The 69,674-nt window shown below is 46.0% G+C and overlaps 3 protein-coding genes across 4 annotated transcripts; all 3 read left to right on the top strand.

The window, feature by feature from the left end:
- The first annotated feature begins 3,848 nt into the window (after window positions 1-3,848).
- Window positions 3,849-23,819, top strand: NEMP1 (nuclear envelope integral membrane protein 1). The gene is made up of 9 exons (XM_040233006.1): window positions 3,849-4,007; window positions 11,681-11,805; window positions 12,975-13,194; window positions 14,541-14,613; window positions 15,868-15,961; window positions 16,440-16,554; window positions 17,260-17,485; window positions 18,273-18,446; window positions 19,192-23,819. Exons 1-9 carry the CDS (start codon window positions 3,881-3,883, stop codon window positions 19,373-19,375), a joined length of 1,338 nt encoding a protein of 445 aa, XP_040088940.1. The 5' UTR covers window positions 3,849-3,880; the 3' UTR covers window positions 19,376-23,819.
- Window positions 23,820-27,221: 3,402 nt separating this feature from the next.
- On the top strand, window positions 27,222-52,259 carry MYO1A (myosin IA). The gene is made up of 28 exons (XM_040233005.1): window positions 27,222-27,494; window positions 29,049-29,227; window positions 29,331-29,446; window positions 29,702-29,796; window positions 29,993-30,097; window positions 30,291-30,337; window positions 30,467-30,530; window positions 30,731-30,829; window positions 36,350-36,453; window positions 36,571-36,718; window positions 37,471-37,589; window positions 37,669-37,755; window positions 39,507-39,572; window positions 39,730-39,834; window positions 41,806-41,868; window positions 42,067-42,267; window positions 42,438-42,664; window positions 43,233-43,433; window positions 43,695-43,788; window positions 44,250-44,399; window positions 44,508-44,576; window positions 45,238-45,312; window positions 49,293-49,427; window positions 50,279-50,385; window positions 50,773-50,905; window positions 51,029-51,181; window positions 51,350-51,477; window positions 51,762-52,259. Exons 2-28 carry the CDS (start codon window positions 29,114-29,116, stop codon window positions 51,886-51,888), a joined length of 3,132 nt encoding a protein of 1,043 aa, XP_040088939.1. The 5' UTR covers window positions 27,222-27,494; window positions 29,049-29,113; the 3' UTR covers window positions 51,889-52,259.
- A 4,861-nt stretch (window positions 52,260-57,120) lies between these two features.
- On the top strand, window positions 57,121-64,148 carry TAC3 (tachykinin precursor 3). 2 transcript variants are annotated; one of them, XM_040233004.1, is made up of 7 exons: window positions 57,121-57,299; window positions 57,846-57,964; window positions 60,150-60,255; window positions 60,447-60,476; window positions 60,976-61,029; window positions 61,409-61,483; window positions 63,880-64,148. In XM_040233004.1, the coding sequence occupies exons 2-6, from the start codon at window positions 57,851-57,853 to the stop codon at window positions 61,480-61,482; spliced, it is 378 nt and encodes a 125-aa protein (XP_040088938.1). In that variant the 5' UTR covers window positions 57,121-57,299; window positions 57,846-57,850; the 3' UTR covers window position 61,483; window positions 63,880-64,148. The 2 variants fall into 2 exon arrangements, with proteins under 2 accessions (XP_040088938.1, XP_040088937.1); XM_040233003.1 differs by having other exon boundaries at window positions 60,147-60,255.
- The last annotated feature ends 5,526 nt before the right edge of the window (window positions 64,149-69,674 follow it).

The following is a 69,674-nucleotide window of genomic DNA, read 5'->3' as shown; positions in this document are numbered from 1 at the left end:
TCCACCTGCCAGTGCGGAGCCATGGGTTCTATCACTGACCCACATGCTGCAGGGCAACTGACCTTGCTCTGCAACTATTGAGCCCGTGTTGAAGAGCCCAGAAGCCACAACTACTGAAGCCCCCGTGCCCTAGAGTCTGTGCTCTGCAAAAGAAGCCTCTGCAGGAAGCCCACACACGGCAGCTAGAGCATAGCCCTGTTCACCACAACTAGAGAAAAGTCCACACAGCAATGAAGACCCAGCATAGTGAAAGCTCAAAAATAAATACATAGAGAATTATTTTTCAAAAAAACCTTAAAAAAAAGATCATCGGGTAATATGAATAGAACTTGATGATTGGCTAAAGGGTTGGGGGAAGAGAAGAGTTTAGAGTAACTCTCAGGCCTCTAGCTTGGGTGACTTGAGTGGATAGAATGGGGCACCGTCATCAGATAGGCACCATCTGCAGTCTTTTTCCTAAGTTAAGAAAGTTATAAAACCCCCAAATTTTCATATCTCTTTTGACTACAAAACCTAATCTGACTTGAACTTACTTTGTGGCGGAACTCCTAGCTTATCAAGGCTATATATTGTCATCTTGCTTATTTAATTTACATGCGGAGTACATCATGTGAAATGCCGGACTGAATGAAGCACAAGCTGGAATCAAGATTACAGGGAGAAATATCAATAACCTCAGATAAACAGATGACACCATCCTTATGGCAGAAATCGAAGAGGAACTAAAGAGCCTCTTGATGAAATTAAAAGAGGAGAGTGAAATAGCTTATTAATATATAAAGTTATTTATAGTTTCATTTATGCCACTTTCATTTATACCATGTGAATATTCATCTCTCATTGCAGAAACATTAATTTGTTTATGAGGTACTGCCCCAGACCCCACTGAGATTGCTGTCTTATTTATTGTATATGCACCATATTACATTTCTAAAATCCAAAAAATTCTGAAACACATTTACGATCCAGATTTCCTGCCCCATTTACTCATCAGCGTTGGCCTGAGTTTTTTTGGCTATTTGCATAAATCAGATCCACCTGCAGATAATGAATATTCATTGAAGTGTGTGCTATAGACTCTGAAGATGATTCTCAAAGTGTTTTGAGCAGTGTTCATATTATTAAAACAAGGCTAAAAGCTTCTTGAATTGAGTACCTGGAAGTGACGGAACTCATTTGGATGATAAGGTTTAATGTGTTTATGGACAACCAGTTTTATTACTGTACACTGCATTTACATATTTTAACAGTCAGTGGTGGGAATTTTCCAGAGGTCCAGTGGTTAGCACTCATTGCTGTCACTGCCAGATCTGGGTTCAATCCCTGGTGGGGGATTGAAAAAAAAAAGTCAGTAAATGATCCTCTGGAATTAGTTCCCCTGTTCTCTGGCCTTTGTTCAAAACCGAAAAGCAAGCTCTGAATGCTGAGAATTTGGGACCTGGTAGAAAATGAAGTGTGTTTGTGTGTTGAGGGGTGTAGGTGTATAAATTTTTTTTTAAAAGTTTTAGACTTACAGAAAAATCGAGAAGATAATACAGAGAGTTGTCCTTTACTCCCCATCCGGTTTCTACTGTTACTATCTCACATTAGTACTGTGTGTTTACCACCATTAATGAACCAGCATTGATAACATTAACTAAAGCCTATCGTTTACTCAGATTTCCTTAGTTTTTACCTAATTTTTTTCTATTTCAATTTTTTTTCTATTTATATATCATGGATCCCATCCATGATACCATATTACATTTGGTTTCCATATTTTATTAGGCTCCTCTTGGCTGTTAGTTTCTCAGAATTGCCCTGTTTGTGATGACTATGAGGAGTATTGATCAGGTATTTTGTAGGTTTCCTCTTTGTTTTGCTGTATCACACATGGCTTGTGAGATCTTATGGTTTCCCCACCAGGGACTGAACCTGTTCCTTCGGCAGTGGAAGTGGAGAGTCCATAACCACTGGACCACAAGAGAAGTCCCTAGTTTACCTCTTTATCTGAATTTTTTAAGTGGCTTCCCTGGTGGTTCAGATGGTAAAGAATCTGCCTGCAATGCAGGAGACCCAGGTTCCATCTCTGGGTCTGGAAGATCCCCTGGAGAAGGAAATGGCAACCCACTCCAGTATTCTTGCATGGAGAATTCCATGGACAGAGGAGCCTGGCAGGCTATAGTCCATGGCATCAAAAAGAGTCGGACCCAACTGAGAGACCTGTAATAAATGTTTAATCTCAGTTTTATGAGTTTTGAGGAGGAAAACCATAGAAATACCATTTTCTCCACACACTATCAAGGGTACATAGTAGCAATGAGATGTATTACTGTGGATACTGACCTCTTTAGGTCAGCCAGGGGAGTGTGTGGTGGAAGTGTGTGAGTGATAGGATGACTGTCGCACCAGAGGTGGCCTTGTTTTCTTTCTGAGAATGAAATTTTTTCTCTTGCCTGTTGCTCGGCTTCATTTTCACTTTTTTAAAACCCCTGTTTTGAAAGCTTGAACCTTCCCCAGCAGTTACCTCCTTCTCTGAATTTTTCATTAACTCACTGGACTCCATCAGCTCTAGTATTCCTACCTACCACTATCAGATCAAAGCTATGGTTTTTCCAACAGTCATATATGGACATGAGAGTTAGACCATAAAGAAAGCTGAGCATTGAAGGACTGATGGTTTTGAACTGTGGTGTTGGAAAAGACTATTGAGAGTCCCTTGGACTGCAAGGAGGTCCAACCAGTCAGTCCTAAAAGAAATCAGTCCTACATAGTCACTGGAAGGACTGATGCTGAAGCTGAAGCTCCAATACTTTGGCCACCTGATTTGAAGAACTAACTCATTAGAAAAGACACTGATGCTGGGAAAGATTGAAGGCAGGAGGAGATGGTTGGACGGCATCATCGATTCAATGGACATGAGTTTGAGCCAGCTCCAGGAGTTGGTGATGGGAAGCCTGGGGTGTTGCAGTCCATGGGGTCACACGATTGAGCAGCTGAACGAAACTACCAGATCCTCTAAAAAATAAGATGCTTCAATTTCGACTAACATTTACTGAACACTTATTACGTGCTAGGCCCTTTGCTAGGCTTTCACCGTGTGAGTCATTTAATTGGAAGCACCTGATGCATAGAAAGAACTCATGCTTTGGGGTAAGACCTGGGTTGGAACCACAGCCCAGCCCAAGAAACTGCAATCTTGGGTAGGTTCCTTTTTCTGTCTTAATTTTGGCTTCTTTATAAATGAAGCTATTTATCTTCCAGGGTGTTGTGAGGAATAAAAAAGCTTCTCTTAATCTTCGCATGGATTTAGCTCCCTGCCACCCCCCCAAACCCCCAAAAAACCCTACCCTACGACTACATTTTTAAACGTTAATGTTTATTCCTTATAAAACTGTCAACAGAATTTTTTGAATAGCTTCCGTTTTAAATCATTTAAGACTTTGGAAGACAGTCGTCTTAAGTTTTCCAGAACGGAAAGATCATGGTGAACAGCAAAGAAAGAAAACAGAAGGAATCTGAGATAGTTTCGATGGAAATAACAAGTTTGGCCAAGAATGGCTCTCCCATTCTGATTTTCTATTGGTTAAGCTTACCATCAATCAGTCCAGTTGTAAATAAAGTGGAGACGGAAGCATGTTGTTAAGGGGCGGGATCTTCCTGTCGCCATTGCTAAGGTGAGAACATGTTTTCTTATAGGCTGAAAGATACCATTTTCCGCCCTCCCGCATCAGTTGCTAAGAGGCGGGACTATAGGGTGCAAAAACGACGGAGTCCTCGAAGCACCGCCCATCCGATGTTGATAGGGGGCGGGCCTTGTAGCGGATAGGCTGCTGGTCCTGCCTGTTCCGGGTTAGTTGCCGGGGAGAGGCACGTGAAGAGGAGGCGGCGTGAGGCGACCATGGCGGGAGGAATGAAAGTGGCGCTCTTGCCGGCAGTTGGTGCCGGGCCCTGGAGTTGGGGGGCTGGGGGTGGTGGGGCAGTGCGGCTGCTTCTGGTCCTCTCCGGCTGCTTTGTCTGTGGCTCAGGTACCGCGGGCAGCAGCTGCCAAGGGGGCGGGTGCCGAGGGTTTATGTTCAGAAAGGTGGAGTGTCCCCAGGGCGTGGGCCGTTATTCTACTGAGGGGCGCGGGCGTGGTGCGGAGAAAGGATCTACATACCTGGCGAATGGGCGCCTGCCTTGAGGGGCCAAGGGCCCTGGGGGCGGTTTGCGGGAGCTATCCAGAATCGGGAGGAGCCTGGAGTCCTTTTGGCGGAGACAGGGAGGCCTGCACTGGGTGAAAAGCGGTCCTGGGGACTCCGTCTTGCTTCACTGGCTTCCTCGACTTCTTTCTTAAAAGGAAGGTGACCCGAGGACCGAATGGACAGAGAGCCCTGCCACTGGAAAGGGAGCAACCTGTTCATTCAGAAAATTAGCAACACCTGAGCATATGCTGTCAGGACTCAGGGCAGGATGGCTGAACAGATGATTGTAGTTCACTGAAATGTAATGATCTCTTATAAATATCTTGCGCACTTGTAAGATCCTGGCCCCTACCGGCCTTATGGAACCGATCTGGAGCAATTAAATTCCAGTTTCCGAAAAGAGAGAGACGTTAGTTAACGTCTAGTAATTTTCTTTTGTAAATTTATTGATTCCTCAAGCAAACTTTCTTGATGCCTGCTGCTGCTTAGTTGGCTTTGGACTGGGATGAAATTATTTTCCTTTTCCGCTCTATTTCAGAAAACCTAGGGTGTGTTTGTAAAAAAACAACCTCCTTCGAACCTTGTTAATTGCACAACAGAAAGATAAGTTTGGAAGCTTCCACTGGAGGAATTGAGACTCTTGGGGTTAAGGATAACCATATCTTGTAAACACACATGCTTTCTCTCCTCTCCCATCGTTTGCTGCCTCTTTCTTCTTGTCACTTAATGATTATGATGAGCTACAGCTTTAAGGTTGTCTTTCAACCTTAAGGATCCATAGAACTAGTTTCAAAGCGGCTCAGATGGTAAAGCGTCTGCCTACAATGCGGGAGACCCGGGTTCAATCCCTGGGTCGGGAAGATCTCCTGGAGAAGGAAATGGCAACCCACTCCAGTATTCTTGCCTGGAAAATTCCATGGACAGAGAAGCCTGGTAGTCTACAGTCCATGGGGTCTCAAAGAATCGGACGCGACTGAGCAACTTCACTTCACTTCACAGCTTTAAGGTTATCTCTCAACCTTAAGGATCCATAGAACTAGTTTCAAAGCGCAGCGACCGTCTGAAACAGTTTTTTTTTTTTTTTTTTTTAAGGGAGAGGGATATAGGTATCCAAAAAGACACTTTTTCCAGAGTATCATTTGAAGGACTGCTTATGATCTGAATGACCTTTGACCAGACCGTAGAGGTTTGTGTATTGTGGAGATGAAAGTATTTATTCCAAAATGCTCCTCCTTAGTGCTCAGTCAGTAGTCTCAAGGTTTCTTTAATAAGGAGATGAACGGGGACTTTTGGCTTGGAGAAGGGTAAACTCAGGGAATAGTTCTTGGTAGCCTAGTGGATGATGTAGGTGGTAGCTACAAAAGACAGTCATGTAATAGAGAGCTTTCTAAAGTGAGAGGTACCTAAAGAGAATGGAGTACTTCAAAAGACAAGAGTTCTTTCTCACTGAAGGTTGTTGAATTTGATTATAAAAATGATTTGAATTTAGACTATTTGACAAGAACAATTAAGCATAAAGAAGTAGAAAAAACTTTCACTTTATTTTGTCAGAGGCAGTCCGTTAAAGCACTCTTTCTTCTGGTCTATTTCCATGTGTTTTTAATTTAAAATATTTTGTTTGAATTTACAATACATTCATAAAATTGTCAGCAGTCCTGTTCTCTTCCTTGGAGGCCACCAGTTGTTACCAGAGGTAGTTTTCTCATTTGGTTTTATAGCATAAGCGTTTTCCTTTGTCATTTAGAAGTCTTCATTAAAGTTATTCTACTTTTATGTTATGGACACAATTTTTTTATTTTAGAATAGATTCTTAGAAATGGCTAAAATATATTTAAGACCCTTGAAACATCTTGCTAAAATATTTTTCTGAAAATATGTGCCAATTTATACCACTATCAGCTCTGTTTGTGACCCGTATCCTTGCCCAGCCCTGGATATTCCAGACTGAAACACCTTTGCTAATTTGGTAGATTGAAAGTGGTATCTTAATTATTTTTAGTTTCTTGCATTATTTTGTGAAGTAGCATCTTTCAAGTGCTCATTAGTTATTTAATTATATGTTTAGACTTACATTTTTTAGAGTGTGTGTCCTTTGCTCTTGGTCTGTTTGTTGTGATTGCTATTGGGATTTTTGTGTACTTTTAAAATCAATTGATGAACCTTTTTGACATATTAAGGATATATATTTTATAATTATTTATTACAAAACTTTAATGTTTGTCCCTTTTTATCTTTTTTCTTTAGATCTTTTTAAATAGAAGATTTATATATTTATGTGGTTGCTAGATTTTATTCTTTTTAAAATTTATTTGGTGAAACAGAACCATGTGTGGTCTTAGTTTCCTGACCAGGGATTGAACCCAGGCCCTGGCAGTGAAAGTGTGGAGTCCTAACCACTGGACTGCCAGGGAGTCCTAGGCATTTTAGTTCCCCAACTAGGGAGCAGACACACACCCTCTTGTATTGGAAGCATGGAGTCTAACCACTGGACCACCAGGGAAGTTTCTTGATTTTATTCTTTAGATTTATTTCCATTGCTTTTACACTTAAAGAGCCTTCCAGAATTGAGTTTTTATATGTGTATATTTTGTAGTACAATTTAATTATTTTTCATTTTACTTTTTAACCAATGATTAATGTTAGCATTTGGTGTGAGGTGAGTAACTAGATGAATTTTGTTTTCCAGATAACTGTCAATTGTCTCAGCATCCCATTGGATAATCCTTTGCTAAGCCCACTAACTTAAAGATGCTAGTTTTTAAGGAGAATTTTAAAATGCTTTTAAGTATGAACTGGATTACCTCTTGACAGAAATGATTAGAGGCTATTTAAGAATTAGAGGAGGTGGTTTTTCATGACTTTTTTAGGTCTTTTTCTGGTCCTCACATACTATGAATCATTTTCATTACCTGTCCTCACATACTATGAGTCATTTTCATTACCTTCTGCCAGTAGATGTTAAAAGATCAGTGTTGTTGATCGAAAAGTTGATGAATATAAGTAAATAAGTTTCTAACTTTTGAGTAGCTAGTTCATGGGTAAATACGTGCAAGCAAGTTGTGATCCACTAAATTCCAAGAAGAATTCAATCTTTGGGCTTAAAAGGCATTTTTAAATTTACTTTTTGACTACCTTGTGGCATTGGAGATCTTAGTTCCCTGACCAGAGATTGAACCCATGTCCCCTGCTGCGGAAGTTTGGAGTCCTAAGCACTGGACTGCCGGGGAATTCCTTCCAAAGTGCTGCCTCTTATAAATGTTTTATTTCTTCAGGAAAATGACATTGAATTTATTTATTTAGTTTTATCTTTTTATTCATTTATTTTTGGCTGCACTGGCTCTTTGCTGTTTGAGGGTGTCTTGCCTAGTTTGGGCAAATGGGGCCTACTCTCTAGTTGTAGTGTGGGCTTCTCACTGCGATGGCTGCTCTTGTTGCAGAGCCTGGGCTCTAGGCACTGGGCTCAGTAGTTAGGTCACATGGGCTTAGTTGCTTCTCTCCGTGTGGGATCTTCTGGGATCAGGGATTGAACCCATGTTTCCTGCATTGGCAGGTGGATTCTTTACCATTGAGCCACCAGGGAAGCCCCTGAAGAATTTAAAAATTGTCTTAAAAATACTAATGCCTTTTCCTGGCATTAAGTTTTTAAAATGGCCTATGCTACTGACATATTATTTGTATCTTACTGTTTCCCTGTGGCTCAGATGGTAAAAGAGTTTACCTGCAGTGCAGAAGACTCTCCCTGGGTTGGGAAGATCCCATGGAAAAGAGAATGGCAACCAGTATTCTTACCTGGAGAATTCCATGGACAGAGGAGCCTGGTGGGCTACAGTCCATGGAGTCTTACAAAGAGTCAGACACGACTGACTGACTAACACACACACTTTCTTGAAAATGGGTTTCAAGATATGTTGTGTTACCTTACTTGCTGTAGGAGAGGAGTTAATAAAGTATGACTCTTGGGCTTTTAAAAATTTATTTGTAAACACACAAGTTCTAAGTTTCACAAAATTTTACTTTCTTACAGTCTCCAGAAGAAAATAAACTCTTGATCCAAATTTGTGAGTGGGTGTTCTTTCAGTATATTTGTGGATTTGCTAGTGAAACAAATGTCAGTAGAATTTTGGAAAGGTTTCACTTTGTGAAAAATAGGCTTGGAGGAAATCCAAACTACTATTGAACACTAGTGAGAAGTTGATAGATGGGGTTCAGGACATTCTACCCCAAAATATGGCACCTTGGCATACTGAGTATTTGAAGCTGAAGGGAGTCTGAGAAAACAACAGAAGCTGAAAAGTCACTCTGACCTTCCCCACTTTGCCCTTTTTCCTTGAAATAGGCCATAAAATCCTCATGTGAGAGGTGCCCTCCCTTACCTGAAGGAAAGGAGCATCCTTAGCTTTGAAGACAAAGGGATACAAAGAAGAATCCTAATAAGCAGGCCTTGCTCGGTTTCCCCCACTTTGCTACAGTTACCTCATACCCAACCCATCTTATTCCTCTGTGATGATGCACTCTTCATCAAACCTAGCATAAAAGTATGTGGGTCTGTATGTCTTCGGGTCTTTATTTCCCTAGAGGCTTTCATGTTACATGTGAAGTGAAAGTTTCTAGTCGCTCAGTCGTGCCCGACTCTGCAACCCCATGGACTATAGAGTCTATGGAACTCTCCAGGCCAGAATACTGGGGTGAGTAGCCTTTCCCTTCTCCAGGGGATCTTCCCAACCCAGGGATTGAACCCAGGTCTCCCACATTGCAGGCAGATTCTTTACCAGCTAAGCCACAAGGGAAGTCGCATAAAACATTAAATAAATATGTATACTTTTCTCCTGTTAATATGTCTTTGTCAGTTTAATTTTCAGGCCTAGCCAGAGACTCTTAAGAGGGTGAAGGAAAACTTTTCCTTCCCCCCACAAAATCAACTGAATTTTAAAATATTGAGATACAATTCACATACCATAACATCCTTTCATTGGTTTTTGGTATGCAGTTGACCCTTGAACAACTCAGATTTGAATTGCATGAGTCCACTTACACATGGATTTTTAGTTTCAATATATGTATATACTGTATGTATTACAGCACTTCCTGGTCTTTGGTTGGTTGAATCCGCAGATGCGAAACTGGCTCCAGAGGGCTGGTTTTTGACTGAGCAGAGAGGTGGCATCCCTACACATCTGTTGATCAAGGGTTAGCTGTATTTGTAGTGTGCAACCATCACCACTAATTCCAGAATATCTTCATTATTCCAAAATGAGACCCAGTAACCCTGAGCAATCATTCCCCATTCCCTTCTCCTCCCAGCCCCTGACAACTAACTAATCTGCTTTGCTTATTGTGGATATTTACATAAATGGAATCATTTAATATGTGGCCTTTTGGTTGACTGGCTTTCATTCAGCATGATGTAAAGGTTTGTGTAGTATGCATCAGTACTTTCTTTTTGTGGCTAGATAATATTTCATCATATTGATAATACCACTTTTTGCTTATCCATTGATCAGCTGATGAGATTTAGGGTGTTACCCACATTTTGGTTATGGACATTGCTGCAGTGAAGTTTTGTGTACAGGTTTCTGTGTGAACATGTTTTCAGTTCTTGGGTGTATACAGAGGAGTGGAATTGCTATGTCTAATAACTGTTTTTGTTTTTGAGGAACTGCCAAGCTGTTTCCAGAAAGACTACCATTTTTTATTCCCACTAACAATGTGTGAGGGTTACAGTTTCTCCACATCCTTGCCAACTGTGGTTATTGTCTTTTTTTTTCTTTGGTTATAGCCATCCTACTGAGTGTGAAGTGGCATTTTATTGTGATTTTGACTTGGATTTCCATCGTGATTAATGATGTTGAGCCTTTTTTCATTGTGTTTATTGGCCATTTGTATATTTTCTTTCAAAAAATGTCTATTCAAATCCTTTATGCAATCTAAAAAATTTTCTTTCTCTTTTTGTTGTTGAGTTGTAGTAGTTCTTTATATATTCTGGATACTAGACCCTTATCAGATAAATGACTTGCAAATATTTTCTCCCACTTTGTGGGTTGTCTTTTCATTTTCTTGATAGTGGCCTTTGAAACAAAGAATTTTTAAATTTTTTGAAGCCATTGTCTAATCCAAGGTCACAAAGATTTACACACTTGTTTTTTTTCCAAGTATATTGTAGTTTTTGCTCTTAATGTTTAGGTTTAGAACTGAATTTAACTTCAAAATTAGTCTTCAGTTCAGTTCAGTCGCTCAGTCGTGTCTGACTCTTTGCGACCCCATGAATCGCAGCACGCCAGGCCTCTGTGTCCATCACCAACTCCTGGAGTTTACCCAAACTCACGTCCATCGAGTCGGTGATGCCATCCAGCCATCTCATCCTCTGTCATCCCCTTCTGCTGCCCCCAATCCCTCCCAGCATCAGGGTCTTTTCCATTGAGTCAACTCTTCGCATGAGGTGGCCAAAGTATTGGAGTTTCAGCTTCAGCATCAGTGCTTCCAGTGAACACCCAGAACTGATCTCCTTTAGGATGGACTGGTTGGATCTCCTAAAATTAGTCTTAGCTTCACTCTAAAATCGTGTCATTGCCTTTGTGCGTGTATAACTTTGGCTTTCTAAGTTTTGGTGGAGGTTTTTGTTTTGGGGTGTTTTGTTAGTTTATTTAGATCTTTCCCCCTTTACACTAAGAACCAAAGTGATAACTACATTTCCATTTAGAGTAGCATTTAATGAGTTGATATATACAACGTGGAGCAAGGAAGATATTGAAATGTTCTGTGGTAAAGGTAGCTTGTGCAGACTGAGGTAAGAAGATACTGAGAGTGGTCACCTGTTAACCTTAACTTAAATGAGTTTGAATATAAACTCCGGAGGGCACTTCTGTTTTGGTAAAATCTGAGGGACCGCATATATTAATTGGCCGCTTTTAAAACTTGAAACAAAAACAGCTAGGAAAAATAAACTTTGCAGTCTTTTAGTATCTGTTTAAAGTACTTTAAATACAAAAGATGTTGCTAATTTTGTTCATCCTACTCAGGAAAGGAATAGAGGAAATCACTGGATGGGTTACTTTAGCTATGCCTTTATAAGGAAAACAGGACCTGGTATGAATCTCACTTAAGCTGTTTATTAGCCCTGTGGTTTTGGACTAAGTACTTAATTGTTCCTAAATATCAGTTTCCTCATTTATAAAAATGAATATTATGAGAGTGCCTACCTGATAGCATTGTTGGGAGGGTTAAATGAAACACATATTGTCTGTCTTAATACACACATAATAGTGGATTTTATTATTACTCATCCTGGATTAGTGACTATTTATAATATTTTTTAAAATTACGTTTGACAGAAACAAGACTCTGCCTTACTCCTTCTCCCATCTTAGTTTTCTTCTTTGTGTCAGTCCCTGATATTTTAACCCAGCTTTTAGAAAGTAGTCAGTTTAATTCTTTTTATGAAATGAGTTATGGTTATTAGTTTGTTTTGTTATATTTAATTGTTATTTTCTTTAATTGTTATTTTTTTTCTTTGCATAAAGCCGGAATTGATTTAAAGGTGGTCACGCTTCAGGAATCCAAAGTTCATTATATGAATACCAGTCAACAATCCTGTTACAAAAATGTGCTTATCCCAAAGTGGCATGATGTATGGACACGGATACAGGTAACGATTTGGAGGCTCTGGAGAGTGGCAGATTTTGTGAATATCTGATTAGTGAGTACTTTGACACGTTCTTCCCTTTTCACAACTAAAAAAAAGTATATATAAATACATAAAATTAACAACCTTGATAAGATTGCAGTTATTCTTAGTCTCTTCAGTGTTTTCATCAGTAAAGCATTTAGCTCTACTTTGTGTTCCTCTCTCTGTCCCTTTAAGTGGCCCGCAATTTTAAGTGGCCCACAATACTTGGCCCTGAGGTAAACTTCCTTCTTCCTTTTCCCCAAGAGACTATTTTCTTCTCTTCCCCGGCTCCTTTTACACACACACACACCCCTCTTTCTTTTTAAAGACCTTATGCCTTCTTTGGGCTGGAAACTGTTGCATGCTTGTCAGGATGTAGACTCTGCCTTGCTACTCCTATTGTGTTTTGATTCTGCACAAGATGTTGCATAAATGCCCTGAACTGGTTTCCCCTTGATAGGATGACTTTGGTCTCTTTTATTTCATAACACTGTTGAGCCACCTGGCAAGCAAGAGTGTCTGGCTGTACTGATTAAACAAAATGAGTCCTTTGGAAATGTTTCTGCTGCTATAAGCATAGTCACTGATCAGACCATTTGTTCACATCCAAAAAACACAAGGGTGGGCTTTTTCAAAAAATTCTCTTTTTTCATTGTCTGATATAAAGATCATATCCCATCTGGGGCACATTATAACCAACATTTACCCATAGTCAGTAATTTGTGACAAAAGGTTGAACTCAGCCTGTCATTATGGGAGACATTTTTGGTGCTGTTTATGCCTGGCAGTTTTCTTTATATTCTGGACCCTTGCTTTGTATGCTCTCTCATAAATAGCTGTATTGGTAACTCTTTCAGCTTAGAAGCCTTTTTTTTTTTTTTAAACCCTATGTTCTAGCCTAATAGTAGATTCAGATCATGTTAACAATAAGACATTCTAACAGCTGCCTCTCTGAACCATGTGCAGCGCTATTTGCCCAATTATCTTTTCGTTGCTTTTATCTCCATATTTCTCATAAGCCTGTGAAAAGCCAGTGCCATTAATGATTCAGCTATTTATGCTAAAGGGTTTTTATTTACAAATTGTGTGTGGAAAAAGTTTAAATTCCTACTTCCTTCTTTCTCATCCTGATTTTGCTTGTGTTACAGATCCGGGTAAATAGTTCCAAACTGGTCCGAGTCACCCAGGTGGAGAATGAAGAGAAACTGAAGGAGCTAGAGCAGTTTAGTATCTGGAACTTTTTTTCCTCCTTTTTAAAAGAAAAATTGAATGACACCTATGTTAATGTGGGTCTATACAGCACAAAAACCTGCCTCAAAGTTGAGATTTTAGAGGAAGACACCAAGTACAGTGTCACTGTGACTCGGAGTAAGTCTTACCTCTGTTTTTCTGATGGATTCTATGGTGAGAAGAGACTGAGCTTTGGAGGGTATAATTAGTGAGAGAAGTCAGCCCAAGACAGCTCCATTTTGGTTCTGATTATAACCCGAATATACCACTGCTCCAAACATTGCAGAGACTCCACCCCTCATAAAAGCCTTTAGGCCTAGATTTGAGACTTCACCATAAGTCTTTCATTCTGAGTGCTTCCTTACTTGGATTGTGAAGGCTGCATTCCTGATACTTCCAGTGGCTCTGAGCTGATATACCTAGTATTCTTCAGAGTTAGACAGATGTATTCCTGTCTTCTGGGCGCTTTCACTGTAGGCCTGTATATTTCAGTCCTGTATATTTCAGCCTACATTTAAAGACATGAATGGTTAAATAAAATAGACCTGAATACCTCACAAGCAAAAGAATATATGTGGAACCATAAATATGAAGATCACTGCAGTTTCAGACTTATTCAGTATAACTGGGAGTTTTCCCTTCTCTGGATGTGTCTGAGAAAGTTTCACGGAAGAGGCAGATGGTTGTCCTGTTGACTTCTCTATGACTTTTGGTCTCTTCTTAGTAACAACTCGCCCAGGAGAGTAATGTGAGCAGTAGCAATGTTCCTGGGTTTTGCTACAAAATTTGCTGTGCGCTTCTAACTGTCCCAGAGTTCCATAGTTCTTTGGTTGAACAGGATCAGCCTCTTTTTTTGGTGTTCCTTTTGCATTTACTGATCCCTCTTGCTCCTGTTTGTGGACCTCCCCTAGACTCAGCTCTTGAATGTGAAAGCTGTGGGAGTGGCTGGTACACCAGTAAGGGACCTGTGCTTGGGCCCCCTGGTCCTGGGCGATCGGATTGAGTGTAGGCTTTTCCAACACAGTGCTCAGATATCGTCAAAAGAAGTAGGTGGTGGTGTTGGTCAAGAAAAGCAGCCCCTTAGAGAACAACAGAGGGCCCTGACCCAGAGTTCTGGGCTAATCGGCTGAATCCGAGCCTGTGTGACTTAAGGCTTGAAAACCAGAGTGGTGGAGCCCCCTTGTGGGCAGTTGCATGAAGTGATGATGGTACTATGGCTCCAACCAAAGCAGAGCTTAGCTTTCTTTAGCCTTAGCGTAGGTAGCCAGAACAAACTCTTCAGGGAAGTATAGGTTAGACAGAGACCTAATTATACTTTCTTTTTGGAAGGGTGCCCAGGCTTTGTGTGAAATGCTGTTAAAATGCTGTTTAGGTGGGCTGTTTGCATTTATTAGCTGACCAGTGATGCCAGCATTGCCTTTTATTCTGTAATGCTTTAAATTGTTTGGTTCCCTTATTAAGCAGAAATATTTTATTTATTTCAGGATTTGACCCCAAACTCTTCCTCATTTTCCTTCTTGGACTTACACTATTTTTTTGTGGAGACTTGCTGAGCAGGTAGGTTCTAAGGCTAGAGGGGGGAAGGAGGATGCTCAGACCTACCTGCTTGACTTCTATCATAAAGTCTTAAAGTGCTGCCATTCTGTTTATGGATGGGCTAAGTCATTATCTGCTTCAATCATTAAAAAATACTTTAATGTATGTTATTATTTTTATTTTTTCTTGTATTAATAAGATTGGCAATAATGAAATTCCCCTATTAGGTTACCCACCATGTGATGGGATTTAGCCAATATATCACCATCCTTCTACCATTAGCCATGTTTAGCCCTCATTTTTAAGGGTTGTGTTTTACATTTTACAGGATGAGTTTCATGCTGTTCAGAAGTAAAGAAGCAAGGATCAATCACTTAACTCATTTCCTGCCTGTAGAAACCCACTAGCTAAGATAGGTGAAACAGACATGTACAAATACAAAGGAAACATATAGTCTCCCTGATGGCTCAGATGGTAAAGAAGCTGCCCGCAATGCAGGAGACTGGGTTCAATCCCTAGGTTGGGAAGATCCCCTGAAGGAGGGTACGGCAACCCACTCCAGTATTCTTACCTGGAGAATTCTATGGACAGAGGAGCCTGGTGGGCTACAGCTCATGGGGTTGCAAAGAGTCGGATATGACTAAGTGACTAACCCCCACGTGCACAGATAACAAACATTCAGCAGAGATAGAATCAACATTAACTTTGTATACAAGGAGAATATTTATGAAGTAGTGAATGAAAGCTTAACCAATTGAAGTTCAGCTGGAGTGAGGTTGTTAGAAGTTGTTCCTTATTTTGGGGACCCTGAGAGAAATTCAATATGAAGGAGGAATTTTGGTAGAAAGAGCCTAGACTAGGAGTAGGAGCTCTCTGTTTTATGCCCTTTGGGGTAAGCAATTCAGTTCTTATTATTAGTTCCCACTTGGCAGTCCTCTTACCCCTTTCTTCTCCCCAGAGAAGCCGTGCAGTTCCCAGAAGAAAGATTCTCATGAAAAATTGGGTGGGGAGCAGTACTGGGGATGGGAGCTAGAGACTAAGCAGAGGTTTATTTTTGGGGTGTATTTGAGGGGCTGTCATTGGTACTAATCCTTATAATTTGGCAGCAACTACGCTGTACTGGTCTCTTTAGTTTTCTGACCTCAAATGTTGAGCAAATACCTGTTCTCATCTTGTACCTTTTTTCTACCTTTTGGCTGGGATTGTGGTCTGGTTTGAACAGTGCTGTGTGTGAAGAATACAAACGTAGTAAGGAAATGAATTTTCTCTCTGCAGAAGTCAAATCTTCTACTATTCTACTGGGATGAGTGTGGGAATTGTGGCATCTTTACTAATCATCATTTTTATAGTGTCCAAGTTTGTGCCCAAGGTAAGTGGCAGAATCCTCACATGCAATTAGGATGAGCTTGGATAGATGAAGGATTGTTTTCTTGGATAATCTTACAGCACTGAAAATTTGCATTGATGGCTGATAAGTCAATGTCCTACTCTTTCCTTGTTTCAGAAAGATCCTTTCCATGATGAAACTTGGAGCCTGATGACATACAATCTCTCCCTTTTTATTTGAAATTCTGGGTACAGTGTGTGTGTGTGGGGGTGGTTAAAGTGTTTTTCCTGTTTATTAATTATTTACATTATATAGCCAGGCTTTTAAGTTATTTAGCATCTCATTTTCCCAGTGTTCTTTGCACTGTATAATTTTAAGTTTAAAGTACATATTTTTACGAGAGATGTTTTGTGCACTTTTAGTAGGTTGACTTTTTTTTTTTAATTACAGTTCCATTTTGCTTCTTGTATGTAGGGAAAGCCTGTTGTAACTTTTTGCTTTCACTTCTACTCTGTTTTAGAAAAGTCCCATTTACATCATCCTGGTAGGAGGCTGGTCCTTTTCTCTGTACCTCATTCAACTAGTTTTTAAAAATTTACAAGAGATCTGGAGGTGTTACTGGCAGTATCTTTTAAGTAAGTGTTACTGGTTTTGCTTTCCTTTTTATATGTTTATAGGCTATTTTAGTTAATTTGATCATGAAAAGATGTTGCTTGCTTATGGAGTTTAATAATCTATGCCATTTTATTAACTTGTAAAAATCATAGTTTTTATTTCTAACTCTACAGTTGTCACCTTTTCTTAAATTAAGATGATGCTGCTAGGGAGAAGACTAATTTGTTGGGGTTTATAAGTACATCTCTCTTTATGCATAGGCATCTTTCTGAAAAGCTGTAAATTGACTTTTTGAATATAATCGTATTTTAAATTCACTTGAGGACCTTAAGAAGTAAAGGACTCTACAGTGAACACTATCTGTAAAACAAGAAAAGAATCCTTTGGTTGTAAAGATAGTAACTCTTAATCTATCCTTTGAGAAGGAATTAATTTGGATTTTCATATATTAGTTTTTTGAAACAGACTATTTTAGAGTTGTTCAGCATGTAGCTTTAATTCCCCATTTGAGAATTAAATAAGTTTGAGACAACAGAAATGATAGAAACTTAAAAGAGATTAATATATATGAATAATGAAGGAAGTATGAATAATTGAGTAAAGATCTTACCCATTTTCCTGGTTCAGTAGGTGCCATATAGTGAATTTACTGCTGCTCCCCAGACGGGATATTTTTTACCAGTTGTAGATGAAAAAAAAATGTGTTCTGATAACTCTCCTCATAGGCTATGTCCTCGCAGTTGGATTCGTGAGTTTTGCAGTCTGTTACAAGTATGGGCCTTTGGAGAATGAACGAAGTATCAACCTGCTGACCTGGACCTTGCAGCTGCTGGGCCTATGTTTCATGTATTCCAGTATCCAGATACCACACATTGCCCTTGCCATTATCGTCATTGCACTATGTACTAAGAACCTGGAGTACCCTATCCACTGGCTGTACATCACCTACAGGTGACTGAAAGGCAGTGTAACTTTGTTCTGAAGTTTGCAGTGTGGGATGCAGGTGCAGCAAAAGGAAACAGGTTTTGACCTGGGAGCCTCTTTGTCAATGTCAGTTCATTGTATTATGTTTCACTTGTGTTTCTTTCAAGTCTTTCTTTTTAGATTCTCTGTAAACATTTTAAAGAACTTATAATAAATTCTAATCATTTTATATAAATAAAAACATCTGTTCCTGTTACCACTAGGTGGTGCAAAGTATATTACTTTTATGCCACATGCCTCAGTCACCTGGTTTCGGATTATGTCACACTGCCTTTCAGATTGTTCTGGGAGTCCTAGTCTTAGTTTAAGGTGTAATTCAAGCATGTGGTCACTTTTACCTGGTGACTATGGAATGGTCATAGGTTCTGAGGTTATCAGTGGTTTTTCTTTCTAGTATAGATAGTCAAAGTAATGCCTTCAGTTCATGGTGGGGGGGAGGTCCAGGTTAATGCACCACAATCTTATGCCATCATTTTCTTATAGTTGTCCATTTATTGGGAGATAAATATTTTGTCTATCACTTATAAGTGAATTTATTCATATTAGTGAATAATATTGACTAGTCTGACTTGTCGTGGTCTAATGTGTCAGGGGTCCATTATAACTAAGGATGACTGTGGAGTAAAGGTGGGAGTGATGACTGTTACTGATTTAGGCTCTCTGCTATATGCTTGACCCACTGAAGGGAGTCAAGAGATAACAATGGACGTAAATTACTGATTAATCATTCATGATGTTATTTTGGTGAGCACAGAAAGATGTGTAAGGCAACAGAAAAGACTGTCCCACCTCGTCTTCTGACAGAAGAAGAATACCGGCTACAAGGAGAGGTGGAGACCCGAAAGGCTTTAGAGCAGCTTAGAGAATACTGCAACAGTCCAGACTGCTCAGCTTGGAAGACTGTTTCTCGAATTCAGTCTCCAAAGAGGTAAACAAACTCTGGGCCAGAAGTACCAGGCATCTATCAGGGTAATCATGACCCTAGAGTTTTAATAGAGATATATTTCTATAATCATTTTGTATTTGTGGCTTTGTTTTCTTGTTCTTCTAGGAGTAGTCAAGGGAAAGGTACATATATCATATGTTGAGTCGTAGCCATTTTCTGATTGCTCGAGGAACTATTTACTCTAACTTTGATTGTAGCATTGAGATGAAAAGACTCTAGTATGATATTAAGTTTCTCCTCTTACAGTTTTGTGTTGCTCTCTGAATGTTTAATATATTTTTTGAGGTGGGAGGGATCCTTTATTTGGAAGCAGTCATACCAATGAATATATGAAACTTCAATTTGGAATCTTGATGGCATAAAGTTTCTAGGGCCATAAACACAAATAAATGTGTAATGCTCCTTAATCTTATCAAGGATTACAGATAACTGAAGGAACTTTAGCACTTCCATAACTAAAAAGGGTAAGCAAACTTCCATAACTTGAAAGTGCTTGTTAAGCAGGATGGTGTTGCAGGGAATGTCAGCCTACGATCCTAGTTTTCCTTCTCTTCTCATTTCTTGCTTTAGTCTACTTACCTGCCAGAGTAAGGATAAGGCTGGGGGCTAGGCTCAATATCATTTGAGCTGAGAGCACATCAAGGTTTCATTTTGTTCTTATTTTGAAAGAAAACAGGGTGGAAGGCAGCTTCTAATCAGTAAATGAGTATTGTCTTCTCTTTTCCAGGTTTGCTGACTTCGTGGAAGGTTCTTTCCACCTCACACCCAATGAGGTTTCTGTCCACGAGCAGGAGTATGGCTTAGGGAGCATTATAGCCCAGGACGAACTCTATGAAGAAACATCCTCTGAGGGAGAGGACTCAGATTCCCGGTACCCCCTTGTCGTACAGCAGAACAGCTTCCTGACTTAGGTTGGTTGACTTCGTACCTCAGTGGTCCAGGTTGCGTGTGTTTGGTGTGCAATTGCTTCTCAAATCTTTGAAGCTGGGTGAGATAACTGCAGAAATTCTTACACTGAAATTAGAGGCCTGAGTAGACCTCCCTCTGGAAATGGTCTCTGTGGGGTCCTGAGGAAGCAGAGTGGATAATGTAGTGACTGCTTCCCAGTGCATCCTGTTGGTTCAGTTCTCAGCCCACTTTTATATTTCTGAAGAAGCTGGATTGCCACAGCCAGCCCAGGGCATTCCAGTTCCTCTTTGAAGTTGGTTCAGTTGTGGCATTTCAGACTCGGAAGTGATAACTGTTACATGTGAATTAATGCTTTCAGACTATGGCAGCATCTTCAGAGACAAATCCACAAATCTGAGCCTTTTTTACTTCTGCTTTCATTTCGTGACTTTAGCGTAATCCTTGTTTTAACTGTTCTAAGAGGAAAATGGATTATTATTAGCCTGTCTTGTTTTTTAAATTAATCCATTTAAAAAAAAAAGTGAAACTTATGTTCCAGTAATAGCAAGTGCTCCAGAGTGACAAGCCTCCCACACATTTATTAATATGGATTGTCCATTAAAGCCCCAGTAACTCTTGTGCTGAACTTTGAATTAATTCTCACACCTATGATATTCTAAGTCCTGCTTACTTTAGGAACATGCCTGCAGGCCCTTCTGTAGATGAGGTCTGTTGGGGTTTTTATTATATTGTATTGGCCAAAAAGTTTGGGATTTTCTGTAAGCTCCTTATGGAAACAAATTTTTTGACCAACCCAGTATTTAACTTCCATTTCCAAATAGGCTTTCAGGCATCCCTTCCAATTCCTCTTTGTCCCCTTTGCCCTTTCAAGAAGGGTCTATTCTCTCATCTCTGATTATGTACATTTCAGATTGTTTTATTTCTTATATTCTCTTCTCTTTGATTTATAGCATTATTCCCACTAATTAGGAGAAGTGATCTTATTTAGGGAATTTAAATGCTTTTTACTGGTTCTCTTATTTTTCCTGTCCACTGGTCACACATCTTTGAGTTGTGGGATCAAGAAATTATCTCCTTTTCCTTCCCCTTCCTTTGTCTACCCATTCTATTAATACCTATTCTTAATAGTCTTTGCTTGGCACCTATCCCTCTCCCTGCAGGAAGCCTGGCTCATTTGTGAGCCCTGGAACTATCTATGAAGGCTCTTGATACAACATACATGTTGTAGCTATGTGGCTGCCACAATTTGCATTGCCAGGAGACAGACTTCCAGATCATCCTTGTGCCTCTGGGTGCTTGCGCAGCCATCAGGATCAGATGTGCTTTCCTATGAACTTCTTGTACTTAATTTGCAATTCCATTTCTGACCAGAGGTTCCTGCTGCCTTTTATTATAGTGGCATTGGTTTCACATTCTTTTGCCATTGGAAAGTACCCTTATAAACCAGCAATGCGATTTATGAGGGAGCAAATTCCTAAGTCTGTGTCATTCACTTGGTTCTATCTTTGTGATCTTCACCCTTGCACCTTAGAAAAAGCTGTAAAAAGCCAGGAAGATAGACACTGATGCAGGAGCATAGCATTGAACTGACTGACTTACCGTGTCGTGCAGAAGACAGATGATTTTTATTAAAAATCTGCAATGAATGACTCCTTCAGACCACCGATTTAACAGATAATTTTGAAAGGCTCTGGGCTCCATTACTGACTTCAAGAATGTCAGCTCTGAGACTCCCCTCCAGGTGGCCAGTTGATTTTTTTCTGACAGTGTTTCCCATAGCTTTAAACTGTCCTAAAATGACAACTACCTCAATTGGCAAATAGACTTATAGAAGAAAGTGGAAAATATAGTATTTGGACAGATGACATGGGTTAAATGCTTTATATTAGGAAACCTTTCTACCTTTTGTAGTTATGTACATGGTAGCATTATATCCCTCTGCATAAAACTATTAAGGCTTCTGAATTTTACTTTTTTTTTTTGCCTCATTTATAGAAATTGAAACCTAGCATGTTTAAGCATAAGCTGATTTGAAAAAATAATGCAGCTGTACAAGTGGTCTCAGGGTTCCCTTGAGACTTTGGTACCTTCCCCACATGGCCACTTAGGGATATGGTCACTTGCCTCTAGGCTAATACTTCCTGACACCTGTCTTTATTTCGGTGAGAAAGCACTGTGAAGTAGAGAAACATTCTCAACTTTTTCTGTTTAGTAAACTCCTTGTGATATACCACTTCCATCTCAAGATGAGTTTTTCTCACTGTGTTTGAATTTGGGGTGAGTGAAACCAAACTCGGTTTATTACTCCCTGTCTGGTAGTTGGAGAACTGAGCTGTAGGCAGCGCCAGTGACAACAGGTCCCGTTGTCATGAGAGCTCCTCTCAGACAGCGAAGGACGGTGCGGCTGGTGTGCGGGTGTCCTTGGCCTGCCCTCCTGTGCAGCTCTCCCGCAGATGCCTCTGAGCCTGTGTGTGCCCGGAGATTGCTCGACTCGGGCCACCTGTAGGAGCTGCTCTTGTCTCCTGCTTGGCCACTTAGTCTGCTGGCTCAGTCCCTAGTTGAGGCCCTCGTTTAATTTTCTCTGGCAGTTACAGCTCTTGCAGCTTCAGCATAGTCTTGTCTCTCAGACCGATCTCATCAGGAAGAATTGAAGGGATAACTGGAGTGAGCTGGACATCGGAGCCCTCGTCTGCCGCCACGTCAGCGTCTTGCTCCACAAATATCAAGCTGCAAATTTGCCCTCGGAGTCAGGGTCTCATCAGCATCAGAAATCTATGGCCTCTAATGGATCTGATGAAGTTATGTAGAGCATGCCTCCCATTAATGGGAGTACAGGTCCACTGGCTTCAAACACTTTCCCTTCACTTTCCCAGTTGGATTGCTTTCACGAGACCAATGGAACCAATGACTGAAAATAAGGAAAATTTAGCACTTTTGATATCTTCTAATAAGAAATTCCTATGAATTTCTGACACTTCATGCCCCAAAACTAGTTTATTTCATCCCCCTAAATTCATGACTTTTATATTCTGTTGCAGAATTTTGCTGATGATAGACTTTTGAGTACTGATTTTGTGCTGATAAAGTCCATTCTAGGGCCCAGCCTTTTCTTCACTGACTTGTGTTCCCTTCAACCTAATCCCCACTTTGCATGTGTGATAGACAGTTGATGAACGAAAGCACCCAAATAGGCGAGATAGTTCCCCAGGCCCTGATTTCTGTAAAAGGCTTGGGAGTGGATTATGCAATTGCCTTTCATATTTTTGTTGTTCCAGAAAAAAAGATGGGCTCAGATGGATGCCTGTGTAAAAATGGTTCCTAGCTTTGTACTCATAACTTTTCTCTGAATTGAGTAGTGAAAGTTGAAGTAGGAGGAAAGGAAATTAAATGTCCTAGTATTCCTTTGGACTCAGGTCTGACATGACATATGAGATAATAACCTATATTGAAATGCCAAGAATTTTATCTGAACCAAGGAGAGGACAGTTTGACAGATTTATTATGCCTTCATGTTACATAGACACTGAAACAAACTAATAAGCATAAAATAGCCATTGTACAAGGCAAGTGCACCTAAAACTTTATGTTTTGGTGTAACAGAAATTGATCATTATTTTTTTAGGGAAGCCTATGCAATTGTGGTGATCCAGTGGTGTCTCTTGATAACTTAGCTTATGGATTCAGTTGCTGTGGAGGTAGATTCTAGACAGTTATTAACTTAAAAAGGGAGTTTGGTGCCTTATATGATGGGAGTCAGAGCCTGCTGGGAATAAACAAAGCGAATTCATACCAGTGTCAATGCACAGCTTTAGCAGGGAAGGAAATGGCACACAGCACCCCCACATTTGGGGCTTTTGGCTCCCACACCCCCTGCCCATGTGCATCACCATCCTTTTCACACTTGACAATAACTTGAAAATGGTGAAATCACTATCCTGCATTTTTCTACAACATGGGCAATGTTCTTATTAACATAATAGGTAGCTCTTAATGTATTAGAACTGTTACAGCCTGCAGTTGCCTCAGTTTATCATGTTTCTAGGATTGATGGTGGAATAGGAAGTTCCTGGGTAAGTTTTAGCCTGTGGGTAATGCCTTAGTGTTATTTTAAAAGATTTGTCATTTATATTTAAAATAAGTGTTCATGAATGTTTGCAAGGAACAAAATGATCAGGGATGACTCTTTGCCATGGGTCTCATTTTCACTCTTTTCTGTAAGAAAAATAAGCAATGTCTTATTATATATTTTTTCATTTTTATTGTACAAGTTTATAAGCAATCCCAATTTTAATAAAGTTTTATATACTATGTAGTGGTTTCTCTTAATGAACATGTACTTTTCTTGTTAGGATCTCTTGTTTTCAGGTAATCAGCAATTAGCTCTTCTGTTTCATCTTTCTAGACATGTGTTTTGCATGTTATTTATTTTCCTTTTTTAAAAAAAAAAAAAACAAAAACACTTCTTCCCTTGGGATTTCCCAGTGATCTAGTGGCTGAGACTCCATGCTCCCTGTACAGGGGGCCTGGGTTTGATCTCTAATCAGGGAACTATCAATAGATCTTGCATGCCACAACTAAAGAATGTGCGTGCCCCAATGAAGATTGAAGACCCCACATGCCAAAACTGAGACCTGGTGCAGCCAAATAAAAAATATTTAAAAAATAAAATAAACCACTGCTTCCCATCTTGGGTCTGTCTTGGTCTACTTCCTTGGACTGAATGGTTGCCAGGATGCCAGATCTCTAAGAGGTATTCTTACAGGAGCAGAGCGTTATACCACTGTACTGTCTCAGGAAAATAATGTATAGCTTATTCCTGGTCCAGGGAGCTACTTTGTGCTCTATTTTTTTTTTTTTTTTTAATGGTATAAAGGATCTTTTTCTCCACTGAGGTGAGGAGAAGACCTGTGGATCCAGCTGTGAGATGCCCACCAAGAGCTTTCTGTTGGCTTTCATGTAGTGAGTATTAGGGGACATGGAATAAAAACTTCAACTGTGTCTAGGCCCAGCTTCTGCAGTAGGAAGGAGACTGGTCCCTTCGATTTTCTGTTTTGGCTATTTTTTGCTCTGGGAATCCATTCTAGACTTTGCATTAATTCTGTACCTGTCTCTTCTTATTCACGCCACATGGAAATCTATTGTCCATTTTTTAAAGACTATGAAATAGGATGGAAACAGGATGTGGACCATATGTGAATTTATGTAGATTAATGCACAGTGATGACATCTTTTCATTCTATAACCCAACTAGGTAAATAAGAGACATTGGATGATCATCACTGGTTGAAATAATAAAATGTAATTGCCAGATTTATAAGATTGTAGGATTAAAAAAGGTGTGTAAAAGTAGTTCCTTTCAAACTTCAGCATGCATAGGAACCATCTGGGGAGCTTGTTAAACTGCAGACATGGGATTCAGTAAGTCTGGGTTGAGGCCCAAGATTCTGCATTTCTGACAAGCTCCCAGGTGATTCGGATGGTGCTGGTCAGTGGACCTCACTGTGAGTACCATTCTGCCTGTTGCCTGGCACGTGGTAAGTACAGCTAAATCTTCAACAACCTGGGGAGGGGGGCATTGGTTAGGTGTGCCGACCCTCTGTGCAGTCAAAGTCTATCCTATAATTTTACAGTTGATGGGCCTCTGTACCTGCCATCCCACATCTGCAGACTCAGCCACCCATGGATCACGTAGTAGCAATATGTACTTGCTGAAAAAAATCTGAGTGTACGTGGATCGGAGAGTTCAAACCCATGTTGTTCAAAGGTCAGCTGTACTTGATCAATGTTACTAATTGATACCAGCTAATTGATAAAAGACCCTCTACTACCAAATATCCTCTCCACCATATCTTTTTATTGTGTGACATCTTTTTAAAAAGTGAGTGTCCCTGGGAGGACCAGTGAGTGGGAATTCAACAAGTGTGAGGGCAGGTTGCTGTCCACTTAACTCAGAAATCAGCATCCAAGGGTTTAGAATTGCTGTTGCTTCTAGTTCTTCTTTGCCATCTTTCTGAAGTATAATTTATAAAATGATACAATTCACTAGTTTTAGATTTTGCTGAGTTTGACAAATGGAGACAGTTGTAACCACCACCAAAGTCATGATCTAGAGCATTTCCATCACCCCAAAAACCTCCCTCATGTCCCTTACACAGACTAGAAATTTTACTGGGAGGAGGAAGGGGATTTAAGCGCCAGTTGCTTCAGTTTTCCTGAGAAGCAGGAGGTCAGGATCCTGCATCTTCCTGTGTCTCCTCCCCACACCAAGAATGCTGATAGATCTTGTAATCCCAGCTGGGTCAGGTGTGTATTTTGTACCTTGTAAATTTATACTGAACCACTTGTTTGCCAAGAACTTTCTGGGTTTTAGCACTCAAATACTCATGTCCAGAAAACTCATCTCAGATCCTAGACAAACCAGGGTGGTTGGTCACCCTAGCTGTGACATTAATGCCCTTGTTTCTAAGCCTGAGTTTCTTATTTTAGAGTCAATTCTCTCATGGGAGCACAAAGTAGGCACTCAATAAACAAGACCATGGGTGGACATAAATGAACCTCATTGTAGGCAGCTGCAGATTCCTGGCCTGGAGAACATAAGGCCTGGGTTCTGGTCTTGGCTCTGCCAGGTCTGCAGTGGTATGATCCTGGAAAAGTGGTTTCTCACTCTAGGTATGTTTCCTCCACTGCAAAATAGGGGATCCTTGGTCACTTCTGCCTCTGCTGTGCCTAGCTCTACCCATGGGATTATGTTCTGATGTCACTTCCACTCAGCTCTTTCTTTCTTGCCTCTTGCCATTTCCCCCCTTCAAATATATATAGTAGATCAATAAATTATGTAAGGGCAGGTTCATAATGGAATTGCTGATGGGCCAGGCTTATGCAGAGTGCCATGAGAGCAGGACAGTGTGGACTTTGAACCAAGCAGCTGTGGCTGGGAGTTGGAGAGTCAAGTCTCTATCTTCAGGTAAGTGTTTGTGATTGCTTGATTTGCTCTTTGTGCATTATTGGGAGGGAAGATGGTGGGGATAGGGAGCCTGCTGTTTAGGAATTTTCCTGGGTGGATGAAGAGGTCCCGTGGCAAAGAGGATTTTATATGCTTCTTGTCTAGTGGAAGCGGTGATTTCCAGTTGATCTAGTGCCCAGGAAACAGCACCCAGGCTGTTATTCAGTATTCTAGCACAGAAGAAGGAGTACAGAGAAATACCAGAACTGGCCCAAGCTGGAATCTATGGCCAACTTAGGCTCAGGAATCTGCCATTCTGTTTCTGGTTCTGCCACATGCTGTCTGTGGAACTTGGGGCACGTTGTGTAACCTCTTTGAGCCTCTGTGTTTGTCTCTAATTTTCCTTTTTGGTGGAGTAATTCTGCACTGCCTACTTCACAGGGTGGGGTAATTCCATGAGATGACACAGGTGGGGGTTCACTGAAACTGAATAAATGCAATGTTGGGTGTTATCCTTACCTTGGAGGCAAATGGAGAGACTTGGGGGTTTTGTCTGCTTCTGTCTGTTCCTCCAGTAGTGTCACCAATACGCCCTGGCTCCCAATAAGATAAGACGGGTAGGTGTGAGGGAGGTACTATTTCTTTGGTCAGAAGACACCACAGCCTGACAAAATTCCTGATTTCAAGAGAGCTTTTCCTTGACAATAAAGTCTGTTCCTTTTGCCCTCATTTCCAAATTTGGGGGGCAATGGAGCCAGAACTCTGCTTCAGCCCCTCAGCTCAGGCCAGCCAGATACCCCTTCCTACCTAGAAGGGGCTTTCTCATGTGGCCAAGCATCTCCTTCTGGGGCTTCAGGCCTGTGAAGGGTTAAGCGAGCCACACCCTCAGCAGGAACAGCCTCGGACTTTGTGCTGAGCAGCCATCTCTGCCTCGCCTGGCTTGACTGGCACAGGGAGCCCTGGCTGGAGGAGGCAGGACAGAGGAAGGTCAGAATCGTGGACACGGGCTAGAAGAGGGCAGAATCTTTCCTGTCTTTCCCGACACCATGGACAGCTCCCACTAACGAGGACGCCTCTCTACCCTTGGGGCCTGGGACTCCTATGTCCCCTTCCTGTCACACTAGGATTTCAGCTACCATTTCTCTGACACTGAAGTTACACCCTGGTTCCAGCGTGGGGTGAGTCCCCCCTTAACCTGTTCATATCTTAGGGTGCGCTATGTGGGGGCTTCTTCCCTGCCCCCCAGCCTCCAACCAATCTTATTCTCATTCCTTTCAAATCTAAATCCAAAGATACCTTCTTCCCAGCCCTGCTTCTGCTTCTTACCTTGCCTGCCAAGTTATTTAAATCTTAACTTTTTCTCAAATCTAGAAAATGTGGGGCAATGATAGTATCTGATCCTGGAGATATTGTAAGCAGCAAATGAATGCTGCTGCTGCTGCTAAGTCACTTCAGTCGTGTCCGACTCTGTGCGACCCCGTGGACTGCAGCCTACCAGGCTCCTCCGTCCGTGGGATTTTCCAGGCAAGAGCGCTGGATGAGGGTGTGTAAAGTCTTGAGAGCCTGCCTGGCCCAGAGTGTTTACCACCTGATTGCTGTTGGCTGCTGTAATCAGTATCCTCATAGCACCCTCCGTTGTCTTTACAGGAAGTGATAAGTGCTCACTTTTCCTGGAGCTTGAGAGGCAGAGTGGAGGGAGGAGGCAGCCTCTGTTCCCTTTCTGCCCCACTGTTCTTCTGGCTCTCCTCCCTTCCCCCACTCAGGTTCAGCGATGCGGGAGGGGAGGATATGGCTGTTTCATTCCTGTTAGGGAGTGTCACTGACCATTGTACTAATAGTTCTGTCCTGCACCAGGGCACCCCGCCTGCTCAGTCCCACAGGAAAGGCTGAGGAGGGTTGGGTCTCCTCCTTAGGGAGCACCTGCCACGTGCCTACTCTGTGGGGCTGAGCCTCTCCCACTCTGCTCTTCCTTGCTCATCCCCACCAGTTACTAAAAAGCTAGGTGTGTCCCTCTGGGTCAGAGTCCGTGCCAGAAGCTTAAGGTCGTGGATGTAAACGTTGGGGATCGAGATAGAAAAACAGGGACAGACGTGGAGGCACATCCAAAGTTCCCGACCACTGCTTACTTGTTGGGGAAAACAAATCTCATTTTCATTTTCTTTGGGGCACTCCAGCCTTTAACGGAGGAGCTCCTGCCTCTGTCCTGGGGCTCATCACCTTGTCCAGGCCCCGTTTAAAAACTGAATCTCACTGTAACAATGAGAGGGGAGGGAAAACTTTGGAGCAACTTTGGAAATGAGTATGGGTGTGCCGGGTGAGGAAACAGGGGCTGTGAAAGGCAAGGAGTCGGGAGGGAGATGGGGCACAGAGTCAGGGAAACTGGGCCTGGGCCAGGGCCTCAGTGCTGGAGGCAGGGAGCCTCTGGTTCATGGCTGTGGCATGAGCTCTGCTTCCCTTTCCTCCCCACCCCTCTCCCCTGCAGCACAAGGATATTCCCCCTACTGGGCCCCTTCTCTACCCTGGTGGTTGGAGGCAGGTGGTCCCGCCTCACTCCCACCAACCCTAGTTCAGGGAGCAGAGGAGCCCTCCCACCCCCCGCTTCCCTGCAATCTCCACACTTAGCTTGGGCTGGTCTGGAGGCCTCTTGCAGCTGGCCAGGGGCTCTCTCCAGGGCCAGGACTAGGGGGAGGGGAAGGCTCTCTTAGGTCCTTCTGCCTTCCTCCCCTAAATAGTTACTGACTGCGAAAGCTGAGCAGACACCAACAAACTGATCCCAGGACCAACAGCTCCTCTGGACATGACCCTTCTGGAAGGTTCTGTGGGGGTAGAGGACCTTGTGCTCCTGGAACCCCTGGAGCAGGAGTCTCTGATCAGGAACCTCCAGCTGCGCTATGAAAAGAAGGAGATTTATGTGAGTGCCCATGGGTGCCCCCGGCTGTGGATGTGTGGCTAGAGAGTTCTCGGCCCTTTCCCAGACCCACCCTGGCTCACTCCATCATCTCCCACAACTGCAGACCTACATTGGGAACGTGTTGGTCTCAGTGAATCCCTACCAACAACTGCCCATCTATGACCTGGAGTTTGTTGCCAAATACCGGGACTATACCTTCTACGAGCTGAAGCCCCATATGTGAGTAGAGGGACCAAGGGAAGGTGGCAGGGCCCAGCTCGCCATGATGAGACATCCTCATTTCCTCTATCGCTTCTCCTGAAGGAGGCTCTCCAGCTGCCCCTTCCTCCCTTGGCCCTTTGGAGGCCCCTTCCTAGGCCTGTTGTTTGCCACGGTCTGGTCCAAGTTGGGAGGGCGAATGAGTCTGGGGATCGAGTGAAAGATGGAGTCTTGAACTGACCCCACACTAGTCATCACCCACTTCCTCCCTGCAAGCTATGCACTGGCAAATATGGCATACCAGTCACTGAGGCACCAGGACCGAGACCAGTGTATACTCATTACCGGCGAGAGTGGAGCTGGGAAGACGGGTGAGGCGCCGGGTGAGGGGGGACAGGGAAGCCATGGGGTTGCTGCTGGAACTGCCCCCTGTCTCTCTCCAAGACAGAGCCAGTCCTGCCCCCAACCCCTGAAATTCCTTCCTGGGTTTTTCTGAGTGGTGTGAGGTGCTGCAATGAGGGAGAGTAAGGGCAGTGGTGGGGACCCATGCGGGGGTTTCTCTTGCAGAGGCGAGTAAGCTAGTGATGTCTTACGTGGCTGCTGTCTGCGGGAAAGGGGAGCAGGTGAACTCTGTGAAGGAGCAACTGCTTCAGTCAAACCCAGTGCTGGAGGGTGAGGAGTCCAGTCTCTGTCCTCTCCATCCCCACCCCCACCCTATCATCCCCCGTGTTCCCGAGATCACTGTTCATGTTCAGCCTGAAAAATCTGAGACTGGCCTGATGGCTGGGGGACCTTCCCCCTTCCTGTCCCTGAAGTCCTTCTTCTGCCCTCAGCCACCTAACTCCTTCTCCCCTCATCTCCACAGCTTTTGGCAACGCCAAGACCATTCGCAACAACAACTCCTCTCGATTTGTGAGTGAACATCTCCTTGGCCTGGGACAAGAGGGTGTGGGGTCTTGAGAGGGAGGAACATGGCCCAGATGCCTCCTGGACAGGGTGATGAGGAAAGGCGGAAGCCAAGTCTCTCTCTGTTCTCTGCAGGGAAAATACATGGACATTGAGTTTGACTTCAAGGGATCGCCCCTCGGTGGAGTCATCACAAACTGTACGTGTCTCCCGTCCCACTTACCCCCTCTCCCGCATGTCCCGTGGTGTCCCTTTCTGCTAATCTACTGCTGTAGGAAGGAGGAAGCTTAGACTAACAGGCTTCCTAACCACTGGGGACACCAGGGATTAGGACAGAATTAGAAGGAAGTTGTGGTATCTCCCAGAGCCTCAGAACATTATTTTCGAATTTTCTGTCAGATCTGCTTGAGAAATCCCGTGTGGTGAAGCAACTTGAAGGAGAAAGGAACTTCCACATCTTCTATCAGCTCCTGGCGGGAGCAGACGCACAGCTACTGAGTACGTGCCAGCACCTGACATGCAGCAGAACATCCTCAGCCTCCATTCAAGCCCCAGAACCCCTGGCCCCTCTGGATCCCTAAAGCCATCTTCCCTTGACTCTCAGGGCAATCCTACCCTGATTCTCACCCACCTACTGTTGGGAACAAATCCCTTGACATCTGTGTTCTCTTCCTTTTCTGGGATTTTAGTCTAGGAATAAGCCTTCTTACCTCTTCACCACTCTTACTTCTCTGAACTACCTTGATTCCTTTTTCCCCAATTCAGTTCAGTTACTCAGTAGTGCCTGACTCTTTTATCCCATGGACTGCAGCACTCCAGCTTTTCCTATCATTCCTTCACCAACTTCCAGAGCTTGCTCAAACTCATGTCCATCAAGTCGGTGATGCCATTCAATCATCCCATTCTCTGTCGTCCGCTTTTCCTCCTGCCTTCAATTTTTCCCAGCATCAGGGTCTTTTCTAGAGAATCAGTTCTTTGCAAGAGGTGGCCAAAATATTGGAATTTCAGCTTCAGCATCAGTCCTTCCAAAGAATATGCAGGACTGATTTCCTTTAGGATTGACTGTTTTGATTTCCTTGCAGTCCAAGGTACTCTCAAGAGTGTTCTGCAACATCATATTTCAAAAGCATCAATTCTTTGGCACTCAGCTTTCTTTATAGTCCAATTCTCCCATCCACACATAACTACTGGAAAAACCATAGCTTTAACTAGATGGACATTTGTTGGCAAAGTAATGTCTCTGCTTTTTAATATACTGTCTAGGTTGGTCATAGCTTTTCTTCAAGGAGCAAGCATCTTTTAATTTCATGGCTGCAGTCACCATTCACAGTGATTTTAGAGCCCCCCAAAATAAAGTCTCACTGTTTCCATTATTTCCTCATCTATTTGTCTTAAAGTGATGGGACCAGATGCCATGATCTTAGTTTTCTGAATGTTGAGTTTTAGGCCAACTTTTTCACTCTCCTGTTTCACTTTCATCAAGAGACTCTTTAGTACTTCTTCACTTTCTGCCGTAAGGGTGTTGTCATCTGTGTATCTGAGGTTATTGACATTTCTCCCAGCAATCTTGATTCCAGCTTGTGCTTCATCCAGTCTGGCATTGCGCATGATGTACTCTGCATATAAGTTAAATAAACAGGGTGACAATATACAGCTTTGACATACTCCTTTCCTGATTTGGAACCAGTCTGTTTTAGTTGTTCTAACTGTTAGAACTATTGCTTCTTGACCTGCATACAGATTTCTCAGGAGTCAGGTAAGGTGGTCTGGTATTCCCATCACTTGAAGAATTTTCTGCACTTTGTTGTGATCCACATAGTCAAAGGCTTTGACGTAGAAAATAAAGCAGAAGTAGATGCTTTTCCGGAACTCTCTTTCTTTTCGATGATCCAGCAGATGTTGGCAATTTGATCTCTGGTTCCTCAGCCTTTTCTAAATTCAGCTTGAACATCTGGAAGTTCATGGTTCACATACTGTTGAGGCCTGGCTTGGAGAATTTTGGACGTTACTTTGCTAGTGTGTGAGATGAGTGCAATTGTGTGGTAGTTTGAATATTCTTTGGCATTGCCTTTCTTTGCAATTGAAATGAAAACTGACCTTTTCCAGTCCTGTGGCCACTGCTGAGTTTTCCAAATTTGCTGGCATATTGAGTGAAGCACTTTCACAGCATCATCTTTTAGGATTTGAAATGGCTCAACTGGAATTCCATCACCTCCACTAGCTTTGTTCATAGTGATGCTTCCTAAGGCCCACTTGACTTCACATTCCAGGATGTCTGCCTCTAGGTGGGTGATCACACCATTGTGGTTATCTGGGTCATGAAGATCTTTTTTGTATAGTTCTTCTGTGTATTCTTGCCACCTCTTAATATCTTCTGCTTCTGTTAGGTCCATATCATTTCTGTCCTTTATTGTGCCCATCTTTGCATGAAATGTTCCCTTGGTATCTCTGATTTTCTCAAAGAGATATCTAGTCTTTCCTATTCCACTGTTTTCCTCTATTGCTTTGCATCTATCACTGAGGAAGGCTTTCTGATCTCTCCTTGCTATTCTTTGGAACTCTGCATTCAAAGGGGTATATCTTTCCTTTTCTCCTTTGCCTTTAGCTTCTCTTCTTTTCTCAGCTATTTGTAAGGCCTCTTCAGAAAAGCATTTTGCCTTTTTGCATTTGTTTTTCTTGGGGATGGTCTTGATCACTGCCTCCTATACAATGTCACGAACCTCCATCCATAGTTCTTCAGGAATTCTGTCTATCAGATCTAATCCCTTGAATCTATTTCTCACTTCCACTGCATAATCATAAGGGATTTGATTTAGGTCATACCTGAATGGTCTAGTGGTTTTCCCTACTTTCTTCAATATAAGTCTGAATTTGGGAATAAGAAGTTTATGATCTGAGCCACAGTCAGCTCCCAGTTTTGTTTCTGCTGACTGTATAGAGCTTCTCCATCTTTGGCTGCAAAGAATATAATCAATCTGATTTCGGTGTTGACCATCTGGTGATGTCCATGTGTAGAGTCTTCTCTTGTGTTGTTGGAAGAGGGTATTTTCTATGACCAGTGATTTCTCTTGGCAAAACTCTATTAGCCTTTTCCCTGCTTCATTCTGTACTCCAAGGCCAAATTTGCCTGTTACTCCAAGTATCTCTTGACTTCCTACTTTTGCATTCCAGTCCCTTATAATGAAAATAACATCTTTTTTGGGTGTTAGTTCTAGAAAGTCTTCATAGAACCATTCAACTTCAGCTTCTTCAGTTTTACTGGTTGGGGCATAGACTTGGATTACTGTGATATCAAATGGTTTGCCTTGGAAACGAACAGAGATCATTCTGTTGTTTTTGAGATTGAACCCAAGAACTGCATTTCAGACTCTTTTGTTGACTATGAGGGCTACTCCATTTCTTCTAAGAAATTCTTGCCCACAGTAGTAGATATAATGGTCATCTGAGTTAAATTCACCCATTCCAGTCCATTTTAGTTTACTGATTCATAAAATGTTGATGTTTACTCTTGCCATCTCCTGTTTGACCACTTCTAATTTACCTTGATTCATGGACCTAACATTTCAGATTTCTATGCAAGATTGCTTTTTACAGCATTGGACTTTACTTCTATCACCAGCACATCAACAACTGGGTGTTGTTTTTGTTTTGGGTTCATCTCTTCATTCTTTCTGGAGTTATTTCTCCACTCTTCTCCAGTAGCGTATTGGGTACCTACCGACCTGGGGAGTTCATCTTTCAATTTCATATCTTTTTCCCTTTTCATACTATTCATGGGGTTCTCAAGGCACGAATGCTGAAGTTGTTTGCCATTCCCTTCTCCAGTGGACCACATTTTGTCAGAACACTCCACCATGACCCGTCCTGGCTTCTTGGGTGGCACTAGTGGTACAGAACCTGCCTGCCAATGCAGGAGATGCAAAAAACAGAGGTTCAGTCCCTGGGTCAGGAAGATTCCCTGGAGAAGGAAAGGACAATCCACTCCAGTGTTCTTGCCTGGGAAACCGCATGGCAGAAGAGCCCAGCAGGCTACAATCCAAGGGGTCGCAGAGAGTCAGACATGATTTAGCTACTAAATCTCCTCTTTTCCCCCAAGCTGGCTTCAAAAACAACACTTATTTCCATCTGCCATGCTTTTCTACCTTTAATTTAAGGGACTTTATCCACAGCTCAGCAGGAGCTCGGACAGGATGTTATAAGTATTTAAGAACTTCCAATGAGCTCTAGCTGAAGTTGTTTTGGGTCTGTATCTGTCTCCCCCATGACCTTGTCCTTGGTTTTTTTCTTCTTGGATAGTTCTATGGAGGTTCCATTCATTCATCCATCAAACACCTCTTGAACATCTACTATGCTTGACCATCCTGCCAGCTTCTATGGATACAGAGTTGAGTAAGACATGGGCCTTGTCCTTGAAGAAGTCTTCTTCTAGGGATGGCAGATATGTGAGCAGATACATCACAGTGCAGTGTGGCTGTTGCCAATATGCTGTGCAGTTGGCTATAGGTGCAGAAGTCGTGGAGCACCATGCTTTTTCTTAGGGAAGAGACCATCTCAGCCTGGATGCTGGCTGGGCCTTACTGCAGGGTCTGATGGGACTTTAAGCCCTGCCAGACTTTCCTCTCTAAATTCCACCTCTGGCTGTGGGCACTGTGGATATCTCATGCCTAAGAACTTATGGCTTTGATTTCTGGTTATTCTGTGCTGGACTTGTGCCTGCCTCCTTTCACCCTCCTGGAGATCTCTATGGTTTAAGAGCCCCCACAGGTATCATCTTCCCTCCTGGTTTAATAGTCTTGATTATATTCAATTTGTCTGAATCAGACACTGGAGTCTTGCTCTGGCTGATTCTTGCTCATTGGTTTGAGGCTGGGTGGGGCCTCCCTTCCTGGTGTCATCATCCCAGGGCCTTTCTGACTCATTCTCCTTCCAGACACCCCTCTTTATCAGCCTCCTGTTTCAAAATTTTTGTCTCAGGGGAAGCTGCCATTAAACTCTACTTTGAGAGTCACTCTCTAATTCTCAGATCTTTTGAGTAACAGATAACTGATACTATTCAAGCTCTATGATTAACTCATTCTTTCCCATCTCAGTGAATGGCTTTGTCCGTTCCCTTGATTCATTTATTAAAAGAAAGTTCTTGCATGCCAGTCAGGCACACAGAATATGAAGATGAAAAACACAGTCCCGACACACAACCTGTTCATTGGTAAGAGGAACAGGAAAAAAACCCAAAACCTAATCCATGAGATGTAGTCTGGTGTAGGGATGCACCATGTGGAACACAGGAGAGCCATTTGGCTTAGCCCCAATCTGAGAAAACCTTCCAAAAGGGGGTCTGGTTTGGGGAACATAGTGTCTGCCACTTGGTTGGTGTTTTGTGAACAAATAATGAATGCCCCAACCTGGGCAATGGGCAATGTGTGGAGGCTGGGGGTGGGTGGGAGATAGGTGCTCACCCTTCTTTCCTCGCCTTTGTTCTCCCAGAACCACTGAGAACTGAGCAGCATAGAAGGTTTGCTTTTCTGGTTTTATTATTTAGAACCCTGAGGGTGGAGAGAAGAGTAGAATGAGGCTTTTCTTTCATAAAAGTTGGGGAAAACCTCAAGGATTATGAATACCCACTTCCCTGATAGCTCAGCTGGTAAAGAATCCACCTGCAATGCAGGAGACCCTGGTTCGATTCCTGGGTTGGGAAGATCCACTGGAGAAGGGAAAGGCTACCCACTCCAGTATTCTGGCCTGGAGAATTCCATGGGCTGTGTAGTCCATGGGGTTGTGAAGAGTTGGACATGACTGAGTGACTTTCACTTGCAAACCCTAGATACAACTTAAAAAAGTAGTCTATAATCATAAGAATTAATGATCCCAACACAAAGAAAACACAGGGAGAACCTAAAACAAAAACAGCTCCTCTGAATAAATGAATGAACCAACCTAGAGCAAGGGCCATGAGGGTCAAGGTTGGAGGACTCAGAGAGCCCGTGTACTGACCCTTTCCCCTCATGCTGGTCCTTGCAGAGGCCCTGAAGCTTGAGCGGGACACAGGTGGCTATGCCTACCTGAACCCGGACACGTCCAGTGTGGATGGCATGGATGATGATGCCAACTTCAAGGTCCTCCAGGTGGGTACCCAGGATGGGCCATTAGGCCATGCCCTGAGTCCAGGTGTTGGCTTTGGGAAGGGAGGCAGGCATTGGACTGGCCTGAAGTTTGGCTTCCGATTCTCCTTTCTTCCCTAGAGTGCAATGACTGTGATCGGCTTCTCTGAGGAGGAGATTCGGCAGGTGCTAGAGGTGGCGGCCCTGGTGCTGAAGCTGGGGAATGTGGAACTGGTCAACGAGTTCCAGGCCAATGGGGTACCAGCAAGTGGCATCCGTGATGGGAGAGGTCTGCACCCAACCAGCTCCCTGAATCTCCTACTGCAATTTCTGTTCTCCCACTGTCTTCAGCATAATCGGAGAAGGCAATGGCACCCCACTCCAGTATTCTTGCCTGGAAAATCCCATGGATGGAGGAGCCTGGTAGGCTGTAGTCCATGGGGTCGCTGAGGGTTGGACACAACTGAGCGACTTCACTTTCACTTTTCACTTTCATGCATTGGAGAAGGAAATGGCAACCCACTCCACTGTTCTTGCCTGGAGAATCCCAGGGACGGGGGAGCTTGGTGGGCTGCCGTCTATGGGGTTGCACAGAGTTGGACACGACTGAAGCAACTTAGCAGCAGCAGCAGCTTCAGCATAATAGACTTCACTCTGATTAAGTCCCCCTCTGCCTGCTCAGAAGTTCCTCTCCAAACATACTCATTCAGAACACCCTGAATGAAGTGTGGATGTTTCATAGACCTTGGTTCTGGGACTCTCTGAATTCTCAGTGGATTCTTTGCAAAAATGGGGATAATTACACACATTTCAGGAGATTCTCATATTAAAGGAGATGATACACACAAAGTGTCAAGATCTCCCTTCTCTCCTCCTCCTCCCCAGATGTTCCTCCAAGGCCACATTCTGGATGGGCTGTAAGGACTTTCCCAGTAAGACTCAGGAACGGCAGACCCCCAGCAGTTGCACGCATCAACCCTCCCTCCTCCCCTGGCAGTAAACCCTCTCTCAGGCCATGTTGTATTTCCTCATCACTCCCAGGTGTTCAAGAAATTGGGGAATTGGTGGGTTTGAATTCAGGGGAACTAGAGAGAGCTTTGTGCTCAAGAACCATGGAAACAGCCAAAGAAAATGTGGTCACCGCACTGAATGTCGTCCAGGTGAGGGGCTCTCGGGGAGGAGGCGGGGTGCTGAGTCTGTTCTGTGGCAGTCACACTAACCAGCAGCCCCACCCTGCAGGCTCAGTATGCCCGGGATGCTCTGGCTAAGAACATCTACAGCCGCCTTTTCAACTGGTTAGTGAATCGAATCAACGAGAGTATCAAGGTGAGAGATTGCCCTCCTTCCTCAATGATCTCCTCTGCCTGCCCTGTGCCTTGGGTTCTGAGATGGACAGAGGAAGAATGATAGCGTGTTTTCTTTTATCTACTTATTTTTGAATCTGTGTTATTTTGGAAATACCTCTTTTTTTTTTTTTAATTCAACTATCTGGATTCTCTATCAGCTGCACAAAGATTCTGAGCCTCAGTTTCCTGATTTGGGAAATGGACACCAACATTTACGTGTTTCCCAGGATTTAGTGAGGATCACTAAATTTAGTGCTTCCTTGGTAGCTCATTCGGTAAAGAATCTGCCTGCAGTGCAGGAGGCCTGGGTTTGATCCCTGGGTAGGGAAGATCCCCTGGAGAAAGAAATGGCAACCCACTCCAGTGTTCTTGCCTGGAAAATCCTACGGACAGAGGAGCCTAGCAGGCTACAGCCCATGGGGTCGCAAGAGTCAGACACGACTTAACAACTAAACCATCAGTGATGACCAGATAAAACTGTGTATGTGATTAGCATATAATCCAGGAATTCTGCTCCTAGGTATATATCCAAGAGAATGGAAAACATGTCCACATAAAAGCTTGTGCGTGAATGCTCATAGGGCATTATTCATAACAGCCAAGAAGTGGACACAACCCAAATGCACATGATCTGATGAATGGATAAACAAAATGTGGCGTATCCATACAGTGGTATACTATGTGGCTATGAAAAGGCATGAGGTACTAATACAAGCTCAACATGGATGAAGTTTGGAAACATGTTGAGTGAAAGAAGCCAGACTCAAAAGGCTACATTTTATGTAATTCCATTTACATAAAATGTCCAGAATAGGCAAATCCATACAGATGGGGAGTAGGTCCATGGTTACCAGAGGAATAGGGAGTGACTGCCAATGGGTCCATGTACAGTATTTCATTTGGGAGTGATGAAAATACTCTGGAATTTAGTGGTGATGGTTGTACACTTTTTGAATATACTAAAAAAAAGCAACCACATCACTGAATTGTATACATTTAAAGGGTAAATTTCATGGTGTACAAACTAGGCCAAAATAGAGCTATTGTTTAAAAATTACATATGTGAAAGTGCCATCAATTTAGAAGCTATTACTGGAAGGCAGCAGGGTAAAATAGGATTTGAATCTACATTTGGGTAAATGCTTAACTCTTTTGGCAGTTTGGTTTTTTTTTTTTTTTTTTGCTACACTGTGCAGCATGTGGGATTTTAGTCCCCTCCGGCCCTCCCCTCCAGCTCTCCCCTCCACCCTCCTGCCCCTAGCAGGTATTGAACCTGCACGCCTTGCAGTGGAAGCATGGAGTCTTAACCCCTGGACCAGGGAAGTCTCTTAGCTCTTTTGAAGTTTGGTTTTTTTCATCTGTAGAAAGGGAATCATCACACCTTATAGGGATATACAGATTAATGAAACATGATCTTAGGATTTTTTTTGTAAAATGGTCTACACATATAAGGGATGGTTATTTTCCTGGGATTTTAATGTTTTTCTACTTTGTGCCATGGGAGCATTTTCTTGGAATCTATTTGCATCTTCCCTTCCCTCCTTTCCTCCCTCTTGGCTGGTCCTTCAGCCTACAGAGGAAAAGGGAGCATGAAATCACCCCAATTCCTCTCTAGCATGGTCAAGTTCACTCAAGTGCTGTCTGCCCCCTGCTTCACTCTCATCCATCCAGAGGGGCCTAGCCACATGTGCAGAGGGCTGGTCCTCAGATGTATCTTTTCCTCCTCTTCAGGTGGGTACTGGGGAGAAGAGGAAGGTCATGGGGGTTCTGGATATTTATGGCTTTGAAATATTAGAGGTGAGAGAGCTCCAGCAACCTTAGCACCCTGCTTCCTGGGGGTGAGGGGTGGCGATCTTGAAGCGGGGTATGGGAGAGGGGAGGTCAGGCTGAGATGGAGGAAGCATTTTGTGCTGAGCTGGTCTCTCTCTCTCTCTAACCTGTGTACCCACCTCAGGATAATAGCTTTGAGCAATTTGTGATCAACTACTGCAATGAGAAGCTACAGCAGGTGTTCATAGAGATGACACTGAAAGAGGAGCAAGAAGAATATAAGAGAGAGGTAAACAAAGCCTTTCTGCTTGCCTTTCTCTCAGATGATGTAAGGCATATGCCAGACCTTTTTCTCTTTTGTCACGATTTCCTCTCAATTGTCCCCAGATGGGAACACTAAGGACAGAAAGTTTCCCTTGCACAGTTGAATATGCCAGCATTACCAAGAAGCCCTAACTCTCTGCTCTCCACCCCCAGATCCCCCACCCTTCCACTACAGGCCAGGGGAGGAAGGGGGCAGATTGATGGAAGGGTGTCAGGGGTGGGAGTGGAAAGAGTCCTGACAGAAGTGAAGTGACAGCTGTGCTTGGCCCAGGGCAGCCTGTGAGCCGCATTTAGAAGGGGCATTTCTCCTGGCCTTGCCACCCTACCCATCCCTTTTGGTGCCCTTCTCTGACATCAGAATCCTTTGTCTCCTCCAGGCTGGACTGATGTCGCTGTCGTCTTTTGTAGCACTCTGATCCCAGACTTCCTCATCATAAGTGCCCTGTGGCTCAAAATTTCCACACTCCTTCCCCTGGTCCCCATTTTTCTGTGGCTAAGTGTTAGAAAAGCTCTCTGATGGAGCTAATTCACTCCAAAGTGTGAATGGCTGTGTCTCACTCATCAAAGCCCTCCCAGGGATGTTCCTTGTGAACCCAGGAACCTGCTGTGGCAGCATCTCAGGCAATGTGGTCACGACTCAAAGGTTTTTAAACAAATTTTCTATGTTTTGACTTTAAGAACTTATATTATCAAGTAGATAAATTGCACCCATGCTTCCAGATTCAAAAAGCTTAAAAAGGTGTATAAAGAAAAGTCTTCCTCCCACCCCCTTTTAGTTCTCCCTCCCATCCAGAGGCAACTGAAGTCAGCCTCCTTCCACAGCAAATCTGTAAATACATTTCCCCACAATATTTATTCAAGCGGCCACAAATATACTCCATTCTGCATCTTGCTTTTACCAGTCAACAAGAGACCTTTCTATATCAGTTCATAAAGATGCTTCTCTACAGCTGCCTAGGATTGTAAGGATATCCTCACTCATTTAACCAGTTGGAAGAGGTATCTGGTGGATGAAGCGGGAGGGCAACTTTACTTAATTCCACTCTGTATTCCCTAAAGACCTGTGAGGGAAGAAGAGGAGAAAGGCTTGTGTTCCACAACCATACCTGGGAGTGGCCTGAACTGGGGAGGTCTGGCCCTTGGGTGGTCAGGGCCTGTCTGTAGGCCTGATGCCCAGCAAATCTCTAAATGACCGATTCATGGTCTTTCGATCCTCTGCTTCTATACCATTCTTGCTTTTTAAGAAACAAATTATACAGCCCCAATGTATCACATGGATCAGTGGTTCTGAAAGTGTAGTCCTGAGCCAGCAGCAGCAGTGGCCCCTGGGAACATATGAGAAAGATAAGTTCACAGGCCCTGTCCCAGGCCTGCCGAGTCAGAAACGGGCTGAGACCCAGAGGCCTGTGTTTTAACAAGCCCTCTCAGTGACTGGGATGAATGCTTGAGTTTGAGTATCACTGATGCAGGTCTTTGAAGATGTGTCAAATCAGCTTTGTTGTTTGATAATAAGCCTTTGGTTTACTTAAGTGCTTTTGTTCTATGGTTTGTTGCCAGAGTGGTATAGCGATTTGCTCTTCCACATACTCAGGGATCCTTTCCCCCTTCCACAGTGGGGTAATTCCTGTCCCAGTCTTTACCGAACATATTACTTTTCCCTCCCTAATCTACAGCACCCCCAGGGCGCTCTACACTGTCTCACCCCCTCTCCCAACTGCTCTGGGTCCTCCCAGACATCTGTCCACCCACCCCACAAATTCTCTATCAACCCTGGAGGGATGAGGGTATAATAGAAACCACACCAGGGACCCTCTGAACTATAGGGCTTTCTGATGGTCCTTGGTGGGGTGGATGAAAGGGGGCCTGGTTCTGGTGGGGTCTTGGAAGTCTCATCTTGGACCTGCTGCATGTAATTTTTCCTGTCTCCCCTTGCCAGGGCATACCGTGGGTGAAGGTGGAATACTTTGATAATGGCATTATCTGTAACCTCATTGAGCATGTAAGTTCTTCTCTTACCTCTGGGACCTCCCGCTCCAGACTGCTTCAACACCCTTCCCCTGTCTCTCTCTTCCCCTCCCACCTTACTTGATAAGAATGGTAAGGAGGGCAAAGGATGAGGGGGCAGAGGGGCGGCAGTGAGGTGTGGACATCTTGAAGGGCAAGGTCTAGGTTGGGCTGTTTTTCTTCCCCTGGCCAGAATCAGCGAGGCATCCTGGCCATGCTGGATGAGGAGTGCCTGCGGCCTGGGGTGGTCAGTGATTCCACCTTCCTAGCAAAGCTGAACCAGCTCTTCTCCAAGCACAGCCACTATGAGAGCAAAGTCACCCAGAACGCCCAGCACCAGTATGACCATAGCATGGGCCTCAGCTGCTTCCGCATCTGCCACTATGCAGGCAAGGTGATGTGATAGGCCTGGGTGGTGAAGATTAGGGTCTGGGCACAGACTGAAGACAATGGGGGGAGGCACTGGGGGAGGATGGGAACCAGGAACGCTTCACAGTGAGACTGGGAGGGCCAAGTGCACGACAGTATGGCGGATGCTCCAGACCAAGTGCTGTCCCTGTACAGGTGACCTACAATGTGAACAGCTTCATTGACAAGAACAATGACCTGCTCTTCCGAGACTTGTCCCAGGCCATGTGGAAGGCCCGACACCCGCTCCTTCGGTCCTTGTTTCCTGAGGGTGATCCAAAACAGGCATCTCTCAAACGCCCCCCAACTGCTGGGGCCCAGTTCAAGAGTTCTGTGACCACTCTCATGAAGAACCTATATTCCAAGAACCCCAACTACATCAGGTGACATGCTGGGCACATAGGGGAACATGCTGCTTTTGCGATGACACGCACAGGGTCCATGCATGATAGAACATGTCCATGCAGGGAGGGGGGCTCCTTGGAATAAGGGTACCAGAAACCCTTTCCTCATGGAAAACAGAGCCCACGAGCAGCCAAATGTCCTGTAAGGGGGAGAACAGTGTGGTCAGGTAGCGACCATGCTCTACTGAGTGAAACCGGGAAGGCTAGAGTATCTGCTTTCTCTGGAATTTTTCAGCTAAGGAGTGTGGGCTTCCCAGGTGGCACTAATGGTAAAGTACCCACCTGCTAATGCAGGAGATGCAAGAAATGCGGGTTCGATCCCTAGGCCAGGAAGATCCCCTGGAGAAGGGCATGGCAACCCACTCCAGTATTCTTGCCTGGAGAATCCCATGGACAGAGGAGGCTGGTGGGCCACAGTCCATGGGGTTGCAAAGAGTCAGACACGACTGAAGTAACAGCACAAGCATGAGGGGTGTAGAGACTAGGATGGGTGACACTGGCGAGGGTGGAGCTCCTGCAGCCTGGGCCTTGCCCTACCTCTCATCAGGTGTATAAAGCCCAATGAGCAGCAGCAGCGAGGTCACTTCTCTTTTGAGCTGGTAAATGTCCAGGCTCAGTACCTGGGGCTGCTGGAGAACGTGCGGGTGCGATGGGCAGGCTACGCCTACCGCCAGGCCTACGGGTCCTTCCTGGAAAGGTACCGATTGCTGAGCCGGAGCACTTGGCCACGCTGGAATGGTGGAGACCAGTAAGATTCAGTGGGAGACTGGGGGGCAGGGAGGGGCAGTGCAAGGAACCTGTGGGGAGGAGACCCCTCAGCAGTGCCATGGGCGTTGCTAGAGTTTGGCGAATGGCTACTGGGGGGCATGAATTGAACAAGGACTTTTCAGAGGCTCTGAAGTCTATTGAGCCCTGAGCTCTTCTCCCTTCTTAGAAGAGGTAGAGGAAAACTGGGAGAGGCCCCTCCCCTGGGATGCCCCTGGACAGCTTTCTTCACCTGACTCGGCAGGGAGGGGGTCGAGAAGGTCCTGGGGGAGCTGAGCATGTCCTCAGAGGAGCTGGCCTTTGGGAAGACAAAGATCTTCATCAGAAGCCCCAAGACTGTGAGTTGCAGGGGGCACTTGTGTTTGGTGGGGCTGGACAGTGGGAGAGTTGGAGAGCCCACCTGAGTGAGAGGCTGGGTGAGGGGAGCTTCTAGAACCTGGAAGGGATAGTGGGTGAGGACGTCTTTCTGCAGGGGTTGTATCCCTGGGAACTGACCCCTTGAGGCCCCAGCCTGCCTGCCCTGGGCCCCAGAAGTTAGGTGTGCTTGCCTTGCCAGTCTGAGCACCTCTGCCTGAAGCAGGGCTCCTTGAGAGTCATCGGTCTAAGTGTCCAAGTCCTAGCGCAGTGCCTGCTCAAGAGTTAGGACTCATGGATGTGTGGATAATTAAGTGAATGGATGCACAGATGAGGAAACTAAGAGGACAAAGGCATGATTGAATAAAACACTGGCTGGGAAGCCATTGGTGCCATGGGCTCCCCCTAGGCCAGCCTCTCTGTGCCCCCCTGCACCCCTCCACAGCTCTTCTACTTGGAAGAGCAGAGGCGCCTTCGACTCCAGCAGTTAGCCACGCTCATACAGAAGACATACCGAGGCTGGCGCTGCCGCACCCACTACCAGCTGCTGCGCAAGAGTCAGATCGTCATAGCCTCCTGGTTTCGGGGCAACATGGTACCAGTTATCCCTGAAGTTCTATCCCCCTCACTCTGACATGAGAGCAGGAAGTAGAGAGGTGGTTTGGGAGGTGGAGTTTCTCTAACAGGCTCATTGTTTCTACAGCAAAAGAAACGCTACGGGAAGATGAAGGCATCAGCGTTGTTGATCCAGGCTTTTGTGAGAGGGTGGAAGGTAATAGGGAGCAGAGAGGGGTTTCATCCCCACACATGGCTCTCTGTGCCAGCTACTGCTGGGGTGGGGGGAAGAATGTGTGTGTGCCAAGTCACTGAGTCATGTTCGACTCCTTAAGACTCTATGGACTGTAGCCCACCAGGCTCCTCTCTCCATGGGGATTCTCCAGGTAAGAATCCTCAAGTGGGTTGCCATGCCCTTCTCCAGGGGATCTTCCTGACCCAGGGGCTGAAACCACAATGTCTCCTGCATTGGCAGGCGAGTTCTTTACCACTAGCGCCCCCTGGGAAGCCCAGGGGTGGCAGGGGAAGAGTAGCAGAGAGCAGATCCTGCCCCAATCCAGGACACATCTCTGTGTGACCGCACATCTGTGTCTGGGTGTGTTTCTGGGTCTGCTCTGTGTGTGTCCGGGAACATGGATGCATCTTGGGGAGATCTGACCACATACCTGGGTGTGTTCCTGACTTAGCTCTGCCTTCTGCTCTGAGTGTCCTCCCACTTGTGTGACTTCACTCTCTCCCTCCAGTTAAGAGTCTCAGCTCTTTACCTTACTCTGTTCTTTGTGTGATTGAAGAATAGAACCTCTTCTCAACCTATCTTCTATCTTCCAGGTAGAACTCACTATCTTTACTTTGGCTCCTTTCTTGTTTGTCCCTGCCAGGCCCGAAAGAATTATCGAAAGTACTTCCGGTCAGGGGCTGCCCTCATCTTGTCAAATTTCATCTACAAGAGCATGGTAAGTGGTGGGGGTTGAGGAAGGAAACAGGGCATTGAGGAGGGAGGGACAGGTTGGGAAGAGGAAGTGTGTGGGGCTCAAGATGAGGTAATCTGAAGTTTTTCCCCAAGAGTCTCCTCTGTCTGCTGCTGCTGCTGCTGTTTACTCGCTAAGTCCTGTCTGACTCTTTGCAACCCCGTGGACTATATAGCCCACTAGGCTCCTCTGTCCATGGGATTTCCCAGGCAAGTTTACTGGAGTGGCTTGCTATTTCCTTCTCCAGGGGATCTTCCTGACCCAGGGATCGAACCTGAGTCTCCTGCTTGGCAGGTGGATTCTTTACCACTGAGCCCCCTGGGAAGCCCCTCCTCTGTCTGTCAGGGGATAGGGCTGTAGGAGGAGGGCCCCAGTGCCTAGGATCCAGGAACAGAATCAGAGCATGTTTTGGCGTGAATGGACACTGCAGCAACCTGTGGCAGGAAGGGGCCCCAGCACATCCACTGACTAGTCCATGGTGAACCGGCTGGAGAAGAGACTGGGGCCGGGTGGTTAATGAGAGTTGAAGAGTCTGAGCCTCATGGAAGAGCAGAGAGGACACACACAGGATTAAGTAACCCAACCTCCCAAAATTCATTTTAGGGTTGAGGGGGTGATGATGGAGGAATGGTATCTTCCTTCTATCTCTTCAGACACTGTAGCAGGTGAGGCTGGAAGTGAACCTCAGGAAAGATCTTGGTTCAAGAAGACTCAGGTCGGGGTAAGCAGGAAGAAGTCAGGAGCAGGCCTGGAGGTTCAAACTATGAACAGTTTCCCGTGAGAGGAAAATGGGGACAGAGAGGGGTGATTGCCAGAGACATATCTCCAACAGTAATGGTGCTTCTGAGAAGTGTTGGAGGGAAACCAGATGGGGGGAGCAGGACTTCCGGTGAGACCTTGGGAAATACCAGAGAGAAGAGCAGGCAATTTTGGACAGAGGACTGGAGTGACTCTGAACTGACCTCGGTTGCTTTGGTCATTGACGGTTGTGAGGACTCTTACTGACATTGCTCACAGAGACTTGAGATGCAGTCACTGGTGCTCCTCTCTGTTCCCTTGGCTGAGGTGAGGGATGGGGGCTCTGGGCCTCCTCCTTGCCTCCCTGAGTCTTCACTGTGTCCTCCGCCCTCTCTCAGGGAAGCTCCGTCGTCTTCCTTCTGGGCCTCTTCTGGTGCCGGGCTCTTCTCAGGCAGGCTCCAGCATGTCTGCCTCACCAGAGTACGTGCTTTCCTGCTGCACACCTGAGCCTGCAATCTGATTTTGCTCTTATCACGTGATTGACCTCTCATCTACCTTCACTCTCACCTGCGTATTATCAGGCATCTGCAGAATGTCACCACAGGAGCTGCTGGGTTTAAACCAGCATTTCAGTAAATCAAACCCACAATGGAATTCTGCTCGAAGGGGGCCATTGGGCACTGATTGCCCCAGTGTTTCTGACTAGGCCATTACCTTGCCTATACTATTACCTACTTAGCTAATGCTACTAGTGCTAATACCTACTTTTTTTTTTTTTTTGATCACTTAACTATATGCTAAGCCCTTTACAAGCATTAATTTGAATGGTTTCAACAATCCTGTGAGGTAGGTCCTCACATTTCCCCCATTTTATTCTGTTTTTGATTAATTAATTTATTGAACTTTTTTTTAAAGCACAAAAACCTTACATACTAAAATTGTACATATCAAGTATTGGTCCAATCTTATATCAATCTATTTACAATTAAACAGCACCTGAAGATCCCCTGGAGAAGGGAAAGGCTACCCACTCCAGTATTCTGGCCTGGAGAATTCCATGGACTGTATAGGCCATGGGGTCACAGAGAGTGGGAAATGACCAACCGACTTTCACTTTCACTTGGTTTTCTCACCTAGGTTAGTTAAACACGCCCAGAGAATTTTTATTCAAAGTATGCATGCTAAGTCACTTCAGTCGTGTCCGGCTCTTTGCATCCCTATGGACTGTAGCCCACCAGGCTCCTCGGTCCATGGGATTCTCCAGGCAAGAATACTGGAGTGGGCTATGCCCTCCTCCAGGGGATCTTCCTGACCCAGGGTTTGAACCTGTATCTTTTATGTTTCCTGAATTGGCAGGTGGGTTCTTGCCACTAGCGCCACCTGGGAAGCCCATTCAGAGTATATGTTCCTTTAAAATAAACCCATTTTGTTGTTAAAAACTAAGGCCCAGAGAGGGGGCTATCCTCGTAGCTCAGTCAATTAAATAACTGCTTGCAATGCAAAAGATCTGGGTTCGATCCCTGGGTTGGGGAGATCCCCTGTAGAAGGAAATGGCAACCCACTCCAGTATTCTTGCCTGGAGAATCACATGGACAGAGGAGCCTGGCAGGTCACAGTCCATGGGGTCACAAGAGTTCAACATGAACATTTCACAGCTGGTGTGTGGTAAGAGCTGGGATAAGCACACACTTGAAGTGTGTGCCAGTTTCAGGAGAAAATGTCATGATAACTGTGACCTACTTTAGGATGCTATAGTACCCAAGATTTGTACATATGTGTGTATTTATATATTTATGTGCATTTGAATATAAGTGTGTGTTAGAGGGAGTGCAAAGATAGGGTAAGGTACTCTCAGTATGTGAATTAGTTAAGAAGTATATATTATTCAGATGCTCACTGTAATCTTTTTTCAACTTCCATGCAAATTAAAAAATTTTCAAAAGAGGAAAATAAATTGTATTACATTTTAAAAATTAAACAAATTAAAATGTAAACTCTTAAGTCAGATTATGTTACTCTTCTTATAAAACTCTCTAATGGTGTTCTGTTTCACTCCACATAAAAGCCATTCGCTATCACAGCCTACAAGGCCCTTTATGATCTGTCTTTGGCCAACCAATTTTCTGATCTTCTCTCCTCTCACTCAGCTTAGGCCAGTCGCACTAGCTTTCCTTCTGTGTCTGGAATATGCTACCTCTCATTCCTGTCTCAAGTCCACTTTTTTTGTATCATAGCGCACAGAATTCTTTAATGTTGTGTTCTGTGTTTATTTGCTTGTGGGCTGTCTCCTTCTCCAGTCCCAGTAGGACATAAACTCAGTGAGAAGAGACTTTGTTCACTCTGTTGACTGCTGTGTCCCCATACTTAGAACAGTATCAGCACAGAGCAGATTCTCAATGATGTTGAATGGTGAAAACACCCAGGACCTGGGATCCTGACTCCCTAAGACTTGCCCTATAGAAGAGGGGAAAGATTACCATGCAGATAACAGTAGCACAAAAACCAGAAGTCTAGACAAAGTACTAAGGGACTTCAAAGGAGAGACACCCTGTCCCAGGGAATCTGGGAGGGCTTTGAGCTCCGTCTCAAAGGATAAGTAGAATCTGGGTTGGCAGAGTTGAGCTGAGAGCAGCATTAGCTAAGGCAGAGAGTGGTAATACATGGGCTGGGCAGAGGGCAGGGCAAGGAGTCCAGTCTGGTTAGTGTGCCAGGGTAACATAGGGGATCCCATGACATGAGGTTGGATTATAAGTAGAGGACTTTGAACAGAGTCCTAGAGGCAATACAACCAGGATGCTGCCAGGTTGCAGTGTTGGGCTTGACTGAGCAGAGAGGAGGGAAGATTTGGTACCTGTCCAATAGCTAACACAATGGGGCAGCCACCTGTAAACAGTTCAGAGTCTTGAGAATAGGAAACTGCGGGAGCAAGATATTAAGGCCAGTTTTCATATTGGCTCCTCCTACCTCCCTAAAATGGTTAGAAGGTATCTGCTTGGATCTAACCCATCTCTCCCTTCCATCTCCCATTCATGCTCCTGCCGCCCAGCCTCAAGCCTACATTCACACTGAAAGAGAGGGGGAGTGGACTCGCTTCCACCTCCTCAGCTCCACTTGCTGCTTCTCCCTGTGGTGGTCTTCCTCGTTGAAGGGGCAGGATCTGGGTGCAAGTTTACCTATCAGGAGGTCTCCTCATCATCCCACTCCCAACCCCCTTGTTCCCAACCCAGGTACAGAAATTCCTACTGGGGCTGAAGAACAATTTGCCTTCTCCCAGCGTCTTGGACAAAAAGTGGCCATCTGCCCCTTACAAGTACTTCAACACAGCCAGCCACGAGCTCCAGAGGCTCTTCCACCAATGGAAGGTGAGTGGGGCCTGGGCAGCTCTCCTGGCCCCCGGGCAACTCTTCGTCTTTTTTCTCTTCTCCTTCCTCTGATTTTCCTCTTCTGCCTCCCTCTTCCACTCCAAAAACTTTTTTGTTTATGGTGGTAACACATAATATTTACCACTTTAACCAATAAAAAAATTCTTTTGGTCACACCCCACAGCATGTGGGATCTTAGTTTCCTGACCAGGGATCCAACCGGAGCCTCCTGCACTGGAAGGTGCAGTCAACTACCGGACCACTGGGGAAGTTCCCATTTTAACCATTTTAAAATATACAGTTCAGTGGCATTAAGGGCATTCACATTGCTGTGTGACCATCACCACCATCCATCTCCATACTTTTTTTTCATCATCTCAGACTGAAACTCTGTACATGTTAAGGGAAAACCCTCTGTTCCTCCACCTGCTCAGTCCCTGGAACCCATCATCTACTCTTTGTCTCTATGAATTTGACTATTCTAGGTACTTCATATACATGAAATCACACCACATTTGTCCTTTCATCTGGCTTGCTTCACTTAGCAGTGTTCTATTCAGGAATACTCGTGTGCGCCTGTCTGGGACTATGCCTGAGGCTGTGCGCTGGGTGCACCGCCCTCCTGGGGCTTGAATGTGATAGTTTCCATTCCCTGCCCCAGCACCCCACAGCTCCGCCCTCCCCAGTGCTCCTCCAGCCCTCTCCAAAGTGTCTGCTCCCTGTCCTTTCAACTCCGTCTCTTTCCAGTCCCTGCCCCTCTCCTTACCTGTCTCTCAGTGTTCGCCCCACCTCACACCCCAGCCCTGCTCTCTTCCTCCATGACCTTAGCTCCTTCCCCTCCCCCATCACAGTGCAAGAAATTCCGGGATCAGCTGTCCCTGAAGCAGGTGGAGGTCCTGAGGGAGAAGCTCTGTGCCAGCGAGCTGTTCAAGGGCAAAAAGGCTTCATACCCCCAGAGGTGAGGACCTCCCAGACCCTGTGCAGCTTCATCAAGAGCAAAGAGAAGCTTCCCCAGGAAGGATAATGCTGTAGTCCTCAAACTTCAGTATGCATCAGAGTCACCTGGTAGGCTGGATAACAGCCAGATGGCTGCGTGCCCTCCTCAGAGTTTCTCATTTAGGAGGTCTAGGGAGGGGCCGGAGAATTTGCCTTTCTAACCAGGTTCTAGGAGATGCTGATGTTGGTCCTGGATGACATCTAAGAGCCACTGAGACAGCGGATACGCTGGAAGATAGGGGATGGAGACGGGAGGACTGAGATGGGAACTCCGTGGGGGAGGTGCAAGGACGTTGGGGGTCCGAGGTAAGGACCTTGTCTCTACTGCATGCTTTCTGTGTGTTCTCAGTGTCCCTATTCCATTTCACGGTGACTACATCGGGCTGCAAAGAAACCCCAAGCTACAGAAGCTGAAGGGTGGGGAAGAAGGGCCTATTCTGATGGCTGAGACTGTGATGAAGGTCAATCGGGGCAATGGCAAGGTGAATGCCCACACCCTGACCCCCCTCCCCCAACCCCGCAGCCTGATCCAGAGCCCTGGCTGGTCACCGGAAGGATGAGGACTAATTGCCACCTTCCCTCACCTTTTCCTCTTCTGTCCCTAGACTTCCTCTCGAATCCTCCTCCTGACCAAGGGGCATGTGATCATCACAGACACCAAGAATCCTCAGGCCAAGACTGTCATCCCGCTAAACAGTTTGGCCAGGGTGTCGGTCACCAGCTTCAAGGATGGGCTTTTAAGCTTGCATCTGAGCGAGGTATCAGAGCTGAGTGGGGGCCGAGCCCAGCCTAGAAAAGACAGTGGGCATAACAGGGCCAGGCCGAGGTGGAGGCGAGGGGGACCAGACCTCTCACTTTGATATCTCCCAGGCTGCTCCTAGGAGAAAAAATGAATCCCTTCCCTGCTGTTTTCTCCCCTCCCTAAGATCTCCTCTGTGGGCTCCAAGGGGGACTTCCTGCTGGTCAGTGAACATGTGATTGAACTGCTGACCAAAATATACCGGGCTACGCTGGATGCCACGCAGATACAGCTTCCGGTCACCGTGACTGAGGAGTAAGGCCGTGAGCCGGGGGTGAGGGATGGCTTGGGGCAGACGACCAAGCTGGTGGTCACTGTGACCGGGAAAATTTGGCCTGTCAGAAAGTGGAGCGTACTGTGTCAGGTCAGGGCCACCCAAGTTCTCTGTGGCCTCGAGTCTGCTGGCATAGGGGGCTGGGGATTAGGAGGGGGGAATGTACTTGCCTCAAGCAGGAGAGGGGAAGCCACTGTGAAAAAACAGGAATAGGGGTGCGGGGACGAGGGCGCTAGCTTTGCCTTTCTATCTGTTCCTGCTCCAGGTTCTCAGTGAAGTTCAAGGAGGGCAGCTTGACGGTCAAGGTCATCCAGGGCCCTGGGGGTGGTGGGACTGGCAAGCTGAGCTGCAAGAAGAAGGGGAGTCGCTGCCTGGAGGTGACTGTACAATGAGGAGGTGCAGCAGTTTCTTCCTCCTGAATGGGCACCGGCCCCACCCCCACCTGCCCACCTTTGTGGGGGGAATCTCGAGTCTGAACCCCCTGATGGGCTGTGGGGTTGGAGACTGAAGAACCCTTGAAGAGGACCTTGCTTCTCCCAAACCTTTCCAGAACTCTCTCCAAAGTTAGCTTCCTCTCACCCTCAGCCTCTTTGCCCACTAATAATATGACAAGAGACTTCGCAGACGTTTGATCATGTGGGTGGGTCCCTATTCCCCCATCCTTCCACCAGCTTGTACTTAGACCCTCTGCCCCCTCCCTTTCCTCTACTGGGGCTCCTTGGAGCCAGATAATGCAGACAATAAGAATGAAAAAGAAGGGAAATTGTCTCCGGGGCTCCTTGACCGGCTGAGCTCTGGCGGGGTCTGGAGAGACTGGGGTGGGGGCGGGGCAGTCCCGGATGGTGCTCAGGTCGCAGGTGGCCAATGAGCTGATTCATTAAGTGCGTCCCTGGAGGGAAGAAGTGAGGATCTCTGTCTCATTAGATATTGGGATCCTTTCGAGATTTAGCCTGAAAGGGGGCTCAAGGCTGGGGGGCTCATGTGAGCAGACGTGCACAGGGTCCATGGCTCCATGCATGGTCCCCTCCGTCCCAAGCTCAGCACTGGACTTCATCACACTTGCCCCCTGGTAGCCCCGTGCTTTTCCATGCACCAGAGCTGTCAGGCTGCTGCCAACAGTCACCTTGCTAATCACTGCCCCACAGCTGGGGCCTACAGCTGGTGGCACTTGACAGGGGGCCACTCCCCCACCCAGACTCTCTCATCCCCATGACTGACGTCTTCCCTCTTGCCTTCATTTGTTTTCCATGTGTCACTGACATTATTTCTTCTTGGTTTCCAACTGTCTCGCACCATCTCATTGCCCCCGTTTCTGTGGGCTCTGACTAATGTTAACATGTAATATTTTGTATCATACTTTAAATATCCCCCGGCTTCCTCTATATCTGTTTCCTCCTAGATGTTGTATTTTTTCAGCCTCTTTTGCCTGGTCTCTACCTTTAGGGAACAAGCAGCTCCTTTGTTTGTAGTAAGGTGTAAATCCCCGCTTGTGAGAGCACACACACGGCTGCCTTTGTTTCTGTCTGGGCGGCTCTGCCTCCTTCCACGATCTCTGCCTTCCCTGCCTCTTCCCTGCCTCTGCTGAGCTCACTGTGCCTTGAGGACAGGGTCTCCCTCCACCTCAGCTTCCATCAGCAGGCAGCTCACGCCCCAGGTGATCTGCTGGCGGGAGACCTGGTTAACTCCTCGTCTCGTCTGCAGACGAATCTAGCGCTCAGGGCACAAGCCAGCCCTGAGTCCTGGCACACCCTGCCTGAGCTGACATAGGGCCCAGGGAGGCAGCTCTTCCCCGTAGGTGAGGGTCTAGAGCTGTCATTGGTAAGGGGATTCTGTCCTGAGCTGGGGCTCTGGCCACCCTTCCGCTGCCCCAACAGATCCCCCATCCTTGACTTCTCAGAATCAGGCCGAGAGGGGCTGGTAACCAGAGCCTGACCGCCCCAGCTCTCCGCCTCATCTCCTGCTCCCAGGGCCCAAATTGTCGTCACTTTTCCAGTGAAGTGTCTGGTCATTTTCAGAAGCAATTTCAGGAGAATCTGCAGCTGCTGCTCCCTATCCTGCTTTTCCTTTCCCAGGGCTGAAGGCACTGTCAGCTCTCCGGGCTAGGGATAGGGGGAGAGTGAGGGGGGAGGCTTCCTGACCTCCTTCCTGTCCTCCCCCATCAGTCATGTGGATGGATGCTAGTCTAAGGAAGGCATGTGGGCATCCTCTCTTCTTTACTCTCCCATCTCTCCCTCCCTCCTCCTCTTTCCTGTCTCTGCTTCTCTTCTCTTCTGGAATTCAACAGCATGTGTTTTCATCCCTTGAAGCCTATAGGGGCTGTTTCCCTACCCTTGTCATAGGGCTTGAAGTGGCTGTATCATGATGGGAGAAGCTGAAGTTCTGCCTCCCACTCCCCATCACCAGTCCAGCTCTCTCAGTCTTGGCTGTTTGAGCCTCTGATAGGCACAAGTCATCCCAGTACCCCCTAACCCTAACGAGGACTCATTCTGCTGTCTCATGGCACAGACCCGCTCTTGCTCAGCCCTCCTGGCTCGGCCCCATTCTGCTGCAGGCTCTGAGGCACTCCTGTTCCTCGTGCTGCAGGTGGTCTCCCAGCTGTGTCCTGGCCAGGGGGTTTGGCATCCTTCCATTCCTCACCGGTATCTCTCCACCCAGTGTCACCTGTGGCTCTAGCCCCTCCCACAGCATCCCGCAGCACCCCTCTAGGATGTTGAAGGGGTCCACGTGTTGCCCTGCAAGCTGTGCACGTGGTGGACATACACAGGTCATCTCATGCGCACAAGTACATGCTCCACCTTGACCCCCGGGATGGGCTGACTAGCTCTTCTCATCTCAACTCCCCCATTTCCTGTTCTCACCTCCAACCTGAATCAGCAGTAAAGAGAGGGGTGGGCCCCAGAGGGGATCTTTCTAGGGATTCTGCTCCTCTAGGCCAGTGATAGTCTGAGACGTGGCTCAAGTTGCAAGTGTTCAAAGGAAAAAACACCCAGCTGCTTTGTAGCTGCAGTACCTGCTTTACATGTTCTTTGCATATGATCTGTGGGCAAAGTGAAGCCCAGCCTGTCCTTGCCTCCCTCCTTCATCACCTCTCTGACTTAGCCACCAGCTCTTTCAAGTCTTCGTTAATCCCAGAGATCAAGGCGTGATCAACTCTCCCTGCCATTCTCTTGCTCCCCCCGATCCTTGGCTCCTGCCATCCTGTGAGATGCCTTATCATCAAAGGACATTATTCATGTTGGACCTTTGCTGAAGCCTTGCTTCCCTTGCTACCAGGGCATGGGGGCAGGGATGAATGGGGTAGTGGAGGGCAGGAGGCTGACATAGAGATGGGACCCAAGAGACTTTAGTCCTTGGCCCTCATCTAATATGTTCTTCCTCCTGCACTGCTAATTCCCTCCAACCTGTGTGGCTTGGACCTCCTTTTCCAGATTGGTGAGAGGAGGGGAGGAGGTGGGAGATGTCCAGGTCCAATTAAAAACAGTACCCGAATTTCTCAAAGGCATGAACCAGTCATATTGTTTACATGTAGACAGCCTTCCCCTTCTGCCCTTTATCCCAACCCTGAGTCCGGGGCCATGGTTTCCCCAGAGAGCCAAGTAATTAGCTGGGTAATTACAGGAGGCCCCAGTGGCCTCTCACGTAATTCCATGGGGTCTCAAAGAGTCGGACACTGAGCAAATGAGCATGCAGGAACATGACGTAGCTGCTGCCCTCACTTGGGGATGAAGCTAGAGTCCCGTGCAGCCAGAATGACTTCTTAGTATGGCCCAAGACGAGGGTGGGTGGGCTGGGGAAGGAAACATTTCAGGACTCTAGCAATGCTTGAGAGGTTTTATGGAAGATCCACACGGTGGGCTGCAATGCAAGAAGCTAGACTCAGGCTACCTTTTTTGTTTTATAAATACATTTTTGTTGAGCACCTATTATATGCCAAACACTATAGAACTAGAAATCCAATAGCAAACAGATGAAAAGTCCTTGCCCTTCTAAAGATGACATTCTGGTGGGAGGTGAGGTAGACAGACTTTATAAGTAAATTTGTAGTATGTTTGTTGTCATGAATGAAGAAAAGAAATGAGGGGATATGGAGAATAAAGTGGTAGTAATTTTATTAAAAAATTTCTGGCGAAGCTGAGAGGGATGTGGGACCTTAGTTTCCCAGCCAGGAATTGAACCTGTGCTCCTGCATTGGGAGCTCAGAGTCTTAACCACTGGACTGCCAAGGAAGTCCCTAATGGTAGTAACTTTAAATAGGGTGATTGGGAAAGGTGCTGGTGAGCAGGAACCATTATAATAAATATGCAACAGAGCTATGATTCTCTTCCAAATCCCAAGATATAGAAGAGTACCTGATCCCAATCTCTAGGTCTTTTCGGGAGGTGGACCCCCACCCCTCTGGGGGACCTAAGTCTCCCCTTACTGGTCAAAGTATAGACCAGTGCAGTACGATGAAGGGGAGGTTGGGAGTCAGAAACACCTGGATTTGAGGCTGTTCTCTAGGAGCTGTATGTCCTGAAGCATGTGACTGAGCTTTTTGAGCCTCAGTTCCTTCATCTGAAAATAGGAATGTTTCCTACTCACATGGTGGAGGTGATGAAAATCAGTTGAATTGCTCTCTGCTGAAGTTCCTTGCAAATGTTCAAATTCTTCCTCCATTATAAATAAACACTGAGAGTGATGACTGCTCTGAAGCCGGCTTTCACTTCACCCCCTCATCTCCTATGGCGGCATTCTTTTTCTCTGGGTCTGTCTCAGATCCTGACTCTGACCCTCCCCTGGGGCTCTCTTACCTTGGGGGGTTGAAGTGAGCACAGTGAAGCCTCTCAACTGTGGGGCATGGACTAGAGGCTTGAAAGTTCAGGGGAGAAGATGCCTGAGTTGTTTGGAGACAGAGTGGGGGATAAACGAAACAAAGGAGAAAAAGAAGCAATTAAGAGATCAATGCTGGAGCAGGGGCTAGGGGAACAGCTTAGCCATGACATCTCTCAGAGATGACAGCAGGAAGGATAGAAGTGAGAACCCTGGAAGGATGCAACAACGTCAGGCTGATTCAGGGGTCAAGGAATGGGGTGGGAGGCCCAGGGGAGGGGCACTGGCCCTGGGAGGCGATGGAGGGAGGCAGACGCTGGAGGTTTTGCACTAGCCACTGGGGGGAAGTGCTGACCCTAAGAGGTTTAAGGGCCAGTGCGATGAGTCAGCTCCAGCTGGGAGGAGGACAGAGGGACAACTGAAGGCTGGAGAGGTGCCAGACTCACCTCCCAATCATCCGGGATGGGATCTGGCTCATCCTGGTGGTGGGGGGGGCCAGAGAAGGACCTGCCAGAAATTGGTCTGGCAGTTGAGGCTGGAAGTTTAAAGGGCAAAGAGCTGGTGCATGGATATGGAGGAGAAAGAGCCCAGGGACCTCATCTATTGAGTTGCATAAGCAACATCATTGCTTAGTGCGCCCAGCTCCAGGGCTGCTGGACTGTGAGTTGCTGGATAACCTCAGCTCACTGCTGGGTGTGTGTGTGTATGTGCGTGTGTCTGCAGCCTATATCCCCCTTCACCCCCACCAGCCTCCCGCCCCGCCAGCCACCCTGGGATTGGTGATTCTCAGCCCCTCCCCCGGCTCCCCCAGACCCTCCCAGAGCCTTTATCAGGGAGCTGGGCCGGAGTTCCTGCCACATCCCCAGTCCCTCCACTCCCTGGTTCTCTCTTCACAGCAGCAGCGCCAGCGGCGTTTGTGGGGAGCAGGCAGTGCTTCCGGCCAGCTCCCTGATCCTGCTAGACCATCTGTCCCAGTCTCCAAGCTGCTCCACAGGTAGGCACAAGCCAGAGAATGTTGGATGGATAGGAGCTGGCACCAGAGGACAGAGGTGGAGTCAGGAGGGAATAAACGTGGCAGCCTTTGATCAGGGAGTGGGCTACTGGGCAGGTGAGCAGAAAGAGGCAATAGGGTTGATGTAGTGATGCCTGGAGCCTGTGTGTACAGACTGATTCTTCCAATATTTAGAAAGTTTTGGCCTAAGCCTTAGGGTATCTAGGGCTGGAAAATAGCATTCAGGATCCCTCCTCCAGCTGACGAACAAAATAGACCCGTGCAGGTCCCGTCAGTCTATTATCTTCCCAGGGAGCTGGAGCCCCGGCATTATTGGCCATTGCTCATTACCAGGTGCGCAGACTGGGGGAGCACGTGATAGAGGCCGGGAGACTGAGCCCCTCCAGCTCAGAGACTCTCCCTGACCAAGGCTGGGGTGGGAGAGCCGGGGCTGGGAAGGCAGGGTACTGGTGGTGAGTGCCTCCTGCATTTGCACCTGAGTTGCGTCCTCCTCCTCCCTGCCTCCCCTGTCCTGTCTCTCTGTCCTAGGCATCATGCGGCGCGCCCTGCTGTTTGCAGCCGTCCTGGCCCTCAGCTTGGCTCGGACCTTTGGTGCGGTCTGTGAGGAGTCACAGGAGCGTGTGGGGCCCGGTGAGGGTCACAGCAAGGTAAGGCTCCCCCTCTGGTTTGCCACCCTGGCAGAATACCAGACACCGTCATGGGGGCCACACTCTGCCTGTCCCACCTCTGTAGTGAGGAAGGTGGGGGGGGTGGGGGGGCCCCCAGTTACTTGGATTATCCACCAGAGGGCTGGACTGCCCTGCCTCTCTGGGGGCCTCATGTTCTCCCAGTATGTCTGTCAGTGTCTCTGTCCCTCTGCATGTCTTTGACACCTTGTATGTAAACGGTGCCCCACTGAAACATTGTTTGATTGATTGTCTGGTGACCTGGTGAGTGGATGGTGCTGGATAAGGTGGTCTCAGGTTCTGTCCCTTTGCAGGGGGGCAAGTCTTCCTCACTGCCCAGATGGTATGAAACAGTCAGAATTTCTCTCCCAAATAGTCGTTTGTATTCTTTGTTACCTGTCAGTTTTATGTATTATGTTGTTTTAAAAATTCACATAAATTCCCTTATCCTCTGCTCTTCCACCCTCTGTAACCTCAGGTGCTCCTAAGATCCCAACCCTTTCTTTCCTCCTGTCCCATGTCCCTCTCTAGCCTCTGCTTAGTCAGGATAGGAAACAAAAAAATCACAAAACAAGTTGGGCCCCAATTTCTGAAGTTCCTCTAAGAAAAAGAATAGGAGTTTTCAGAATAGGGGTACTGGGGGAGAACAAGGAGGAAGTCTTTTCAAGGTTTTGAAAAGACAGCAATTATATTGGTACGAGTGCTTTTAAGACGATTACAGGTGGGACTTATTACAAATTCAGCATGTGAAGTCTAACTGCCTCTCCAGCTTGGATCTGTTTAGCATCTCATTATAGGAGGTGCGCAGAGTATTTGAACAATTTGGGGAAGTGGTTGCGTGGGAAGCTGTGGGCTGGGCAAAGAGAGACATCATCAGCTTTTGTCCAGCTGGTGGGGTGTCCCAAGGCATGATGGGCTGGCAACCTTGCAGGCGGTAGCCGCAGCAGCAGCTCCAAAAGACCAGAACCAGTTCAAAAAACACAGAGTGAGTGCCAGACAAAGGCTGGACACAGTGTTTGGAGCCAAAGTTCCAGCTGGAGACAGAATATCTGGGTCTGTTACTCTAAGACGAATGTGCTTTGCGACCTTGCCCCTCTTGTCCAGTGAAAGAGAGGTTGCCTTCCTGCCCCTCCTCCCTACAGGTCCATGAGGATGAGAGAAATTGGCATGAGATGGGGGTAGGATATACATGTGCCTGGGCAACCAGGTTGGCATGTGTGAAACCACCAAGATGATTAAGAACCCCTGCTCAGCATCAGGGCTACAATGGGGTTCAGCCGTGGAGGGGAAGAGGCTTCATTCTGAGCATGCTGCCTTCTGAAATTCTAAATCCGGGGCGGGGTCATGGGGAGAGAGACAGAAAACCACAGGCAGAAACCAATGGAAAAGAGAGGGAGCGGCGGTGGGGAACACAGGGAGAGAAACACCCACGGACTCAGTGGAGAGTGGGGCAATTCCAGGATGGCTGGTGGCCCCGGGTGCCTACACCCACGTGTCCCCAGGACCAAGTCCTGTCTGTGGCTGTCTTGGAGCACAGACCAGAGCATACTAGCTCTGTCTGATGGACCTTTCTCGGAAATTCCTGGCTCACTCGATTAGTGGGGCAACCATATCATTGGTCAGATCGGTTCCGGATGTGCCAGGGTGAAAAAGAACCAAAGGCCCTTTTCACTGAGAGGTGGCAGGAGCTGTGAGGGGGCCTCAGGAGTCTGTCCCCTTTGAGCTTGGGAGATAGCATGACCAACTGTCCTGGTTTTCCCAGGACTGTCCCAGCTTGAGCACTGAAAGCCCCACACACCTGGGTAAACTGGGACAGTTGGTCGGCCTACAGGGACACCCAATGTATTCCCTCTACATGTGCCTCCCAAATCTTGCTGTGTCTATAAATCACCTGGGAGCCTGGTTAAGACTCAGATTCTCTCTCAGTTGGTCTGAGGACCAAGTTTAGGTATTTTTGACAAACTCCCAGCGGTTATGCTGCTAGTCCACGGACCACAGTTTGAGAGCCCACTTCTCTTCTAGTGTGAACCAGAGGAAATCTGGAAAGAAATAGGCTGTCAGGTTCAGCTGTGATGAGCGCAGGAAGAGGCCATTTCTTGTGGGAAAAGAGTGAGAGGACTGGGGGTGAGCCTCCTCCTTGGCCCTCTTTGTCTCTCTTCGCCAGAAGGACTCAAATCTCTACCAGCTGCCCCCGTCATTGCTTCGGAGACTCTATGATAGCCGCGTGGTCTCCCTGGATGGATTGCTCAAGATGTTGAGCAAGGCCAGTGTAGGTAGGATACAGCCCCAGGGAAAGGGGTTTGGGGGGCAGGATTCTGAAGATTAAATAGATCTGGGAGGCCCTTCAGGAGGGAAGGAGACTGAAGATGGCTTCACGGATGATTGAGGGTTGTGATCTGACCCCCCTCCAATCGTCTCTTTGCAGATCCCATTCCCCAGTTACATGCTTGTTCTTGGTTCACAGGTCCTAAGGAGTCGCCACTTCCCCAGAAACGTGAGTAGCCTCCTCTCCCTCCTCTCCCTCCCGACCTCTGGTGACCATTTGCCCAGAACTCCATGGGCACAGGGCCCAGTGACTATTTTGGCTGGCCCCGGTTCCACTGGTCACACAGCATCCCAGCTGCAACTGCTCAGTCAGCCTCTACAGAGTGTGAGATGCCCCTGGGGGCCAGAGGAAGCAGGTGTGGGGGGCCTGGTGAGGTCTTCCTCCACGGGCATGGTGGTGCATTTCAAGAGGATCTCTTGGTGGCTGTGAAGATTCTAAATCAGGCACCTGCTGGGTGGGAGGATTTTAGAGCTCTTGAAAGGTGGGGGAGAGGGAGGTAGACAGAGAGGGTGGGCTAAGGGGATAGCCTGCTAACTGTGGGGAGGCAAGCTGTGGTGGGATACAGAAACAGAAACCAGAACCCAACCTCAGAAGTCTTGACAGCTGTCTGGGGAAAGATATCAACCCCTCATCGTGATGGTTGACCATGTTGGCCCTTTTTATGCAGGTGACATGCATGACTTCTTTGTGGGTCTCATGGGCAAGAGGAACCTCCAGCCAGGTAGGAGCATGGTGGAAGGGCTGGGGTGCTGGCAAAGGTATAGCAGGGGTCAGCTGCTTCATGTCCGTCAGTGGAGGGAGAGACAGGACTCTCCCTAGCTACAGTGAGGGCTCCTCCACCCCTCGACTCAATCAGCTTGGACCCACAGTCCAGCCCGCCCCAGGAGCAAAGCAGGGAGACCTTTCTAAGAAGGTCCTGCTGCAGTTGGGAAAGGGTCAGAGAGGCTTTGCTTGCCCCTCCCCCATTTCCCAAACAGAGAGTCCCTCTTCTTCCTAACTCTGTCTTCCAAAGCTGTCCTGCATAGCCAGCCCTTTGCTTTTGGGTTCGGGTGACGGTCATAGAAAAATCCCTCCTAACTACACCCTTTACATCCCCTCAGACACTCCTGTTGATATAAACCAAGAAAACATCCCCAGCTTTGGCACCTTCAAATACCCCCCCAGTGTGGAATGAGGTAAGGACTTACTCAGGGTGAGGAGAAGGGATTGTGGGTATGTGGTGGGGTAGGAGGGGTATTGCCAGAGGATCATTTCCTCTGATGCTATGGGCATTAATGCTCATAATTAATGCCCTAAATACATCCCAACACTTAGAAGTGTGTGCTTGTCTGTGACCACACACACACACACACACACACACACACACACACCCCCTCTTTCTCATCTCTTTCCAGACACACACACACACACACACACACCCTCTTTATCTCTTTCCAGACACACACACACACATACACACACACACCCTCTTTCTCATCTCTTTCCAGACACGCACACACACACACACACACACACACACACCCTCTTTCTCATCTCTTTCCAGACACGCACACACACACACACACACACACACACACACACACACCCTCTTTCTCATCTCTTTCCAGACACACACACACCCACACACACCCACCCCTACCCCTCTTTCTCATCTCTTTCCAGCCTCATTGATCCCGGCTTACAATTGAACAGGAGTGAGTGGGGGGAAATGGCAAGGGGAGGTTTTCCCCTGGGGTTTCTTTGATGGACAACTTCTGTTGTTTGGACTCTATTCTCTTGTGATTTGTGCAAAAGATGGAGAGATCATCATTGGATAATTATAGGTACCACATTTATTCACACGTGAAGCATTTTGCTTCTCAGGGAGGCTGAAACCATCCAGATCATCCTGAATCTTGGGTTACTGGGTCCACTATAGAGTTCTTTGCAAGGATGATTCTTGCATTTCTTTCTAGAAATGCAAGAAAAACCTCTGAAATCTAATGAGGAGTGGCTGGAAACTGTATCATAATCGCTCTGTATAGAGTAATGAATAAGAGCATGGCCTGACTTTGAATCCTGGATCTGTCACTCACTAGCTGTGTTCCTTGGCCAGGTTACATAATCCTTCTGTGCCTCTGTTTCCTCATCTGAAAAGTGGGGATGATAATATTATCTCACAGGGCTGTTGCTTTGAGTCTAGGTCAAGTGTTCAGAACAGTGCCTGGCACACAGCATTGTACCTTGGCTTCACTGTGACTGTCACAGTCTGGGAGGTGTAGGGAAGGTTCATTCCAGTGTTGCCTCGGTGGGCTCTGGTCTGTCTGTCTGAAGTTGTCTGGGCTGGACCCTAGGCCTGAGTGGCCTGACAGTTCTTCCACTTGGTATGTGAACGTGAGTCCCCCCGGGGGAAGTGTCTTGTCAAAATGCGGAATCATCTGCCTCGACACCAGCTTCCCACACATAGCAATAGCAGCTCACTGATGGCTTTCTTTGCACCGGCTTCCCAAGAATGGTGTCGGGGGAAGCAAAGAGAGGGGTCAGGAAGCCTCTGTCTTCCTAGAGACTCCTGCCCCTCTCCCTGTGGCCCTGTTACCCCCTCTCATTGGTTTCAAGGGAGACCCAAGGATCAGGAGCTGGCTCTCAATGAGACTGCCTGTGCATGACTCCCAGGCCCAGAGTCATGACTGTGCCCCCGATTCAGTGTTGGGCGAGGGGGCACAAAAAGCTGTAATAACTGTAACTTGCTGATTACATGGTACTTACTGTATCATTTTGCTCTCATTAGATTGTTATTTCAGTCTTGCCGACAGCCAGATAATTATACGGGCAGCTATATCTGGATGACATACTCTCCCCAACGTTATGCATGGGCCGTAAAGATAATTACAGTGCAATTTTGCCATAGTATTTTATACAAATGGCAGAAACAAGCACATTATAGAAATCTACTTGTAATGCTTTCTGGTGAATCTAGGCTTTTTTGGAGGGACTGAGCTCATAATTGCAGCCCTCATAATCTCATCATGGATGGCGCATTCTGAACCTGTTAGGTACTGGGGAGAATAGACTCAAGGCCCCTGGGGGGTGGCATGTAAAGATTAGATGAGATGGATCAACACAGATCATCATGCCATCTAATTTCATTCATGTGAAACTGCTGAAAAAGGAAGTGATCCCTAGACCTGTCCTTCCTCTGGGAGGTTTCTGGAAAGAGGAGGAGGGACTGGGTGAGGCCAGGGGAACATTAGCTCCAAGGTGCATTGGACAGGGCTGTGTGTATGCCCGGCTCAGGATGATATGAAGTTTGCCACTATGTCTTTCTGTGTGGGCCCCTCAGACCACGCACATGGTGTGTATGAAAGGGTAGTGTGATGCACATGGGAGCTGGGAAGACTCAAGCAACTGTAGCCAGGAGAGTTTTTCAATCCTCTAGTTCAAAGGCTACATGGAGAGCTGAAGGCTAAGGCTTCCATTCTCTCTGCTGCTCCCTTACAGAGGCCCCTCCCTTTCTCCCCCACCGCCCCGGCGGGTGGTTGCTGGGAGTTTTAAGGACAGAGATGTGATCTGATCTTTTTTTTTTGGTCCTCAGCACTCCACTCCTGGACTCCTGGGCTACATTGTGAAGACCCCCACCCTTAGATGCACACGCTTCTATTTCCCTTCCTCCTCCCCACCCCTGTAACACTCTTGTGCTTTGACCCCTTCTTCTCTCTGTCCCACTGGCTGCAGAAACTGCCTTGTGAGCATCCCCAGTCCCTGTACCCATTGACTACAGATTGCCCTGGAATTTCTGTAGCATCCTACAAATATGATGTTTCTCTCTATTCCTCAACAATAAAGGATTTTTACATATTATGACCTATAGGATGTATTTGGTTGGTGGATGGACTTTTCTCTTTCTTGACTCTTTTGGTTGTATCATACACACACACGCACACACACGCACACACACATATGATACACACACTTATATCATATATAAATGGAAGTTTCTTTATTTTGTACACATGTCAGTTTTCTCAACAGTGTCTTACTCATTGCTTCATATAGTTAGTATGGGAAGATTTATTTAGTGATTGAAAGAAGAAATGAATTTGGAAGATGGTTTCTAGCACTCAAAGACTTTCACAGACCAGCTTTAGATAGAATAAAAACAAGGATTTCCAGGGTGGTCCAGTAGTTAAGAATCCACTTTGAAATGCAGGGGACTCAGGTTCGATTCCGGGTGGGGGAACTAAGATCCTGTGTGCTGAGGAGCAATGATGCCAAAGTGCAGTAACTACTGAGCCCAAGTGACACAAGGGAGTCCGTGCACCACAAGGAAATATCCTATATGAGGCAAGAAAGACCCCACATGTTGCAACTGAGACCTGATGCAGCCAGGTAAACAGATAAATATTAAAGAAAAACCAGATATTCTGTATTTCCTGGATGGGCCTGGGAGACATTAACCCCTGACTCCTACTCTGTAGAGAAGGGAGATGGGGATGATGGCTGTGCAAAGACCCAGCCCCAAAGAAGCACGCATCTGTAGCACTACTATTTCTCTATCCCCAGATCCTACGACAGGCAGTGGGATGAGATGGTGACCCACAGAGTTTACAGGCTAGCAGGGCTTTGGGTCAGCAAACCACTTGATTTTGCTAGGCTGGAACATAGATGGAAAGTTACTGTAGGAGCCAAGAAGGAGGAGAGCAAGATCTCTTGAGCTTTAACTGGTCGCTTTAGTTATAAAGGGAAAATGTTTATTTCCGACTCTTCTGTAATGCAACTCTTACCAGCCTCTGTAATGGCGGTCTAGTAGTCTGCGGTGTATGTAAGGCACTTAAAGGAGGTATGTGTGGGTGTTTTTTATTAACCTGATGTGCCACCCATCGCAGTCCACAGGTCCCAAATGGGCATTCTGTACCCTAATGGAAGAGAACAGCCTGAGAAGTCCTCAGGTTCCCTGCCTTAGCTTAGTGCAAGGGCCTTGGCCATGACCCTGAACCACCCTCATACAAAGGGCGGTACAAAGCATTTAACAATAAATAAAATTGTTAAAAATAAATAAATAAAAATTAAAAGATTGGCATCTGGAGATGTAGGGATGGGAGGCGTTCTGTAGGACTGAACCTTCATCCTATGAAATCTGATACTATCTCCAGGTAGATAGTGCTGGCTGGAACATTGCTTGTTGGTGTGGGAGATCTCAACTAGGTGCTCAGCTTCCCCAAGGCTGGGAGAAGACAGGGCCATGGAGCCAGAGACTTCTTCCTGCAGGTCCTTCCCCCAAGTGAATGTTCTCTCTTCCCAGAACCTGACTGGGGCAGTTTTGGGCCCACAGCTCCAGGGTGGGGGCACTTACCTGAGTATCCCTGGTGTCTGGTTTACTGCTAGAAGTCAGAGAATCTACCTGCAATAAAGGAGACCTGTGTTCGATCCCCGGGGTTAGGAAGATTCCCCTGGAGAAGAGAATGGCAACCCACTCCAGTATTTCTACCTGGAGAATTCCATGAACAGAAGAGCCTGGAGGGCTACAGTCCATGGGGTTGCAAAGAGTCAGACATGACTGAGCGACTAACCTTTTCATGTTTCAAAGAATACCCTCACCCCAAATCTTGAAGGCTTTTCTCAATGAGTTATCATGTTAGCATTTCAAAATTATCTACCTAGATTGTTTTAAAAGTGGGATACATTTTGCAGAGTCTGGGGGATTTATTTGGGTCATGAAAGCTTCTGCTCAGACTTGAGAGTCAGGCCTGTGCTTTGCCTGACACAAGTGCTTTGCCAAGTAGGAGCATAAACACAGAAAGGTTGCTCTCTGGTGGGCCTGACGAAAACTGCAGTACTGGGGATTCCAGGAAAAATGAAGACCAGCTTTTAAATCCGATTCCTGGTTTTGTGCTTGGAGAATGTGTGAAGGAATCCTGGCCTTCTGCTTCCTGTTGGAAGGAGGTTGATGCCCAAGAGGACCTTGAATCAACAAGACCTTGGCCTAATTCTGGCTTTTCTCCATTTAGTTTTGTACATCTGTGTTATTGTGACTACATGGTGATTTACTTCAAAGACTTCTGTATTAAAGGTTCTAGACCCAATTCAGCGCATGTGGAGGGGGAGATCTCTCACACCAACAAACAATGCTCCAACCCTGTCTACCTGGAGACAGTATCACATTTCACAGATTGAAGACTCAGGCCTACGGAACAACGTCAGCTGCCAATCTTTTATTTTTTCTTTATTAATTAAAAATTTTTTTGTTTATTTAAAAATTAATTTTAAATTGGAATATAGTTGGGTTACAATGCTGTGTTAGTTTCGGCAGTATAGCAAAGTGAATCAGTCATACATATACATATATCCACTCTTTTTTCTATTCTAGTCCCATATAGGTCATTCAGTTCAGTTCAGTGTTAGTCGCTCAGTCATGTCTGACCCTCTGTGACTCCATGGACTGTAGACTGTCAGGTTCCTCTGTCCAGGGGGTTCTCCAGGCGAGAACACTGACTGGAGTGGGCACCGTTCCCTTCTCCAGGGGATGTTCCCAACCCAGGAATCAAACCCGGGTCTCCTGCACTGCAGGCTGATTCTTTACTGTCTGAGCCACCAGGCAGGCCATATAGGGCATCATAGGGTAGAGCAGAGTTCCCTGTGCTATACAGAAGGTTCTTATTAGTTATCTATTTATACACAGCAATGTCTATGTGTCACTCCCATCTGCCAATTTGACCTTTTCCCTCTTTCCCCCTCGGTAACCGTAAGTTTGTTTCCTACATTGTGACTCAATTTCCGTTTTATAAATAGGTTCATTTGTACCATTTTTCTAGATTCCACAAACAAGTAATATCATGTGATATTTGCCTTTTTTACAGTTTTATTTATTTATTTTTGGCTGTGCTGGGTCTCCCTTGCTGCATGAGGGCTTTCTCTAGGTGAGCAGGGGCTGCTCTCTAGTTGTGGCACGCAGGTTTCTCGCTGTGCTGGTATCTCTTGTTGCAAAGCGAGGGCTCTAGGGTACACGGGCTTCAGTATCTGCTGCACTCAAGCTCAGTGGCTGTGGCTTGTGGGCACTAGAGTGTGGGCTCAGTAGTTGTGGTGCATAGGCTTAGCTGCCCTGCAGTCCATGGAATCTTCCCAGACCAGGGACCAAAACCATGTCCCCTGCATTGGCAGTTGGATTCTTAACCACTGGACCATGAGGGAAGTCCACTTTTTCTTTTTTGTGTTTGTATCTATTATAGTTTTGGGATTTGCTGTTCCAATGAGGTTTTGATTTAGCAGTCCACATATGTACAAGGTTGCTTTAAGTTGTTGGTCTCTTTTCTACCTGGAGAAGTTCCTTTAACATTTGTTGTAATGCTGGTTTGGTGGTGCTGAATTCTCTTAGCTTTTGCTTGTCTGGAAAGCTTTTGATTTCTCCTTCAAGTCTGAATCAGAGCCTTGTGTAGAGTATTCTTTGTTGTAAGGTTTTCCCTTCAATTATCACTTGAAATATATTGTGTCACTCCCTTCTGGCCTGCAGAGTTTCTGCTGAGAAATCAACTGAAAACTTTATGGAGATTCCCTTGTATGTTATTTGTTGCTTTTCCCTTGCTGCTTTTACTATTTTTCTGTTTATTTAATTTTTGTCAGTTTGATTACTATATGTCTTGGCGTGTTCCTTCTTGGGTTTATCCTCTATGGGATTCTCTGCACTTCCTAGACTTGAGTGGGTGCTTCCTTTCTCATGGTAGGGAAATTTTGGCTATAATATTTTCAAATATTTTCTCAGACCCTTTCTCTTCTCCTTCTGGGACCCCTATAATGCTATTGTCGGTACGTTTAGTATTGTCCCAGACTGTTCTTTTATGTTCTTTTTGTTCTTCTTTCTGTATTCTGTTTTATGGCAGTGATTTCCACCACTCTGTCTCTCAGCTCACTAATTTGTTCTTCTGCCTCAGTTCTTCTGCTGTTGACTCCTTCTAGTGTATTTTTCATTTCAGTTATTATAGTATTCATCTCTGTTTTTTCTTTAAATCTTCTAGCTTTTTGTTAAACATTTCTTGTATCTTCTCAATCTGTGCCTCCACTACCCCCCCCCCCGCCCTGCCCCCGCCCAAGATGTTGGATCATCTTTGTTATCATTACTCTGAATTCTTTTTCAGGTAGATTGCCTATCTCCTCTTCATTTAGTTGTTCTTGTGGGTTTTTCTCTTGTTCCTTCATTTGCAACTTATTTGTCATCTCATTTTGTCTCACTTTCTGTATTCATGGTCTCTTTTCCGTAGGCTGCAAGATCATAGTTCCTTTTGCTTCTCGTGTCTGCCCACCTTAATGGGGGTGAGGTTGGTCCAGGGGCTTGTGTAGACTTCCTGGTGGGAGGGATTGATGCCTGCCCTCTCGTGGGTGGAGCCAGGTCTTGTCCCTCTGATAGGCAGGGCCGTAAGGGGTGTATTTTGAGGTGGCTGTGAGCTTGGCTTAGCAGTAAAGAATCTGCCTGCAATGCAGGAGCTTCAGGAGACACATGTTCAATCCTTGGGTCAGGAAGATCCCCTGGAGAAGGAAATGGCAACCCACTCCAGTATTCTTGCCTGGAGAATCCCATGGGCAGAGGAGCAAGAGCGACTAAGGCACTGCCATTCCTCCTCTGGAATTGTTCACCTGTAGGTGAGCTTTGTGGTGTCACCTTTTACCCGTTGTGTGAGCTCTCTGTTTATGCTGTTGTTGGCACTGCTCTCAGCCCCACCTTAACTGTGGGTATGCTGGCAATTGACCCTATGTCTTTCAGATATTATTTTCACCAGACCACCAGCATAGATCCTCTGAAGTCAGATCCCAGGATACCAGTATTCATGGATCTGGACTCTCTGTGCTATAGGGGCAGTTCAAACTCTATCCTGGCCCACCCCCTCCTTGTAAGTGCCCACAAAATCTATAGGTGCTAAAACTAGGCCCATCTTGGCTGCAGGAGCACTCGCAGCCCATCCAGATGTTCTGTAGGTGCTTGAGTGTACAAACTTGGCCACATGGGTATCGTTTCAGGGTCTGTGCAGCTGCTAGGACAGATTTCAGCCTTTTTCCTTAGTTGCGCAGACCCTGGAGTTCAGACCCCAAAAAGGCCTACTCTCAAGGCTGCCCTGGAGCACACAAGTCTGCCTGGTGAGGAGAAGGTGTGGAGGTGGTGTGGTGGCCCAGGTTGTGGGAGCTCTGGCAGTAACAGGCACACAGGGGAGCAGAAGGCCATGGGCACAAGAGAGCTCGACCCAGCGGGGGCCTTTCTTAGTGCCCAGGGAGGCAGGGGCCAGCATGTGAGGGCAGAGTCTGCAATGGAGGCTCCATCCTCATTCAACAATTGTGCTTTGCTTCTACGGCAGCTGGGGTTTCCTCCTCAAGTGTTCTGGGTTGCACATGTCCTCACTCCTGTCC

The sequence above is a fragment of the Oryx dammah genome, unplaced genomic scaffold (assembly GCF_014754425.2).
Source record: "Oryx dammah isolate SB20612 unplaced genomic scaffold, SCBI_Odam_1.1 HiC_scaffold_29, whole genome shotgun sequence".
NCBI classification, from domain to species: Eukaryota; Metazoa; Chordata; class Mammalia; order Artiodactyla; family Bovidae; genus Oryx; species Oryx dammah.
This window is presented reverse-complemented; position numbering and strand designations above follow the sequence as displayed.

Bases quoted from the DNA above. Each gene is read 5' to 3' on its own strand.
- NEMP1 (XM_040233006.1), top strand. From the start codon at position 3,881: ATGGCGGGAGGAATGAAAGTGGCGCTCTTGCCGGCAGTTGGTGCCGGG. The intron at 11,806-12,974 runs GTAACGATTTGG...CTTGTGTTACAG, and splicing joins ATGTATGGACACGGATACAG to ATCCGGGTAAATAGTTCCAA. The intron at 13,195-14,540 runs GTAAGTCTTACC...TATTTATTTCAG, and splicing joins CAGTGTCACTGTGACTCGGA to GATTTGACCCCAAACTCTTC.
- MYO1A (XM_040233005.1), top strand. From the start codon at position 29,114: ATGACCCTTCTGGAAGGTTCTGTGGGGGTAGAGGACCTTGTGCTCCTG. The intron at 41,869-42,066 runs GTAAGTTCTTCT...TCCCCTGGCCAG, and splicing joins TCTGTAACCTCATTGAGCAT to AATCAGCGAGGCATCCTGGC. The intron at 45,313-49,292 runs GTAAGTGGTGGG...TTCCCAACCCAG, and splicing joins ATTTCATCTACAAGAGCATG to GTACAGAAATTCCTACTGGG.
- TAC3 (XM_040233003.1), top strand. From the start codon at position 57,851: ATGCGGCGCGCCCTGCTGTTTGCAGCCGTCCTGGCCCTCAGCTTGGCT. The intron at 60,256-60,446 runs GTAGGATACAGC...CTTGGTTCACAG, and splicing joins GTTGAGCAAGGCCAGTGTAG to GTCCTAAGGAGTCGCCACTT. The intron at 61,030-61,408 runs GTAGGAGCATGG...ACATCCCCTCAG, and splicing joins CAAGAGGAACCTCCAGCCAG to ACACTCCTGTTGATATAAAC.